This window comes from Pithys albifrons, chromosome 3, assembly GCF_047495875.1.
Source record: "Pithys albifrons albifrons isolate INPA30051 chromosome 3, PitAlb_v1, whole genome shotgun sequence".
NCBI lineage: Eukaryota > Metazoa > Chordata > Aves > Passeriformes > Thamnophilidae > Pithys > Pithys albifrons.
Window position 1 is genome coordinate 73,257,990 of NC_092460.1, and position 72,089 is coordinate 73,330,078.

General features: G+C 38.9%; 2 protein-coding genes across 7 annotated transcripts; one reads left to right on the forward strand and one right to left on the reverse strand.

The window, feature by feature from the left end:
• Positions 1-1,648: 1,648 nt before the first annotated feature.
• On the reverse strand, positions 1,649-11,315 carry THAP5 (THAP domain containing 5). Its single transcript, XM_071552414.1, is given in 5 exon segments — positions 1,649-3,009; positions 6,958-7,147; positions 10,129-10,195; positions 10,198-10,256; positions 11,171-11,315. Coding segments are annotated over 5 exon segments (1,341 nt in total). The 5' UTR covers positions 11,254-11,315; the 3' UTR covers positions 1,649-2,067.
• Positions 11,316-11,370: 55 nt separating this feature from the next.
• Positions 11,371-20,865, forward strand: DNAJB9 (DnaJ heat shock protein family (Hsp40) member B9). Of its 6 annotated transcripts, none has more exons than XM_071552408.1 (3): positions 11,371-11,437; positions 15,283-15,510; positions 17,277-20,865. In XM_071552408.1, the coding sequence occupies exons 2-3, from the start codon at positions 15,294-15,296 to the stop codon at positions 17,705-17,707; spliced, it is 648 nt and encodes a 215-aa protein (XP_071408509.1). In that variant the 5' UTR covers positions 11,371-11,437; positions 15,283-15,293; the 3' UTR covers positions 17,708-20,865. The 6 variants fall into 6 exon arrangements, with proteins under 6 accessions (XP_071408509.1, XP_071408513.1, XP_071408512.1 ...); XM_071552412.1 differs by lacking the exon at positions 11,371-11,437 and adding an exon at positions 11,454-11,473; XM_071552411.1 differs by lacking the exon at positions 11,371-11,437 and adding an exon at positions 11,608-11,619.
• Positions 20,866-72,089: the final 51,224 nt, after the last annotated feature.

A 72,089-nucleotide genomic window follows, 5' to 3' on the forward strand; every position in this document is an offset into this window, starting at 1 on the left:
ATCCACTTTGGGGGCCATTGGCCCAAAACACACTGTAGAATGGAAATTTGTAGACTTGGTGACAGACTTGTGGAGTTCTGCTACAGTCCAAGAACTCCATGAAAAAATGCAAATTGAGCATCTGTGGCTTTTTCCCCAGGTTTAAAGAAATCTACGCCACAAACACTATTCTCAATTTCAATATTGGAAACTATTCTTAAAGGCAAAATACATCAGCAATGGAAATACTGTGAAAAAACCCCTATATTTTCTTTGGGAATAGAGCTTTGCTGAGACAATAGCTTAAAGTATTACAACTTTTTTGCCTTTTGTCATGTCTGATCTCTCATTGCCATTCAAAACCTACAAAAAACTGTATGGTCAGCCTTAAAATACAGTGTTAGGATTTGTAGTGACATTGATGAAATTTCTAAAACTGCCAAATCATTTAGCAATTTCATATAGCATTTTGTAAATCACTTTGAAAGACCTCTTTACTTTCCAAAAATTGCAAAATATGCAGTTTAGAGAACCCACCTGAAAAATGTTCACAATATTGAATCCTATATAGCAGCAATGTTTGTAGAGGATACAGGACATCCCTTGTGATTTCAGAGCACAAAAGTCAGAACAGGAGTGTTCTCTTGTCACAGGAAGAGCACTTGGCAATAAGAGCAGAAAATATGAATGCGACAGACCCCTGGTAAATAATTCATATTATAAGTGACCTCAATGCCTTTTAGGAATTTTACCAAGCATATTCTGTGCTTAAAGCCTAAAAGAAGTTAACTAGTTGGAATGACAAAGCAAGCCTAATACAGTGGCTACTGATACTGACTAACCTCCTACAGCACTGTGCTTTAGTAGCCCAACTTCTGCACTGAGTGTCAAAAATTTTCCGAAATGTGACTAGTTTGACATTTATTATCTAGTTGGAGTCCAGCTTTGTAGTTAGTATTGCTTGATTCTCAATTTCATATGAAAAGATTACCAGGGCAGTTTAGAATGTGTTTGAAAAACACAAGCTGCAAAGGAACCCATTTGCTCCAGTCCCAAACTGAACTTGGTGGGGATGACACACTTTTGAAATAGAAGAAAACACACCCAAGTCCCTCAAGTAACCTAATCATTGTAGAATAGAATATACTGGAATAGTTCAGCTGGAAGGGACCTACAGCAATCATCCAGTCCAACCACAATGTACAGTCAGAACAGATGATCTAGTGCTGGTACCCCACACAGCAAACTGTAGATCCAAGGGGTGGCACAGACAGAGTAAACATCAAGTATTTGAACACATTCGTTTCCCTCCAAATGAATTGTAGTACCTGTCTACTGTACTGGTAGCAGGTTTTTCTATTCTTGAAGAGTAAAACTCTGCCAAATTCTGCTATTTTCACCAGCAATTTTCTCTACAAAATGTTGTTTTCTTCAGTGTATTGTTAAGGGTATGTGCATTACCAGCTATATGCTGTAAGATGATCAATGCAGACAGCACTCACTGAATAGTCCCAGCTTTCCTTTTTACAAACTAGCAAAAATATCAGTATTTAAGATGGTTCTTTCCATTTGGGCTGAATCATCTAAGAGAGGATAAAAAAATAAAAAAGGACCTAGAACAATATTCTTAGAGAATTTTCGTTTCTAGAACTCAATGAAAGGCAATACATTACAGAAAAAATTTTAATAAGATCAAAGTGTACAAAAACTATTAGAACAAATGTTAGATGAACAAACAGCAGTTTTATAATTGTCTATTCTATTTGCTTATTCTGCCCATTCTACTACTGCCTCAAATGTAGCTGTTGCATGTTTCAGAGGAGCCTGCAGCTAGAAAGGGTTAACTTATCTTTATTGATTCAATTCACACACTTTTGAAGAAAACTTCACCCAAGCTTACTTGCAAGTTATGTTTTACAGGCAACTTACTAGTCTACTACCTAGCTTTGTTAGATTGATGTAACATTTTAAAGAATATTTGTTATTGACATTTGCATTAGATATTTAAAATACTATGACTGAAAAAAAGTTAATTTGTCCAAAAGAAGAGAGAGGCTAAAAAGATCTTAGAACCATCAGTGAAAGCCTTTACTGTATCATAGTCACTTCAAGTGTTGTAAAGCAGTTTTCTACAGTCTTCAGCTTTTCTTCAGGAAGCTGCTTTTCTTGCTTCAATTGTCCAATAAGAGCTTCCAAGGACCTGAGTCTCCCCAAAGTTTTTACCTCCTGCATTTCAAGTAAAGTTATCTTAGAGTGGAGTTTTGAAATTTTTTGCCAAAGGTGATCTCTGTCTATGTCTTGTTTACAGTATGAATGCTCAGTTTGTAGTATTTCACTTGCACCATATTCAATCATTTCTGTATCCTCTGTGTCAAGAAATTCTTCCTCGACAGTCAGGAAAGGATTATTTACTATTTCAGACTCTTCTGGACTCTCAGCTGGCATAATAATAGCAATGACAGATTCTTCACTTCCACTGAACTGTTCAATACTTTGTGTGACTGTACTTAGTAAAAGTGCATCTTCACTGGTTGGCTGTACTTCACCAGAGCAGACAACATGAGGGACAGGATTTTCAACTGTGTAGTCAGTAATTGACCCTACAGTGTTGTTCAGTTTCAGAGACGAATTCAAGTAGTCAGGGTCTGTAAATTGCAGGACTGTAGCTGTACAACCTTCTGGATTCTCTACAGAAGTATGAATACTGGGAGCTTCCATGCTGTGGACTGCTGCTGCCGTTAAAACAGGATTAGGTTGATGTATATGCTGCTTAGCTGAACTATCAAGAATGACAGTCTCTGCCTGGAAGTCATCTTCATTTTGAAACAGCAGATTTTGAATATGTAAAGGTTTACTGAATGCAGTTGAGCAAACTACTTCTGCTTCTTCCTCTACATTTTCTCCAATTACAGGATTTTTCTTTGGTGCACAATGTTCAAGTGGTACAGATGCTTTCTCTGACACTACATTTGTTTCTTCTGGTTCTTGTCTCTGTATCTCTTGTGGACTGTTCTGAGACGAATCCTTTTCCTGGAGAAGAAAAAAAAATCTCATTCTGTAACACGGTACTGCAAAAGCAGTTATTTAGACAAGCACTGTTTAAAAAGTATACCAGAGTCCCAAAAATTCATATAAACATCTTCTGTAACTTTCCTTCAGGTCCCAAAGCTTAAAATACTATTTTAAAGCTCTAACGGCAATAATAGTTTTGTTTTTTTCTTGGTTTTAGATTGTGGGGGTTTTTGGTTTGTTTTGTTGTTTTGGGTTTTTTTTAATCTAAGGAACTTGAACTGTTTTACACAAGATGATAATTTCAAAAGCACTTGAAGAGAAGCAGCTACACAAAGATTGCTTAGCATCTTTTATTACCACCTGAAACATTATATTAAACATATTAATATATTAAATGTTCACAGTACCAGATTCTTGCATTAAAGGTGCATCAAAGTTGTTTTAGAAAGATGTAGCAAACTTGTAGTCATGCAGGCTATGCTGAACAGAATTTAACAATCAAAAGATTATGAACACAGGCTTGCTGAATAACGAAACACATTCATGCACAATCACACAGGCTGATTTTTAAATCAGCAACTCAAGTACGAAAATTTAACGTTACAATTCATAAAAATGGAGAACTTTTTATTTTGACAGATAGAAATCTTAGCAGAACAATGCAATGTTAACAGGACTTTAAACAGAAGTTGATACTGAGAGACAATTTGAAACTTATCCTTTTTTAGCCACCTTCTTTCCCCCTGTTTCACATTAACTACATCACTACGTGATTACATTTAAGATCAGTGTGCAAAAGAGCTCTTTCATAAGTCAGTCAGTGAAACAAAGATACAAAAATAGTATCTTATTTTTTTCTAGTAGATTTGATTATGAAAAGACCAAGCTGCAGAACTTGTACTCATGTACAAATGTGTACATGTTTAGCTTGTAGACTAAAAAACAAAACAAGGAAATGCTCAGAACAAAGAAACAGAAGAAGCAGCAATTACAACTTTGCTAATTAAATACAGACCAGGCAAAACCCCCCTATACCAACCAAACAAAAACCCAAAAGAAAAACAGAAAAGGGGGAAAAATGGATTATGATGGAAAAATGTATGTTCTTAAAAGTACGTATATAGCCTGAAGTCTCCTAAACACACTAAACTTTGCAATCTGGTTTTATATGAAACTTCAGGCTTAAAAGGACTGGGAGGTTTATACAGAAATAGAATTCACCTGGTTATCTTTTCAAAGGTGATACTTAACATTACATCAATTTAAAGATTTTGAGAGCATGAAGAATTTCCCTTTCTCTGTTCTACCGCCAGCTGAAAAAGACCATCTCTGACTGTAATTTTTAACTAGACAAATCTCTTACGAGATAAATTAAGTAAATGAACCCCAAATTCTCACCTATCAGAACCGCCATTAAGGCTGAAGGAAATGCACCAAATCCCAGGATAGTCTGAAGAAAGATCCTTACTTTTTTTGAAAAGCTTCCCTGTCTATCAGACCCTGCCCTCACACTCTTAGGTCAGTCTTCAAAATAAAAAGTCTGGCAAGCTAAATAAAAAGTCTGGCAAGCTAATGTAGAATTGTTACTGATCTTAAAATGCTGACAACTAACACTGCTCTTGAGTCACAAACATTCTTTATTTAGAAGAAGAAATAAAATGAAATCTTTTATGAAGAATCCTAAAGCATTTCTGGGAAGATATCCTTCACTTGCTCAGTAATACAAAGAGCAAGTTGATGGTGAACAATATAAAAATATACAATTCTTTGCTCTCAACTTTCCAACTGCAGCCTGGGGGCTCGGCTTCTTGTTCCTCTATATTAACTCATTGTAGTGGTTTTAGCTAGGCCTCAAATTGGCAGGCTCAGAGAATCTATGTGGATTGGGAGACAGCTATCACCTGACTGGGTAACCAAGGAAGTATTTCATACCAGATGACACAAACTTAAGATATGGGGCAGCAGTGGGAGGTGTCAGGTCAGTTCCACCATGGCTGGAGTGCAGAGAAGACCTGCTGCAGTTGCTCTCATCTGTTAGGCCCTGCTCCTGCTGCCGCTACTTGCAATTTGTTTGTATTCAGGGAAGTAGAAACATTTTTGTTGTTACTCTTTCTGTTTCTTGCTATGTGTCTCTTAGAGTACTTACAGATCTAGTGTAATAGACTTTGCTTTGTATTAATTGGGGAGTGGGAAGTTATTCCTTGTTATATATATGTAACTTGTGTGAGTGTGTGTTATATTGTAGTTTCCTCTTAATTTTCTCTTTTCTGTATAAATACATGTAGTTAGTTCCAGCATAAACCTGGTTTTGAGGGTTTTTTCTTTCCTCTCCCTCTTCTTTTTTCCCTTAGCTGGTTGGGGGGAGGAGGAACACTTTTCACTCTGTCCTGGACAGTTGGCATTTTGCCAGCTCAACCCAGGACACTCATCAACACACTAACAAAGGATTCTTCTCCAAAATAAGGAGAACTCTTTCCCGTATCTTTGTGAATACTCAGTCTAGGTAGAAAATTAAGGTCTGGGGCAAGTACAGAACCAGAGGTCAGGTCAACAGATAGTGCTGCTTTGCTGAGGTAGCCACCAAGAGGATATGACTTGATGGTGAGAAAAATGCAGTGAGAAAAGAGTAATGCCAGAGAGAGAAGTGAGACCCCAGAAAAACAAGTTCACAGTATCACAGATATGAAGAACTGGCATATCTTTTTTTGACAGCAGGTTAGTGATGGGTGTATTGAAAGGAAGCAAAGAATATTATTTTTCCAAACTTGATAAATCTATCTGAGATTTCTCAGGTATATATTGCTGATGCAAAAATAATTTAGAGAAGCCATTGGTATGTTCTTGGCAACACCACTGCATAACAAGTTCGTTAGCCTCATAACTCTACTGTTGCAGAGTACATCTTTGTGGGTGCACATGGCTAGTCTATGGTCATGTGCAAATCAGGAAAAAATGAAGAGGTGGGGAAAATACAACTTTCCTTTGGGGTGAAAACACACCAACTTGTCTGTAATAGCAGAGAAGGATGGGGCAGCAAAGTTCGGTTCCAAAGCTATGGCTCCCTGCTACAACAGCAGCACAGGAATTGAGGGATGCACTGAAGCAGGGCAGGGTGGGCAAAGGAAAGATATTCTGTGCAAAGTTACTACTGCCATTAATCTCAAGATTTTGTTTTCATATTTGAGAGATTTATCATGACTGCTTTTCACTCTACAGAGTCAAAAGCAGTCTAGACAACAGTTGCAGCTGTCCAAGAAGACAGAGTACTTAATGAATAAATATAATTTGCTTTGTAAAATTAAATAGGCACATATTTTGGATTCACCAGTTTAGCCTTAATTCCCATCCTTCCATTTCTCACATCTCCAATGTGATGAACCAGAGGAAGATGGTTACATTTTAGAAGAGAATGAGCATAGCTTTGATCAAGATTAGTGTCTGTGTAGCACAGCACTTTTATGTAATCAATATCAAAACCCTGTGAAAGACAAGATGGAATTGCCTATTTAGGGTATCTTTGACAGACTCCAGTCCTGAGCTCTTAGGTGTTACAGAGGTTAGGCACAGGAAATAGAAATCTGCAGCTGGAAACTAACACATTCCAAAGCCAGTATTTCTGTACAGTTAATAAAAGACCAAGAAAGAACTTAAAATTTTGAGAGTAATTGAAATGGGAAAAAAATTCAGAATCATAATATTGTTGTGAAAAATTTAAAATTTTCTATAGTAAATGCTTCTGTAATTTTCAGTTTAAAAAGATATTGAACCTTCAGTCAGAGTACAGGGAGTTGTTCTTCCTTTATGCTGTGGAATTACATACCTGTTTTGTGTTCAAAATACTTTAATGGACAGGAATTCTATTTTTAGAATAAAATATGATTATATTACAGATAATTAGAACATCGGTAGTAGATCAATAGTTGGCTATCTTTGTGCTACAATAAAAAAAATACAGAAATAGATTACCTCATCATCTGGGGAAGAGAAGATTGTTGGTACAGCAGTGTGTTTGAGGTACCGTATACCCCATCGCACATCGAGGGAGTCGGGTGTGAAGTGATCACTGCACAGCAGTTGGTGCTTACTTGGAGTCCATGAGTCTCGTTTCATATTTCGCAACCATTTCTCAAGTCTCTCTTTATCATGAAGTGGAAATCTTTTTAAAGCAGTTGAAAAGACAAACAAAAACACATTAAAAAAAACCCTGTTATTTTTTAGTTTCTTTCTTCTTTGAAAATAAGAATATCTCATTGTTCCTTACAAGGTAGCCTGCCCTTACAAGAGATTAAAATAATCTTTTTTCAAAAATTTAAAATATTAAATACTAATCAGGGTGTAATGTACATGTTAATCCAATGATTATCATAATTATTTGTAGTTGGATACTTGTTCTGGAGTTCAGCAGCAGAATTTCTGGTAATTTATGCTAGCCAAGGGTTTCAGAACCCATGACCATGATGTTTTGATAGGTTTGATCCCACAACACTTGCTCAGAAAGTAGTTCTGCTGAAGGGAGATCAAATTGCCAGAATTTAAAGAAAGTTAAGATTGGCCCTCATTTTATTAATAGGATTTCTAGGGTGGTTTTTGTCTTACTAGACACAACTAGTATTTTTTGTTTAACAGAGCACATACCTCACTTTGGATTATCAGATAATTTGGCAATGTGAGTAATTCCAATGAAGGATTTGAATTTTTTTTCAAAAAGTAAATACACATAGATGCAAAGCACTTCTGTATTTTGTGTTTCAGCAATTAAACTTTCTCACACCATTACGAGCCGACATATTATTTTGCAGCTCATAACTAACTTTTCAACCATCTAACCTACCTGAAAAAGAAAACTAAGAGTATATACACCTTCTTAGAAAAAGAAAAAAAAGATTCTGAAAACACATGCAAACAGTCAGACAAATTAAATGGGAAAGAGAACTAAATTAAGGGAGTGGGCAAAGATATATAATTTACCTAATGAATAGCAATACACAAGTTAAAGGGAAATTAAAGGCTCATTATGATGCCTATATAGCCAAGCAGTGATGGTAATGGGAACATGAACATTCTGACCACTCTTGGCTCACATCTCTTCTCAGACATGTATGAGGGTATTTGAAATGTGCTTATATATTTCTATAGTCCATATCAAGTTTATTTTAACTCTAGCATATAGCCACATACATAAACGGTATGGTGAACCCTCAGCACTGTTAAATGACACAATAAATGAAACAATATTCCTGAGAATCATAAGCAATAATAATTACAAATAAAATAATCTGCTTTTGTGTATGTGAAACTGTCAGAAACAGAGTCAGGAGGCATTAAACTTCACCTGATTGTAGCTGTAGGATACAAGAAGTATTAGCTGTTGGCAGTATGATGGATGGACAACAGTAACATCAACATGTGAAAAAGTGACTACAGCCTCTCTGCAAGAACCACTTCCTTTTATTAAGTTGAAGCATTCCTAACTTCATGTCTCTTCTCTTAGCTGCTTTTACCTTATAAATAACAGTCAGTTCTTTTGCTTATGCTTACTACCATACATTTATGAACTTCAATGCACAGAACACAAAAAAAGGTTCTGCAATGAGGTATTCCCATATAACAGAACGTGAGGAAAGACCTTGGAGTGCGTCACCCAAATGCTGTGAAAGACCAATCAGTCAGGCTACTCCTTGACAAATCCTAGATCTCATCCTCAAATCCCTGAAGCTGCAGGTTTCTTTCAAAAGCCACACACAGCAGCTCTACTACACAGGCACAGTGTTCCAAAACTGCACTCAGGTTATTTGAGAGCAAGCCAGCCAAAATTCACAGGATAAATGTGCAGGTCTTCACCGCTTCCCCAATCTTTTGAATTTGTTTTCATATAAGTTTTCATGTTACCAAGGAAACAGAGCAAGCTTTTCATGCATCCAGCTTGAGTATCTGCAGGAATGCTAGGAATAATGCTGGCAAGAGCACAGTACCCTCTGAAGGACAGGTTAGAGGTTCAGGCTTTCCAAATCCTGCCTACTCAGATCGTGTAGGTCCAATGGCAGCACTGCACATATTACACAGCATGCCCCATGAGTAACAAAGCTTAGCCTGGGTGTTACTACCTAAGTCCAAAGGAGTCTCTCAGTAAGAGGATGGTGGTCATGTCACCAATCACAAGGCGTTGGGAATGTTTGCAATTACTCTTGAAACACAGCACTCACTGCTTTCCCCAAACTCAGGCAGCTTCAGACGGAAAACAAAATAATCTGTAGCAAGAGACAGGTCTGATAGTTAAAGTTATTATTTTAGCTTAAGGGCACCTTTGCCAAAACCTGCTCATGCTTCAATATTCCCTTACTCATCAACAGAATCTGTTCTCTGGTGTAATCAAGACCAAAAAAAAAGGGGGGGGAAAATGGAAAGAGGAAGTAGACACAATTTATTTAGCAGCTCCCATCAATGCACAAGTCAGAGAGGTGAGGAAATGAAACAAAGAAGGGCCAAGTTCGGCCAGCTGAGATTAGGTTACAGCCAAAATGTTTGGAAGGAGCTCAGACCCCAAACTACAGAGCAGCAGAGGATTCCTTTGCTGGTGGTAAGAGACAAGGGAGTAAAACTTGCAATTTGTATCAGTAGTAGTTGCTAACACAGGGCGAGATAACACCATAAATCAAATTTCATGGCCCATTCTACAGCAGCACGAGACTCAGAATACAGAACAAGGCAATGGCCTACATGAAACACCTGTGTTTTGGCAATCATCTGCATATTGGTACTGTATACTTGAATATGAGCATGACTCAGTGCTCAGACTTGTTTTGATTATCCATGGGACACTCACATTCTCTAAAGCATAAAGAAAAATAAACTATTTTTATGATTGTTTTATGATGCATTCCATAGTAGAGCTTTCCTTCAATCTAAACTACAATTTCTTTTAAAGCAGACTTCCTGTGGCTTTCCTACACAGCTTTCCTGATCTTGGAATAACCACAACTACTCAGAAACTGAAGCAAAACTTAGTCTGAGGTATAGATTTTAGCAAAACAGACTTTGAGGCTAGCTGTGAAATTTATTTTTCAATTTTTTCTTAGATTCCTTCTGTTGGAAGAAGGTTCTACATTATAATTGAACACAAATAAAATACTTAGTTACCCGTGCTGTGCTCCTCTCAGGACTGTGAAATGCTGTGTGTAACTCACCAGTATGGGAATCGACAGTCAGTAACCTCGATAGCCCGGAGGCTGCCGCGGGCCCGCGATGGTGACTGATCCATGGAGTGGCTGGATAACACAGCGCAGTCACCATACACTGGGATTTGGCAAATAGTGCACTGCAACCACCACAAACTGGTTTTCCAGCCACCTCAGCTGCTTCCAAACAAACCAGCAATGCCTTCGTTCACAATGCACACAACCCAATAATTCTGGTGGGAATATTTAATTTTAAGGAATCAATACACGCTAACTTTCCTACTCTGTGGGGCTCTTTCCTTGACGTGTAATGCCATACACAGGATACAGGCGAAGGCACTTCCAGCGCCTCCAGCAGCGCCTGCCCTGCTGGCACATCCCTCCCGCACGGGCAGCAGCGAAACAGACTCATATGCGCAAATTTTACTTTTTATTCGATCTCTTTGGTTTTAATGGCTCCTTCACACCTATTCCAGAGCCCTTGGACGCTGCCGTATCATCCCAGGCACTCAGCAATAGGACAAGGGGGCACGGGCTTAAGCTCTGACAGGGGAAATTTAAGTTGGATATCAGAAAAAAATTCTTTACAAAGAGAGAGTAATCAGGCATTGGAATGGGCTGCCCAGAGAGCTGGTGGATTCACCATCCCTGGAGGTTTTTAAACTGAGATTGGACGTGGCACTGAGTGCCATCATCTAGTAAACGGACTGGAGTGGACCAAGGGTTGGACTTGATTTTCTCGGAGGTCTTTTCCAACCCAATCGATTCTATGATACCCCCGCCCCAAATTCCGCCTGTCTGGGAGGCCGCTCCCCTGTATTCCCTGTACCTTTCCCTTCCCCGGAGCGGCCTGGGCTAATTCCCTTGGACCTCCCGGCACCAGGCGAGGTTCCAAAGCGCCCCCGCAGCTCCGCCTCTCGGCCATTTCCTTCCTCAGCTGGCGGTCGCCATCACTCCCCCAGCCAGCGCCCAGCCGAACCCCATCCCGCTCGGCGGCCACTCACGGGTAGAAGCTGAGCTTGCGCTGGTCCCTGGCGCTCTGCCCGCCGCGGTTCTTGCAGTGTGTGGCTGCGCAGTACCGCGGCATGGCGGGGCCGGGCTCGGCCACGGGCACCGGCACCGCCACAGCGCCCCCCAGCGGCGCGCCACCGCCCGCGCCGCGTCACGTGGGGCCAGGTGGCCAATGGCGCAACGCTCCGTGTAGGAACCACGAGGGGCGGGACTGCGCGAGCGCCGGTGGCAGCGGCGGCGGGAACGGCGGCGGGGCCGGGGTGAGGAGAGGGGCGGCGGGGAAGGGCCGGGGTGAGGTGAGGAGAGGGGCGGCGGGGAAGGGCCGGGGTGAGATGAGGAGAGGGGCGGCGGGAAAGGGCCGGGGTGAGGTGAGGGGCGACGGGGAAGGGCCGGGGTGAGGGGAGGGGCGACGGGAACGGCGGCGGGGAAAGGCCGGGGTGAGGTGAGGGGCGCTGGCGCCCGAGTGAGGTAAGGTGCGCCGGGGCCGGGGCCGAGTCTGAGGCGCGCTTGGGAAGGGCCGAGACTGAGGTGAGGGCTCGGGGAAAGCGGAGCGTGGCTGAGGGGGCCGGAGCGAAGGCGTACGCGGCGGGGCCGGGGAGTCTGGGGGCACGGCTGGGGAGTGCGGCTGGAGGGCGGTGTGGGAAAGGGATGGTGACACTGGGGCTCGGTGTTTGCCCTTCGGGCCCCTGTGAGACCGGCCACCGTGGTCGTTGTTGAGCCCGGCCGGCTTGTGGGTGGACGGCGTCGCTCGGCTGCCCAGCCCGGCCCGGACTGGCTGTGTCTGCTCCTGCGAGGTTTATCATGGGTCTAGATGGCTAGGATGATGCCAGCATGATTCCCTCGTTTCCCTGTGCTCCAGGGCAAGAATCAGGAACTTTCTCCTAGATTTGCTTTTGGGTCAGTACAGGAGAGGTCAAGGCAAGTACGAGCCCCCGAGTTTGACAACTTGACTGTGGCTGGCAGAGGACTTGGAGAGTTGCTTACTCATCGGGTTAGTCGTGATAGGAGAACCAATGGGATACTTTAGTAACTTTATTACTATTAATAAATTGTTTGCAAAAATAATTATAGGACATGAATATTGCTCAGGATACTGCACAGCAGTTCCTGTAAGCAGCGCAGTAGCAGAGCATTAGTGATGCTGTGAATTCTCTGATTGTGTGAGGCTTTGAATATAAGCATTTACTGAAAATATTTAGAGAATGATGGAATAGGGAATTTCTGTTGATAGACTGAAGTAGCTTTTTATGTTCTATATGTGACAGATTTTATTCCAGATATATCATCTTCAAACATCACTTAATCTCCCAGCTATTGATAGATGTTGATAAACTGATTTTTATCACCTCTGCAATACTCAGAATAAACAGTAGACAGTGCAGTTCTTGTACTGAGCTGAAAAGTAGTTGAGATCTGTGACTGCTTACCCAACAGCATTAAACAGGTAATCTGTGCAATAAGATCTCTAGCTTCATTGAAAGATTTACCTAAATAAAGTGTAGTTCTTCGTAATTGTTAGAAGAGACTGTTCGATGGCATAAGCTTAATGCATACAGAGCTTAATGAATTTTGGAATGTGGTGTAAGTAACTAACAGTGCACGGCTTGGGAAGTGCAGCTTACGTGTCCCTTTTCAATTGAGAAACCGAGGGAGAAGAGACATAAACAGAATAAGTATTTTAAAGTGATTTTATTTTGAAAGGGATTGTAGAAATAGGTGAGAATGACAGGGCTCAGGTCGAGCACATCTTAGTTAACAGTAGCAACACTAAGATACTGACAGCATATAAAATAGGTGTTTTCTAGAAAGTAAATTGAATAATCAATAATGTCTAAATATAAGACTTGCTCTGTCTTTCTGATAACCTCATATGTTTAAAATGCTGCCTATATTGAAGGCATATTTCATTTGCATTTGCGATCCATTTAAATTCATTTAAAATTTCCATTTGAGTCTCACTGGTTTGTTCAAGGACAGCATTAAATCTGTGTACATTATTTTAAAAAACAGAGAAACTTAAGTACTGTTTTGTTTTTTTATATGGTTTTGAGGTTAATATAGCAGAGAACTGCATTACAGAAATCCTAATCTAAAACTGCAGAAAAAGGAAAACTGAGGTATATTTCATTATCAAGAATAATAGAAGTTAAGATGGTTAGCCAGAGCAGAAAATGTAAAAGGAGTGACTTGATGATCTCAGGCTCTCATGACTTATGAAGGAGGATTTAGCTCTTGCTGAAGGACATGTACTGCCCCTTTTAGCTCAGTAGGAGCAGCAGGATGTTTGTCCATAAGACAGTGCAGCAGGTGATTATGCAAGCGTGTTGCAGGTGTGGGGAGATGAAGTAAAATAAAAACAATCTCAGGCATGGACACTTAAATCTGCATCTGTAAAGCACAAACAGGAAGAAAGCCCCAAAGTGTGCAAGGATGTACATGTGTGTAGTTCTTAGTGTCCAGGGGGTAAAGTTTCAGGTTAGTGAAGTGGTGAGAGATAATATATGGGAAAGGCTTGTACTAAAAATATATCTGGTATTGTGCATGAAGAATATTGAAAAGAACTGTCTGTTTGGTATCTAAGTAGTCTGATCAAAATACAATTTGTTTCAACTGCTGCCCCCTTAACACTTGATATTGTGCAGGCTGCTGGCCAAATAAATACTTAAGAGGGCATGGATACCTTAATCTTGCAAGCCTGTTGCTCTCACCTCACAGCATTCATTTTAGCCCCCTGACTTGCCAATTAGAAACAGTGTACTTTTTCTGTTTTTGCTGTTTCAGGGTTAATTTTCTTTAGAGGGTACTGATTTTCAGTAAAGGCTTAGTTTTCTTATGTACCCAATATTAAAAGGTTTTGAACTGACACACACTTACACTTTCTAATAGAAGTATTCTTACTTTAATGGTGCTCAGACTGTGTTCAGCATTCAGGAAAGGAGTACCTTTTGTCTCTGAGTTGTCCTTATGTTATATCAAATCACTGTAATCTGGTGAGTGGGACATGCTATGTCTGGCATGGTCAGGGCTTTTTGTACATCCTGCTGGTTTGACAGACAGCATTCTGTCTTTGAACATTTGCATATTTCCTCTCTGTGTTCTAAATATAATATGCACAGGCCCTGGAAAATGATTTGGTCTCTTCCTCTGGTAGGAAGAGTTTACCCTGTCCTTCATAAAAATCACGAAAGATAATTTTTTCTTTTCATGTTCTGTTTATATGGCAGCTTTTCACCTGAGTTCTTTCATGTTTCAAACTGTAACTTTTTGATACAAAAAATTGCAACTTCTAATTACTGTTGAAAGTGTTTGTCTTGTATAGAAAACTTCTTTTTTGCATTCAGTTCCATCACTGCGAGTTTCATATATAAACCTTTCTGTGCAGTGGTATTTATCAGATGAATTCTTAGATATTAAAGATATAGTAGGTGGTTTTATTTATAGTACAATCTAATATGAGAATAAGATAAGCCCAATCTGTTGTAAAGTAAAGGAAAATGTGCCCTACTTGGCTTAACTCTATACTCTAAATGAGTGATTTACTCTTTATCATGTTCACCTTAGGTCAGTTAAATGACTTTCTGAAGATGAGCATGAGTGTCTAACAGTCATGTCTTCCTGCACCTCACAGTTGGTCTGTAGGCCAGTTGTATTTTCAGGCTCTTATTGTTGTAACACCCATTAGTGAATTGGTCTCCACAGTTCAGTGAGTTTTTGCAGCCTATGTTTGATTTGGAGCTGTATCGTCCTAGAACTCAAGGATTAGTTTGAAGATAGTTCGTGTATGACAGTTTTAAATGTTTGATGCAATGAAATTTATTGTATATTTGCTTTGGCAACATTTTGGGAGGATCTTCAGTTAAGGGAAAGTGTAGAACAAAGATGAGCACTGAAGTGTGCTTGTGATGCACATGAAAATTGAATTCATTTTCACTTATGTATTCTGTGAATATGAAAATAGGGGAATGGAGTTTGACACCTGTGAATCAAGTCTGTCACTGACTCCTCAAACATACAGGTCTTCCTCTTCCAGCCTATAGTTGTCACTTTAAATTGTTGTGGAATTTGAAATAACTTGTTCTTCAGGTGTATTTCTTTTTCTTTCTAGGAACTGGAGAAATGGCCACTACACAATCTGTCTTCACATTTGCTCTCTGCATTTTAATGATAACTGAATTAATACTGGCTACAGAGAACTATTATGATATCTTAGGAGTTCCAAAAAATGCATCTGACCGCCAGATCAAGAAGGCATTTCACAAGCTGGCTATGAAATACCACCCAGACAAAAATAAGAGTCCTGGTGCAGAAGCAAAATTTAGAGAAATTGCCGAAGGTAAACATGCTTACTTTTTGTCTTAGTAATTTGATACATGTCTTATATCTGTAATTGAAGTGTACTCTGTTTTTACTGAATAAGAGGTGAACGATGTTTTTTCCTTTTTCTGTACTGTCAGATGTTTAGCATCAATATGTGACTTGATTCTGCATCCTTGCATATAGGAAGGTGTTTTACACAATTTATGCATTTCTGCTTATTAGGCTTTTTGGCTTATGCCTGTTCTCAGAAAAGAATACTTGGTAGTAGGACAGCTTTAGCCCTAGGAGGTTAATTCTTACCTTTTGAACTGTTTTGTAAGATCCAGCTCAGGATTACTACTAGGGCTTCCCTAACATCAACCTTCCAGTAACTGTGGGGAGATTATAAAAGCACAGCAGGGTGCTCCAGTGCTTCGTGGTGGGACTGAGAGACAACAGGTGCAAGAGGTTCAGAGTGTTAACAAGGGAAAACTTTCTCACCCTGAGTGTAATGGTTTGAACTGATGATCTTAAAGATCTTTTCCAGTTATAGCAATTCTGTGATTCTATTCTACAGGCCAGTGTTGGAACAGGTTACTTAAATAGGTTGTGCAGTCTCCTTGGAGACTTTTCAGGAATGATTGGGTGAAACTCTGACTAACCTAGTCTAATCTCATAACTGACCCTACTCTGAGCAGGAGGTTGGAATAGAGTCCTTCTGATGTCACTTCTACCCTGAACTATCCTGTGATCCTGGGGATATACCATTCATAAGTTTTTGAGGTAAAGCATAATGATAAAAGTGAATAATCAAGAATAGAAAAAGACTTGCTGAATAATGAGGTGTACCCACTTCTGTTCCCCATAGATTCTTTTATAACATTCATCTATTTGTTGTAGTTCTAACTAAGTTGATAAGAAATTTCTGTGTTTTACCTTCTTGGCTGTAGAGAAGTTATTTTGAAAGAAAGGTAGTTAAGTTGCTACAGTTGTTAGCACCTATTACAAGTTGAATTGGAAAATTTTTAAGTGTTGAATTACATGTAATAATTGCAAGCCCTTGACAGATAGGAAAATAGAAACATTTAAAATACTTAGTTATCAGAATAGGTATATTATCTGTCAGTTTCTGCCTTGGAACACCAAGAGCTGTATTGTGGATCAAAGATTGGAGGCAAACCTAATCCCATTGTGGGTATCCAATCACAAAAATCTAGGTTTATTGTTGAAGTTATGAAAAATTGAGAATTGGAACATAGGGGAGTTTCATTCTCTGTATTTTTATCTCCTCGATGTGTATCTTGTTGCTTAGTTGTAACTGTGGTGTAGCTGTAACACACTGCCTGGCTGCAGGTGGTTCTGCAGACACTGCACTGTGTTTCTGTGACAGGAATGCAGCAGTTTATTTTGCGAGGTCGAGCTCCTAACTCATTGTCCTGCCTTCAGTCTTGCTGATGCCCATATCTCATTGTCACTTTCTTTCAAATATAAACACTAATATTTATTGGTAGCTAAATTATGTTGCAGTATGTAAATTTAAGATTTTAAGGCTGTAATCTGTCCTTATAGTATAGCTGTGTTTATTATTATTATAAATAACTATTTTGAGACAGATTATTTTGGTTTGGCGAAAGGTAAACAAATGTTGAACTTGATTGGCCTTGAATGAAAATGTTTTGTGAAATTTGTCTGGTTGTGGGAGTGGGAGAAGGCTGCTGTGTGTTGTATTTGTATGTGGGTTTTTTCCTCCTTTTCTGAATGAAAATGAAAGTAAAGTTTATTTTTTTTCTTTAATGGAAATAGCATATGAAACATTATCAGATGAGAATAAACGAAGAGAATATGATCAGTTTGGTCGCCATGGAGGACAAGGAAATAATGGAAGCCCATTCCAGCAGTCATTTAATTTCAACTTTGATGATCTGTTCAAAGACTTTGACCTATTTAGTCAAAACACACGGTCAAAAAAGCACTTTGAAAATCATTTCCGAAGTCATCGGGAAGCTCACAATCGGCAAAGACGTTCTTTCCAGGAGTTCTCCTTTGGAGGTGGACTGTTTGATGATGTGTTTGAAAACATGGAAAAAATGTTTTCATTTAGTGACTTTGAAAATGCACATCGACATGCAGTGAGAACTGATGGCAGGTTTCATGGATCCAGCAAGCACTGCAGGACTGTCACTCAGAGACGAGGAAACATGGTTACCACTTACACCGACTGTTCCGGACAATGATGTTTCCTTTCCTTGAAACTTTTCTTCTTCTCTCATCTTCATAATCGTTCTTGGTTTTGTGCTAACATGAAAAAAATTCTTTGAACTGTTTGTTCTAAAAAACACTTAAACTGCTATAAAGAAATTGTAGATGAAACTAATCTTCAAAATAGAAACAAAATACAGTTGGGAAGTAAATGTGTCAGTAACTACTTAAAATGGGAGAGAAATAATCTCGTATGAAAGAAAAAAATATATGTATTTCAGTTTAGTAAACACTTTCTCTAAATTTGAACATAAGATATATATATTTTTCATTTCAGAAGTGTAATATAATTTTTTCATATATGCCAGTTCAGGACTGTTTGAGTTACTGGTACATGGATTGCAGCAAAGGAGATACTTTAATTTTTAAGTGCTGCTTGTTTTTTTTAAATTGTGTCTTTCCAAGTCTGCACTTGCAGTTTTTACCTGATACGGATTCACTGTGCAAATTAGATAATTTACACAAAGCAGCAGCAGAAATATGACTTGCCTGGGTCTTTGTTACTCTCTCTAGCATTGCAAAAGTATTAATAAAACACCTTCTTTTTGAAGTTGGAATATAACAAGAGGAAATAAGATTATTAGTGATGTAGGAATTAGTTTTATTTCTGAGTAGTCTTTCATTGGCCTGAAATGATCCTAGTATTTAAATAATTCTTGACTTGTTTAATGGATATTAATGTATGTAAATTTGTGTGCACACAAGGTGTTTGGTTTTTTCTTTCCAAAGTACAAGTATCTCTCTAACAAGGTTTGGAAGAGCACACCTAAAACACTCTTGTTTTATGGTTATTATATTACCATGTGTGCAATTTAGTTTCCGTAATTCAGTTTATTGACCTTAAATACCCCTCAGTGCTTTTGTGAACTTCAGATAAGCTGGCCTACAGATTCCTGGTGTTCCTGAAGGAGTCCAAATAAACGATAGATAGTGTTTAGATTGACAGATTTATTATCTGTCAGCAGGTGTTTTTCAGCATTGTGATTTGAAAGGTAAATTCTTAGCCTAACCCCAGATTCAAACAGAAAACAATCCTTGTATTCATCTAATGCGTTGTGTAGCTGGAAACTGTTAGTAAGGACAGCACTAATGGGTATTGATTTCAGCACCATGGAAACCCACAACCAGTGCAAACTACTTCAAATTAAAAAAAAAAACAACCCCAAAACACCCAAACAAACAAAAAAACCCAAACATAAAATCTGGCCCCCCGCAAACCCTCCCCCCCCCCAACAAAAACAAAAAATACTTTAGCTAATGTCAATCCAAAAGTTCTGTTTTAATTCTTAACTAGTAGTACAGATCTGGGATGTTAAATTGGCTTCCCTTACTAAGATTACTGCCACTCACCTATTACTGTCCCTTTAGAATTGTGAGATAAGAATTTACCTTTTAAGCTGATTGCATGAGCAAAATAAGCATTTTAAACAACAGTGTTCTCAATAGGCTTTCAGTTCTTAAAAGAGATTTAACCCTTTGCTTCTTGAATGGATATTGAAAGCTGCCTGTTTGCTAAGTACCCTTCTCCTTAAGGATACTCATTATTGCTTGTTCAGTTTTCATTCACTAAATACTTGGAATGGATTGTTGCGTTATATTAAGTGCTTTTCCTTTGCCTTATTCTTCTTTATTTATTAATAGACTAATACCTCATATATGGTCTTTGTAAAAAGCCAGTAATTTGTGCAACATTATCGGAATGTGCAATATTCTTATGGTAGGAAAAGTGCTGGAGTGAGTGTTTGGGTTTTTCACCCTTTTTCTGTGTAAGTAGAGATTTTTGTTTCTTCTGTGTAATTAATATATAATTCAACTGAAAGTTGTACTTCATGTAGATTTCTGCATTTATTTTCTTTAACATACTCCTGTCAGTCCTGTGCATGAATCAAACTGCCTGACCCATATCATATGGGCATCCAAGTGAACAAATTACTAACTTAGAGTTTGGAATTACTTTTTCTGCAAATATTAAGTATAAAATGTAGGAGAGTATTAATAAATGTCCTTTGGGGATGATGACTGCTGGAATATAGAGGTGAGAGACAAATCTAGAAGCAAGATGCAAAGGTAAAATGTTAATGCCTTTTTCAGTCTAGTGAATATTTTTTTAATGAAAAAAATTAAATGGAAACAGAATGAGCAGTTTCCTTGAGTCTCTTCCCTAATCCTGAATTAGAAGAATAAAAACTAAAATGAGCTCTGTAAATTGCAGGAAACAACCACCCCCAAAATTCAAGTCTTTTAAGTGACTGTATTAGTTCACCATCTTTCAGGCTAAGCTTTTAGGTGAAAGTAAGGGTTGTTGGCTGCTGCTACACTAGTTTTCTCTCTTTAAGAATGCTTCAAACTTCATACAAAGTGTACTTGTTTTCCTAAAGTCTTTAAAGTCAAAGTATGAAACTGATAATAAAACCAATACAGTTGATAGTTTTCTAGCTGATACACCTGCCTAGTGTGTTTTAACTTGCTTCCATAGTATTTCTCTTAATTACTTGTCATGGGAAAGCCAACAATATTCCTAAGTCACTTTCCTACTTGTTTTGGTTGTTGATTCAAGATAAAATCTAAAGGAGAACTTGTCAGGGGTATCACAGAAACCAGTGTGTGGCTGTCCCTGTGGCTTTCTGTGATGGATGTGCTTTGAGTAGATGTTAACTGGGGAAATTTGGACAGGCTTTCCTCAGCCAAGAGTCTTCAGTTCCATGGCTCTCAGAACACAAGCTTGCAAAACATGTTGTGCTTCTCACTTATTTGGAGCTCTTGCACATTCTCTTCCTATTTATAGTGTTTGCTTCATGGCAGGCTCTCCAGCGGAAGTCCTGGTATAACCTTATGACACCCCTGACTTCAGAGTTTATTAAGTGCCATATCTGAGCTCTCTTTGGATCTTGTGAAAAGACCCAGCAAAACCAGTTTTTGTTATGTGAGGGTAAAGAATAAAATTACATAGAATTTTTTGAAAGGCATATGTAACACCAAATGATTTAGCTTTAAAGTTTAACCAAAAAAGTATTTTTTTCATGTTTGGTTTTTTTTCCCCATTATACTTTTGAAACACGATATCTAATGGAGATGAAAGTACTGTAAAGTTAATTAGGGTGCCATTACATTAAACATGTGAAAATTAATGGTGTGATGTGTCTTTTGTCTTTTTTTTCCTTTGAGGTATAGATGGAAACCTAATTCAAGTGGTTTCTGTGGCATTTTATGGAACATTTTGACCACAGCAGTTTCCTTGAAGGATATGATGGGGTTGACAGGGAGAAGGGAGTGGCATTGAAAAAAAATGAGTCAATTTTACTTGGTTTGTAATTTTTTTTTTTTGAGATGTTGGGAATGGGTTGGAGTTGGAGCATTATGCCAGTAAATGAAGCTGCCAAAAAGCCTGTGTAAAAGGGCTTTTCTGACTGGGCTCTGCCTTGAGCTGCTGCCTCACTGCTTGTGCTCTGACTCCCTGCTGAGCTGTTAGAGGGCAGAATGACCAGCGCTTACTGGCCTGGAGTGCCACATGGAAGTGCAGGTTCTGAAGCCACAGTCAGGATGCTGTTGTGCTTGTTCAAAAGTTGGCTACGAGGCTGCTTAAAAGTTCATGTTTTCTGGGTCTGAACTTTAGAAGGTGGAGTGTATGAAAGTTTTGGGATTTGGTAAGTCTCATCTGGCCACTTGTCATTAGAACCATCTTTCCTGGTAGCTGAGCAAATCTGTTTTTTTAACAGTGCAAATGTAGATTTTTAGGACTAAATGTTTGGAAACAATGTAAGATCCGCATTATGTTTTTATGGTGAGGAGTGGTTTTATTTTTAATTATTTGTAAATTGAGAACACATCAGAAGTGTCTTGTATTTTAAACAAAAGTCTGGTGTAGAGTACCTTGGCTATGCCTTGTAGGGGGCTCCTTTCAGAATAAAATGCTGTTCAGAAGATTGTTTGGCTCTGGCAGCTGTTGCGGTTGAGCCTGACTGGTTTGCCCTCGGGGAGTGAGTGCTTCACACAGCTGTGCTGCTGGCTTCTGTTGTGTGGGCACCTGTTTTTTAGGGACTGGGCAGAGACCAGCTTTGTAGAGGCCACTTAGCAGTTGTGATATCTATTGACTGTCAGTCACCCTTTGCAAAAGTCTGAATCACTTCTGGGTAAAGGCTGTGCTTCATCCTTGATTCCTGTTTAGTTCAACAACAGCGCCCCCACCTCGCAAAAAAAAAAAAAAAAAAGAAAAGCCCAATACCAAAACTCAACAAAACTGCTTTGAAGTTATTTACTCCAAAGTTTAGGTACAGTGGAAAATGATATTTTATTTGGGGCACATTACCTATTAAGTAATGGTGTGATTCAACAGCTCCTCAATTTTAAGAAATACAGTAACACTGAAACAAATATTACTGTTTGTGTTGTTTCTACTGTGGTTGCAGTTGCGCCAAAAGGTGCTGTGGAAGAGCTTAGGTCCTTAGGGGTGGCTGAATATCCTGTCAGGGCTCTGAAACATTAGATGAAAATGGTAGCCCATCTTGTCCAAGCAATTGTTCTGGGGCAGTCCACCAAGAAATGAAGGTGGACTTGGTATCAACATGTATACAGTTGCTTTTTTGTGTGTGCTGGGGGGAACGTGTTGATTTGTGTTGCTCCTCTTTTCAGAGTCTGAGTTGTGTGTTTGGGCTGGCAAAAACAGATGCACCTCTTAAAGGTATCCATGAGGAGAAGGAGGTGCTCTTTTAAATGGTTACTTGATATTGCCATAATCTGTTCTCATCTCCTGGTGACATGGAGGTGAATATACTAAATGCAAAACAGGAAAGATTGAGTCTTGTATGAGGGGTGGCACTTAACTTTAATCAATTTTACTTTAACACCTGGCACTTGCAAGATTTTTAGCCTTGCATATGCGGGATTTTGGGTGGTGATCTAATGGAAAGTTGTGTATTATGCCCACATGGCAGGAGTAACACACCTTTCTCTTCTTCTGTACAACAAAAGACCTGTTAGGGGAACTCAAATTATAAAGTGTAACTGAAGTGCCTGTCCTGTGGCAGTGTTTGCCAGACTCCACTTGGCTGAAGTAGAGGAATCCATTGGAATCCCATGTAATGCTGAGTATGCAGAGCTTCAGTTGAGAAGGAAGATACTCTCTTCACCCAAGTTCCTTAATGAGTCCAAACAATGAATTTGATTCAGTCTTTGTCCTTTAATATGTAAATCTGTGCACTGAAAGTTCTTTTAAAATAATAAAGGTCTTCAGCCTGTCAGGGAGCTAACCCAGGCTTGGGTGGATGGTTCTGCTACCTCTTGGTAGCTCAGACTTGGAGACAGGTGGAGAGGCAGGGCAGAGGGAGTGCTCGGGCTGTTGCTGGGATCAGAGTGCAGGTGTTATCACTTGTATACACATGCATGAAATAATCACCTGTGCTGCTGGATCATATATACAGCTTACTGCTTCTAGGAGCTGAATGCAGAGCTTGTGGCTTGTTGATAGAAGCACTACTACCATCAAGAACACACATCTTCTCCTCTTCTTACACCCTCCTCTTCTATTTTTTTTCTCCTTTGGATGAGTGAAGCTCTATTCTGTTCAAGTCCTTCTGCTTATCCCATTTGGCAATGGCTATTGTAGTTATGTCTCTACTTGCTTTGCAAGTTTCTGTCAGTTGATTTTAGTCTGTGCATATGAAACATATTTTGCAACCCAATGACATTTTTTAAATGGTGCAAACCATTTCCTTGTAACCTAATTTCCTTCTCTCTGTCTCTCCCCATATCCTGTTGAGTTAGCCAGATGCCCAGCACAGGGTTAGGTACTAGTTTTCTGCTTTTATTCTGTCTGTGGGAGGACAAATGGTAGCCAGTCTTTCATAGAGTGAGACAGGTGCTGACAGATGATCTCTTACATAAAATCTGCTCATGTAAATGTAACCCACAAATGGTTTTGGGAAAAAACAATCCCTGACAGAATGAATTTGAATTTGATCAGCACTTTGCATGATAACCTTGAAGCTTAAAAAATCAAAACAAACGTGGAACCCACCCCCCTGCCAAGCAAACCCAAACTCCTTGCCTTCATAAGGGTGCTGACTAAGTTGAGTAATGTAACAATTTTACAAAATTTATTCTTTGTTGAGGGAAACAAAACTTTAACAGATGATACATAAATAAAGATCTGTAAGAGATCCTGAAAGGAAGTTGCTGGAGCACTTAGACCTCTGCAGATACACTTATGCTTGCTTAAAATAAAAGATTTATTTCAATGTGGGCACCTAACAAAATCAACCTGAGGCACTTCATGAAGTTATCTCCTTGTCAACTGAATTTTATTAACTCTAAGTGCTGTTTTACGTGTACCCGGATCCCAGGTATTTGTATCAGCTTACATGTCCTTCACTGGCTGTGGGAATGCAAGTAGTTATCATGAGTTATTGCTGCTTAGACCCACAGTAACTTATTACATGCTCATAATTCAGTCATGTGTTTGAGCTCTGACCTGAGTTACCTATGGTTATATAAATAATCTGAGATAGAACCATGAGGAGAGGCCAGGTTTCTTGTCTCCTGACTCTGTACCCTTATCATGAGTCTATTCTGACTCAATTCAATCAGGTCCTGCCTCCTGATCCAATGTTAAATTAACAGACTGCATCAGGTAATGTTTTTGGCTGTGCTACAAAACATGTCCTATGTATGTGGTGCTTCTATTGGAACATCTTCCTTCTGTTGTGATGAATGTGGATTGGAAGCTATCTCTGTTTTATATTGATAGTAATGTAATCTTTTCATATGTGGATCTTTAGTGGAGAAGATATAGGTAGTTATTTTTGCATCTGTGGATTTACCAGTAATTTAATCTGTCTGTGTATTAAAAAGGATTCAGATGGGGAAAACTGCAAGTTCAAAAAGACTTTACATTTGGAAAAGGGTGGATTGTGCCATAAGGAATGGGTAAGCATGGAAAATGGGCAATATGTCATTGAACATCACAGCTGCCTAATAAGTGGTCAAATGAAAGTGCATTTGAAGGAGAGAATATGACTACATTATATCTTGTATGTGCTGCAGGAGTCCTGTGGATGCACATTATTTATGTCTGTATGCACAATTTCCAGTAGGTGGCTGACTGTCACTTCACACTGACTTAAATACTATAGAAAAGCAGCTGTCCCATCTCATGAGAACCACAGTATATTCTAACAATATTATAAATCTGTTTATTTGCTGTCCATGAAGCCTATGGACCACAGAAATGCTGCATGGCAAAGCAGTACTCCCCTGTGAAATAAGCAACAAGCCAGCTTTAGTGCATTTTTTAAAGTCATACAATTCTTTTCAAGGCAAATAAATACACAAATTAGGTTCATAAAATATATTAGTCACATAATACATTTTAGAAGTAGAGGATTGTTTTCTCCATACATACCTAAATGTTTTACTCTCTTTCAGGCCAACATTTACATGGGAGATGATTCTGCCCTGAAAGTTGTGGGGGTTTTTGTGGTGTTGTTTTGGTGTCGTATTTTTGTTTTGTTTTGTTTTCTATTTTTTTATTTTTTTTTTTTTGAAATCCATTGATAGGCTGATCTTTCTGCAGAGATTGTGTTTCTTCTTGTTGGAACTGTTATAAAGAACTGCTGTAAGAGGAGAAAAGAGTAATCTCTGAAATTTTGTTGCATTAAAAACGTGAAAGAATGGCTGCAATGGTGATCTCTTCACACTTCTTGTATATGTAAATTAGCAGTATTGGTGAATATTGTTATTTTCAGTGAAGCTTGAATGATTGGACAATAAAGTGGCAAGTGGAGAACAAAAGAGATGTATGTAAGGTGATATTCACAGAGTAAAATGAAAAATAATGGGCCTAGATCTGGTTATTACCGTTAACAAGGCCTTGTAGTTGTAGGGAACAGGCCCTGGAAAACGTCATCTCTGTCTAGGAGCAATGAGCAAAGCAATCCCTATTTGAGGAAGGAGTAAACAATGAGGAGAACATAGTTATGCTACCATATAAATCCATGTTTTACCTACCCCTTTACTACTGTGGTCAGTTCTGATCCCCTGATCTTCAAGACATAATGTTAAAACTGGAAGGGATTTGGAATGGCAGCAAGGATAATTAGATGGAACGGCTTGTGTGCAAGCAGATTATTGTTCTCCAGCCTTGATAAGTGGCTATGGGGTATAAGTGGAGGCCTACAGAATCAACAGTGGTAACAAGATATGCATAGGGATTGGCTGTTCATAGTCTTTTGGGCTACAAGGACTTGTCAGTTCCAGAATATAAAAAAATAAGCAGTTCTTCATGCAAGAGATGATAGGTGAACAGAACTTGCCAAAAAATTAGGTGGTGACAAGACTATGAGACAAATTCTGGGTGGAACTGGGAAAATCTTGGAGGAGTCTTCTGTTGTGGTTTAATAAACATCTAAACCTCTTCAAGCTCAGGAACTGACTGACAAAAAAAAATTTGGAGCTGAGGGCAGCAGAAGGGAAAAACACCAAATGTGCTTGCTTTGTCCTAACCTTCTGTGCTGGTTTAAAGGTGAACCAGCAGGGGAAATGAACTCACCACGAGAGAGATTATAAATCAGAGCTAAAATTTAATAATAGTATTACAATAACAACACTGACACACAAGGGAAATTGCTTTCAACTCACAAAACCCCAGCAGTACAACCCAGTGTCCTGGGGCACAAACCCAAGGGGGTTTGTTTGCCCTTGTGCTGAGACCCCTGTGGTTCCCCCAAGTCCAGAGCAAAAGGAAAAGAAAAACCTGTTGGTGCAGGCGAGGGCTGTGGTCTGGGCGAGAGCAGTGATCTCCTCCTGTCAAGGTCCTGCTGCTGCTCTGGATCCGACAAGAAGTTCCCAAGGTCTTCTTACCCACCACTTATGTACCCTCAGGGAGCACTCAGTCCCTCCCCCTGGGTGGGGACTCACACAATGGGTGATTAACTCTGGGAGCCAGGGGGTGTTGAACTGTTGATGGCCCCTTAGCAGCTCTGCCCCCCTCAGGCTGGGTGTGAAGGTGATAATGGCTCCCTGGGCAGCTGCTGCTAATGGCCCATTGACCTTGGGGAATGAATAGAGGGGGTGGAATACACAGCTTTGATCACCCCCACACAGGGTTAGCTGGTCCCTCCTGCTGAACTAGGACACCTTCCAAGGGGTTCACTACTGAAACAGTTGGAGAGAGAATGCTACTAAACTTGAAGGACCTTTGGTTTGAGCTAGAGCAACCATTCTGATGCTTTAAGACTCTTAAAATTCCATACTGTATTTAAGTTTGTTAATTCTGTTGGTTTCTTGTGCTTCCATGCCAGCAAGTTAGTATGTCTTCTTCTAGCAAGCATAGTTTTGCAGGTACATTTATGCTCATTTTAATGTGATGTTCTCTATGCAGATACAGCTCTGTCCATTTTCTGTCACTCCTAACTCCCTTCCAGTACTGTGTTTTTTCAGGACAAATTCTGACTACACACTTAGTGTTATTCATGTTCTTTATGAGAAGAAAGAATTTTGGTCTTGATCTCTTTTTCACCCAAATTGGTAATTTCTTATAACCTAGACTACTGTGCCTGGTCTTGTGACAGCTAGATTATAAAATCAATGGATAGCTGCAAATTACACAGTCTGAATTCTACAAGTCGGAATTAAAGATCAAGTTAAGAGAAAGGAAGATATCTTTAAGAGAACAGTAGAAGAAATTGAGTCTTATTTGCACACATCATCACATTTTTTACAGTTTGCTATGAAAATGTATATGCAGGAGTATAGAAAATATGAAACAGAGATTTATTTTCTTTTATATGTCCTGTGCCAATTTGACACCCAGTCGTGGCTTGTGATGTTAGGCTGTCATTAAGAAGGTGTGGTCAGTGGATTATTACTTGCCTAAAATGACTTCAGCTAAATTTACAGAGGCCAGCAGTTAAGATCAACTGCAGCTTCCTTGGTTAGTTAACATACCAGTATGATATTTTCATGTGTATCTCTTAGAATTAAATTCATATTGCTTTCTCCCTGAAAAACCAAATATATGATAGAAAAACTTCTCAGAAAAGGTAACCTGCATTCAGATCCCCCTGTGTATGCCTCTTCTGCTTGGCTAGTTTTATAAAGCCCGGGGATTATTCAAGGATGTCTGAGATTGTCTCCTCTTTTTTTTGCTTGCTCTTATACAAACTCATATACACATGTGTGCACACACAGAGAGTGCCTTGTGCTGCTGTGTGGTGGCTCTCAGGCCTTCTGGTTAGTGTGCACCACTGTGCTCTGAGTCTGTATTTCTGTGATGCAGAACTGTAAGCACAGATACACAGACACAGCCACGCATAGCTGTGAGATGCGTAGAGTGCTGTCAGACCGAAGGGTGTCCTGTTCCCTTCCCATCTGGAATTAGTGTTTATTTTGAAAGAGCAGCAGAACAACACTGAATCGAGTTCCCAGAGATAAGTCCTAACCTGGGAATGCTGGAACAGAGGTGGAGAGACCTCAGTGCACAACACAGTAATACCTTGAATAGGAAGGATTTCTGACAACAGATTATGTTTAGCCTCAAGTTTCAATTATCACAAGCTGCAATTGTGAGAAGTTAATCCTTCAGGCACAGGAGGGAAGGCAATGTTTACCAACCCTGTAGCTAACAAATACTAGAAAGGCTCAGAATATTTTTACTTAGCACAGAACGGCATAGTGACCACAGTACAGACCTGGAAGTTGGGCAGCGAACTTTGCTTTAGATATGCACCTAGCTCCAAAGGGAGGATTCTTTGGAGATTCATTCAGGTTTGCTATTGCTTGCTCTACTATCTGTTTAGAAGACTCAGCCTCAAAGTTATTATCTGGACTAGGGGAAGAAAACCATCAGCAATGGCTTCTAGAGGGATTCCCCCTGGCAGGGGTTAGGAAGAAGCTTTGTGAGTCCCAAGAGAGACAGTCAGCACTCTGTGCAGGGTGAGGGTTGTGGTGGGTCTGGCTGAGACAGAATTTATTTCCTCATAGTAGCCCACAGTGACACAGTGTTGGGCTCTGCATGGGTACCTAGAGGAGTGTTGATGACACACCCATGTTTTGGCTACTGCTGATCGAAGCACTGTAACATTCCTTCTTCAGTCCAAGGCGAGATCCTGGGAGGGGACACAAGTGGGCCAGCTGACCCACACTCACCATACCATATGATGTCAACCCAGCTATAAAAGCTGAGGCAAGGAGGAGGAGTGGCAGACATTCATTGTCTCTGATATCTGCCTGCTGACAACACTTATGTGTGCTGGAGCACTGCGTTTCAGAGGAATGGCTGACCATCACTGCCTATGGGAAGTACAGATTAACTGCCAGCTCCTGCTTTAGTGCATGCACACCCTGCTTTGCTTTTCTTTTGCATAAACTGCCTTATTGCAACACATGATTTGTGTTGTTTTTTATTTCCCTTCCACCTGACTCTCTACCCTGTCTGGATGGGAAGTGATAGAGCAGCTGGGTGGCCACCTGGCATCCAGCCAAGGTGAATCCCCACAAGGTAGGCATGTAAAAACTTCAACTCTACTTAACCTAGAGCCTGGAGTTATTTGCAGGGATGAGCAAAAGAGAGATCTGAGAAAAAAAACTAGGCAAGGATCCAGTGATACATGGTCACTGTCAGTTCTGTTGATCACTCAGAACAAGACTGGTATGATTTAAGCAAGGCCTTGCACTATAAGTAACTGTGGGATTCTGGAAACTTTTCAATCAGAATGAAGAAATGGGTGATTACTGTCTTGACTTAGTTTAACAGGCAGAGGAAGCTTTCCGTGAAGACTTCTGTGATCTAATTTTTCTTTCCTTAGACAAAGAGTCCATGAATAATTCCATGGACAGGAGCACTTAAATACAATGAATGACTTCCATGAGAGTTTGAGTGGTTCAATGCCTGTTCCCAAGGGTATTGTAAATTGGCTAGGCTGACTTATGTATAAGATGTGATGGAGACCTCTCAGGGCATTGCAGGCTGTTGGGACCAGAGCATTTGTGAGTCACAGGGTGCAAGGTTGTGAACTGATAAATCAGCTGATGAATCAGCATAGGCAGTCTCTGTGTCATCAACAGAAATCTACACCTTTATGAAAAATCCAATTGCCTCAAAATGCATGTAGGTGATTACCAGCACCTCTTAAAGCAAGGTTTTAGGAGAATGCATCTGTTAAAGAAGATGAAAAATGAAAGTGAGTGTTGCAGTAAATGATGACGAGGAGCTAGAGCCTAACTTCACACCCCCACTGAATATACACTGTTCAGGAAGCAGTCTATGTTCTACCTGCAATTGCTGGTAGATCTCACATTAGTTAATAGTTAAACCACCTATTTGGCACCATTCTTTTGTCTTTGAATAGCAAGGGTAATACTTTTGTCTCTCTATGATTGTTTTTTAATGGAAAAATACACATACTTTTTAGGCAATGCAGTTCACATGGGATTCACCTAAATAGTGGTAGGGGCAGGAGCCTGTCCTCGTCCAAGGACAGGTTGGCTCCAATAGCACAGTTGCTGGACTTCCAGAACTGCTCCTGAGCAGAGGAGGCAACTCAAAGGTGCTCTCATCTGACTGTTAAAGGTATGCAGATGTTCTTCAGTGTCTTTGTCAAAGTACCAGCAGAAGCATCCATGTTCAGCCTGAATACTGTCCTTGACAATGGAGCCTGAGGGTGGGAGGTGGTGTATGTGGGTGTACAGTTGGCCAGGAAAAGATATAGAAAAGTCCCAGGGACTCGGAGAACATTTTTTCAAATGGACATGTCTTTTTAAAGAAATGCATTATCTATTTGGAAGAAATCTATGTAAAATAAAAGGGAAGATTGTTTAATTCCTAGTTTTATAATAAAATAATGCTTTTCCTGTAGGAGGTAGATTTTTTCTATAAAAATTAATAGCTTTACTAGCAATTCAGCAATGACAGGAGAATTGTCCTCAGTACTTCCAGATTTGCACTTTGACCTAATGAGAGATTACAACTACTTTCTCATATTTTCAGCATATTTTCATACATAACTTGGTGTGCTAATATTATCTTGATGGTCATGTTCAGTTTATAAGAACCATTTGAATTAATCAAGTTATTTACTAATGCTGTTATTTAGGAACTGATCCAAAATGAGGAGGTGGCCCAAATACTCATGAACTTTCTGGCAAGAGTAATTTCAAAACTTTCTGGAATCAGGGGATGACCTGACAGCCGATGGGAATAGCAACTGAACATTCAATAGCAACTCTTCAAATGTCTCAGGCACAGCTTTACTGACAACTCTTTTTTTATCATCTTCAGAGCTATCATGCCTTCAAAAAAGAATGGGCCATACATGGATTTAAAATGCTGAAAGGTAACATTGAGAAAATTGATTTCTTCCCAGTCCCATACTGCAGCTTCACACACATGCAAAACATACAAAGCATCTGTACAGGCTTCAGCAGCGCCCTCAGAATACAAAGACCCACAGTCTGAACTGTGCCAGAACTGCCTTGAGGGTAGTCCAAGGAGATGGGTTAGAAATGGAGTTGCACTGCTTTTTAGCTCCAGGTTTCTGGAGACCAGCCAGGCCTTGCCATACTAGAAAGCAATCAGGGAAAACAAAACAAAGAGCAGGTCAATGTAACATTGCTGAGAGCCTGGCGCAGGCCATTTATTGTCTGAATTAACCTTTCACACCATTTTTGATAAAGTTGCTGTTGCCCTACTGAGACAGCAACATTTTTTCCTTTCACTGTGAGGCGAATCTGAGACTGAGTGTTTTCTGAGGCCAGGCCAAAACTAAAGAGAAATCAAAACAGGAATGTATTCCTGGAGGCCAAGGTAAGAGTCAAGCTGGGGCATCTTGTCTTGGAAAGACTTAAAGCACAAGCTGCTACAGTGAGAAATAAACCTGACTTTCCTTTGTGTACTGCTAGCCAATTCTGCCAGAGTTTTTTTCTTTGCTGTCTGTGGCAGCTAAAATCAACATGGCATAAGAAGGGCAATGAACCAGGAGCTTAACTAATTACTGAGTCTCTGCTGGCAAAGCTACATTAATTTTTTCTAAGCCTGCACTCTCTTTAGTGGTGTTCTTCTGCTGCCACATATGAAAAATATGAACTGCCAGAAGCAATTTTTTTACATCAGCAAAGAGGAGGCTATTGATGTAGCTGTATTAAACTGGAGGAAGAAGGGGAAAGGGAGGTGAGTAAGACTGCTTTGTTGTCTCCAGACGTGGTTGCCTTGGCAGAATAGTATCAGCTCTCAAAGAGAAAGTTGAAATCTGAAGGGGGATAAGAATTAAAACCCACAGCATCAAGCAATGAGATTTTTATGACAAAAAATACCCCATTGTTTTACAGATGGCATGTGTATTTTTAGGTCTCATATAGGGTCTTTCAATGTTATTATCTGGTTGCAAGTTGGGCAATTTTAAATGAAGACATCATGTATTTAATGCTTTGCAAAATGTCTGAAAAACTGAAGCTCCAGGAAAGCTGCATTTTTAATGTTTCACCACTGGATGGAGACAGCACTCTAACTCTTGTGAGTAATTACTAAGGTGATAAAGAGATTGAATAGATTAGTAGAGTGCAACTACACATAGTGGAACATCAGCTAGATTTATGGCAGAAAATGTATTGAAGGAAATTCCTTTAGATTTTTGCTTGGCTTATTTTTATGGTGAGAAAAGATGAGATTCTGAAGAAAAAAAATTAATTTTTTTTCTCTTTCCACACATAGCAAAACACACTGGAAGATAAAGTGAAGCTTTCTAGGATTATCTTTTCCCAGGTCACAGTATATTTTTCCTGACCAGAGGATCCTTCAGCTTTGTAGGTCTGGTCCTGGGGACTCAATGCTGCTGATAGCAGCTGAAGTTACTCCAGCAATGGTTGCAATGGATGTCATGTTTGCAATGGAGATTCTTCCCTTATTCAAAGGCAGTGGAAAGGAGGTCAGTGGGAAGGAGGAAGAAGCAAAAGGAATTCCCACCAATCTGCAAGTTCAGAGGAAGATTTTCACAGATCACTGTAGTTCAGGGGTGAGAATATAGGTAGGGGACAGCCATTACGGTTAACATCAGGTATGTTAAGGTATTTTCAAAAGTTTTCTTCCTTCTTTGCATGTATGTGTGTGCATGTGTGTGAATGCATGCGCATGAGAGAGAGGGAAGACAGGAAGCCCTGTGGTGAGTTTTAACTCAGTTTCTTATTTAATCATACTGTGCCTCTCTATTGCTAGCAATAACTCTTGAATTTGTTGGATGAACTAAAGGCAAATTAAATTAATTCAAAGATAATGAATTTCTTTAAAATTTTGTGAAATTAGCAAGGCAGATAGATTGGAAATTCTTGAAGTGCCCTGACTAAAGGCTAAAGAGTGAGCTTATATAGTTCAGAATCCACTTGAGAGAGAGCTCTTACAAGTGCCCTTTCCCTGGGAGAAGCTTTAATCAGAGCTTGCAATCAACCATGAGATAAAAAAACCACAGGCAACCAGAATTCATCAGTTCTATAACCACTAGAACTTTTCCTTAAAAGCAACAAACAGAAAAGTTGACCTATTCCATTACTATCTCTCCTCTGCCTCCAGGTCACAGAGTCTGTATAGAGTTTAAAAGCAGAGAATTTTCACAAATAAAAGCAGCAGCAAAGAAAATTACATCCACTGAGACTGATTTTTCATATGCCTACTTGTTATATTCAGGAGATGTGTTTCCAGACAGCTCTGACATTGCGTAGTGGTTAGTAGGGTGAAGCTCTTTGGGGAAAGGGCATGGGGAAGGGGGGTTGAACATGAGTGTGTGGCAGCTGCTAATGTATGCCTGTCACTTAGTTCCCCGAATACAATATCTGTTGGATCAATTATATGCTGATTTACATGAAAATGTCTTAATGTTTTCTGAAACCAAGGTTTCAAGTGTAATTCCTTTGCCCGCAGCCAAGTCTGGTGTTGATTTTCAAGAATAGATTCTTAATGACATTTAGGTGTCTTATTCCTGGGTGAAATCCTCTGCCAACTTCATCATCCAGGATGCCCGGGGAGATGTCTGGTGCTGAGACAAGAAAGCTGGTCCCCATGATGAGTAGAGTCCTAAACTACTACAGAGAAAGGCAGTGTTTAGGCAGAAGGGGGAGGTGACCTTCTGCAGGTAGGATTTGTTTGCAGCGACAGGCAGATATTTGCAAGTATGTGTCTTGTTATTTACTTATTTGACTGCTCAGCTACTGGATATGTACCCACCTCATCTGTTATTCGTCTGGTATGCTGTTGTTTGCAGAAAGAGGTGAATACAGAAAATCTTGAAAACTAGCTTTCCCTCACTATTTTGTGGGAGAACTCTGACTTGCAGAAGGCTTGGATTAAAGGGAATGAGACTTGATTTTCCTGCCCACAATAATTTTTGCTGTTTTTGAGAAAAACCCTGATGTGGGACCTGGTCAGGGAGGAGATATGTTGTTATATGGCCAGTCAGTATCAAATTACGGACTGTGAATTTGGTGAGGAATAACAAACTGTTTCAGGGTAGAAGTCCTCTGAGGAAAGAAAGATGTCTGAAGCCTGACTCTGCTCTAGGTGCTTGAAGTGGGACCAGGAAGATGTACTGGATGGAATTAAGAAGCAAGATTTAGACATGAGAAACCAAAGAAGAGGCAGGCCAGGCATATCAGAAGTATGTGCTTATAGTGGTGATGAGCATAGATGTGCTGTAGACACATTAGAAAAATTATGTACATAACTGGTAGAGGTAACACCAAAGCCAGGGCTTTGAGCAGTGAAGTCCAACACAGACTCAGCCTTTCATGGTGGTAAGACAGGACCTGCAAAATAGCATAGAAGCTTGGAGGTGATTGTCCATTACTGTTAGAATGGATCTGAATGTTCAACACATGCTATTTTCCTAATTCCTCTTTCCTGCCTCTGTGGTTGTTTTATTGGTATCTGTGACTTGACTAATCTAACAGTGCACTTTTCATCTCTCCTTCATGCCGCAACTTTCAGCTCCATAGGCACCATGTAGGGTGCCACATTGCAGTCAAATATGCTGGGTTTACAATTTAGGCTTCCAGGTGCCAATGTCCTGGCATCTCTCTGTGCCCTCCCTCAAGTGCCAAAGGCAGAGCTGAATGTTCTCTCAGTTCTATGCTGTTGAATGTCCTTTCACACCAGGTAAGCACCTCAAACCTTCACTTTGCAACTGCGTAGAGCCAAGTAATACTCTGGACTAACTAAACTGTATATGGAAGAGCATGTACTTATATATGGGCATGATTTCTTAGCTGTTCTATCCCTGAGGTGAAGCACAAGTGTCAGAGATAGGCTTATGGAAGTTTTCCTCCTCATAAGAAAACTTCAGAGGCCATGTCTATTAAACCATAATATTTTTCCATTTACTGCTCTTTCTCCTGATGCAGAACTGCTAGTAAATGCTTGAAGAGAAGGAGGAATTTGTTACTATCATTTCTAACTCATAATGTAGGATTTCAAATCAGTCATATCTGGTCCCTTCTCAGCTGCTTCTTTCTTCAGCCTGGCCCATTTCCGTCAATTGTGAAAAGCTTCCCACTCTCACCAACCAACCAACCAACCATTCCACATGATTAATAACTCAGGTCACAGCCATAAAGAGATCTGCCAGATCCATGATTGTCCCATAACTTTGAGACTGTCTCAACCAGGCAGCATGCCAGACTAATGAGACTTGCTATGGCAAATAGAAAAATCTCTGGTATTTAGTGCTTGTTAAAAAAATCCCACAAGTTAAAAAACCACAGGTTTTTGGGAGCCTAGGATGCATTCACATGTATGAATAGCTAAAATATCCTGAGTTTGCAGACAGTACTGTAACATATGATTGCCAGAGCAGTTATGACAAATACCTTTTCTGTTTGTATTTTCTGTGAGACCAAGCTATGTGAGCTCAGTTCTCTCTGAGTAAAATCATAGAATCATAGAATCATAGAATCAATTGGGTTGGAAAAGACCTCCGAGATCATCAAGTCCAACCCTTGGTCCAACTCCAGTCCAATTACTAGATCATGGCACTCAGCGCCACGTCCAATCTCAGTTTAAAAATCTCTAGAGATGGTGAATCCACCACCTCTCTGGGCAGCCCATTCCAATGCCTGATTACTCTCTCTGTAAAGAATTTTTTTCTGATATCCAACTTAAATTTCCCCTGGCAGAGCTTAAGCCCGTGCCCCCTTGTCCTATTGCTGAGTGCCTGGGAGAAGAGACCAGCCCCCACCTGGCTATAACTTCCCTTCAGGTAGTTATAGACAGTGATGAGGTCACCTCTGAGCCTCCTCTTCTCCAGTAGTGGAAAGGAAGACAGTAACATCAGGAACACTCAGTATTATTTAATAACTTATTGCTTAAAGCACTCCCAAAAGGGAGAGAGGGGCACCCAGTATCACTTAATAAAATACTGCTTAAGGCATTCCCAAACAGTAAGGTAGGTTGTACTGATGACTTCCAGGAACTTTATCTAACATAAATGCCTTCTGGCTTTGCTTTACACTTGGTCTTTGTTTATTAAGCAATGTTGTTGCTTCAGCAATTTTTTGTGTGATGGACAATGAGAGCATAAGCCTCGCTGTGCATAGTGTCCTGTGCGACATGGTATGAGCAGGACAAGGTTCTTGAGAACCGCCATGACACAGCAACAGTGAATCTGAGAGCTCAAAGAGAAAGGGACCTATGTGAATATCCCTGAGAGTCCTGTTTAATACACAAGGGGTGAATACGTGATTTTGTTTCAATTTGAATCAGCAATATAGTTTTGATGCACTTGTCAAATTTGCTCTCCTGACTTGGGTTTTAAAGCAACCCTAAAACTTACATAACAAATTTTGGGTTGGCCATGAATCTCCAAAGTGAGATAGTTGTTGTCCCTTGAATTTGCCCTAGATAATAGAGAGCCTCAAACTGCCAAAGCATTTTTCCTAAACACACTTTTTCTCTAACTTAGAAGACTTGCAAGAAAATCTGATTTGATTTTATTGGACTTTTTTTCGAAAAGTTCAATTTACAATAGTCTGATATCAAATTATGGGTGCAGTTACATTTTGGATTTTTTTTTTGTTAGGAGGCAAGTGACAGTGTTCAAAACATATAGCCCAAAACATCAAGTGGGGTTTTCCTTTTTTTTTCCCCCTAGGGTGGTCACTGTCCTCCCTTTAAAATAAAGAATTTAAAATTAAAGTGAAGATAAATCTTGAACAGCACCTAGAGAACAGCATATATAAAAAGAACCATGAAGATTATTGTAGTGTTTCAGTCTGGCTCACAGTGAATTGCCAAGTTTTTCATGAACCTATTAAATGTTTCATTAGTTAAATATGCCTCTATTTGTACATGGGGAGGATTCCTCTCCATTATCTGAAATGAAACAAAGCACAAATATAGGCATGTTGTCTTCTGTGATGTAGGATTTCTCCTGATGACCTGTTTGCTTGCTCTATGTTGTTCCATTTCACCAGTTGCCATTGCCTGCTGCTGTTTGGCAGTGCAAAGAATACACCAGCCTGTGTGTGGGTCTTGTGCATGGGAACAGACCCATTCACAAAGTGGTTGCAAAGTGTCTGGCCCTGTGATAATGTTTATCTACTAAGAAGTATTTCTGTTCACTTAAGCTGGATCTTTTGTAGAATATTAAGGGAGGAGGTAAAAGGAGTAGGGTGTGCTCAGCACACACAGGCAGCTCTAGAACTGCCGGAAGAGAGATGAGACTGGGCATGAACTTGGCTACTTTAAAGACCCTCTTTGTGTAGGTTTTCTGCTAACAACAGGTAGTGACAGCTGCTCCCAAGGTAAACAGCAAAGAGTACTTCAGGAATGCAACAGTGATTGAATGCTGCTTTCTGAGTAGTGCTCTTAAATATCCCAGATTCCTTTGTAGCAGTATTATTGTTTCTACTTGTCCCTCAAAATTATAGCAGTATCATTGCAGAAGAGGAAAAGTTCCTGCTCTTTTAGCAACTCATATTTCTGGTACAGGAAAAGGAATTAAACCATCAAACTCAGCAGTCATTCTGCCTTTGTCCGGGCCTGTTGGTATTCAAAGAGTTCCAGGATCATAAGATGATCTCTACAGAGATGTAAAGATCTCCTTTGCTGGCCGAGCCTACCCATCATGAAGCCCACTCAGAAATGAGTCATTGGTTAAAAACTACTTTTAGGAAATCCACAGCTGCCAGGTCAAGCACTCCATTCTGATAATGTTCCAGTTAGCCACAGCCAGGTAGATAATGGCGGGGAGCTACATACAAATACCTGGAAAACTTCCTGATGTATCATACAGAAATCAGAAGTATAACAGAATAGGGAATACGGCTTCTTATGTCACCCTACTCTCTTTTGCACTCTACTTTCCATACATCATCTTGTGAAATTAATTCTTAAATCATGACAATAACACAGCCTTTAATTCAGTGATTTTTCTTTACTGAGAAAGAATTAAGATTTCAAAATGCATGTGTTAGCTCTAATTTTGGAAAACATGAGTACCCTGACGAGGATTGCAATATATGTGGTATTAATAAATTCGCATGGTCTCTATGGTTCCAATTTTAAAGGCAAATAAATAAAATCTGCAAAACACTAGTTTTTCCATTTGCAGTATTGAGTTTCTATTCCATAATTTAGACATTAAAAAACAGTATGTCTTTATAAATGTATCTGAACAGTATGCATATATATATATGTCTGTGTGAGTTTATGTAAGTATTCTCTTGTGCACATATAGCAGCTTTGTCTTAGTATTCTTCAATGAGTCACAGACACACAGAATGTAATAATTAGGCACAGAGGAAAAAAATCAGAGGGAGTTCATTCCCATTGCAACAGAAGCTTATGGTCTTCAGTGCAGAATATGTGTGGTATTGACCTGATACCTAGGAACATCAGAATGCTTTCCCATGTGGAGATGCTGACAGGAATATTTGCTTTTATCATTCTTGTGCAGTGTCTAATAATACAGAGTAAAAAAACAGTTTGGAGAAGAAGTCACAGTTCAGCACTTCTTACTTCTGTTCTTTATACCAATTATGTCTATTTTGTTTTTGCCTTGTCTTACCATCTTTCCTCCATTCAGATCTTTCTATTACATACTAAGAACAGAGCCAGATATCCCTTTTAAATTTATATAGGGGGCCTACTACCATGGTGCTGACATTAGAGCTTTTATGTTAAGGTAAACCTATGTCTTTTCAACAATTTAAGAGTGTGACAAGGTAACATGATCAGCACCACAGTAGTGCTGGCTTTAGAGTAAACCTGACTCAAGGAGCAGTTGAGGTGACTCAATTGCACATCTTATCCTGGAAAAGAGAAGTGAGACCTCAAGGGAGGAATTGCCACTCCTACGTGTAAGTCACATGTGGAGTTTCCATCACCACAATACTCCAGGGTGTATGATATTTGCCATACAATATTTTGAGTCTGCCAAAATGGCCTGGTTGGGTTAAAACTGGTGGGCACTCCTGCTTTCAGAAGAAAAAGGGAGAGCTATGGTGGGCTGTGCTGCAAAACAGAGACTGTGCCTTGTGCCTCCCAGGGGAGGAATTCCCAAGTGCACAACTCAAAGCAGCCTCTGCTAGAAGCAGAAGAAAGAGACCAACTTGTCAGAGGCCCCTCAGCTGGCAGGGATTTGAGAGAAGATAAGCATGGAAGGAAATGGAATCAAGAGGCAAAAACATGGTATTTTCTCTCTGATTGTTTTACTAGTGGAACTAAAGCCCACTTTTTTCCTCCTGATACTGTGGTACTGTATACAATTAGCAGTTTCCAATTCAACAGTCCAATGATTTCTTTGCAAAATGAGTTACTTCTCAAGTCGTTTGTATCCATTATTCATGTGCACATTGCATTTTCCATTAATTTTTGTCTCAAAAATTGTTAGAGAAGCCACATCCTGTATTGAATATAATCTAGGAACAATGTTTTGACTAATTTAATATTTACATAGGGAAAATTTCTTAAGGTTTCAAGATGTCCATGGAAAGGTTATGTTATACATTGTATTATAATTAAGCCTAATTGTATGTGATAGTATGCACACCATGAATAGAGGCTACTTTTGACAGCTGTCTAAAAACCACTCTTAGGGAAAACAATGTTTGAAATTATAGAGATTTCAATCCTACATGAGCCAACTCCTGCGCTTCAAACACTGAAATGAAAATTACACAGATCAAAATCTGATGAATAGGAGGATATAACCTGACCAATATCATTACATGTAAAATATGGTCTGTAAATAGAAGGGATTGGTGCTGTGAGCATGATGCATCAGGGAATATACAATTATCCTTAGTCTGAAGTAATGGTAATTTTTATTTTTATTTTATTTTTATTTCCGGTCTTAGAATTGCCAGCCTGTGCCATAGACATTGGTAGACAAATGGTATAAATTACACTGAACATCATCTGCAGTAAGACAACTGGTTCTATTTTTATTTTCAAAACTGGGCTGCCAGGGATAGGGTTGAATATGTGTAGACTTTGATGTGTTTGGTCTTCTTTACCTATCTGAAGTTGTTAAGTGGGATTCCCAGGCACATTTGCCTAAAACTAAGAATTACCTTGTAAGACAGAAGACTGTTCAAAAAAGACTGCTTGAACGGAAAAACTCAAATTGCATTCACTGCCAAAGATCTGCACCCCTCCTGGTGTGTTAAAAAACCTGAATTCCTTCCTGATTCACTTCCAGCTGTATCTCTCACATTATATTTTATTCCCTTTGGTGCCTAAGACCACAAGCTGCCTAATTAAGTGTCACTTCCTATAGGAGTCAGGTTTTGAATTTCCTGCCTTTGAACAGTCACCAAGAAGAAGTCATTTTCCCACCCTTCCAGGTGACAGCATTTTTGTTCATTAACTTTCTACTGACTGAATAATTGATTCAACACTAAAAATAAAAATTGCCACTGGTGAGTATAACTAGAACTTTGAAACATCTCAGGGTTTAGTTGGTTTTCTTCTTCGATGTTGCATTTTTTTCACTGAACAGCATTCACAAAGTCTCTTGGAAACACTGAATGCTGATTTGAGGCCCAGGTTTGTAATTCTTTTTGAAATGCACTAATGCTTTTTTTCTCCTTCTCTTCTCTCTTCTTGTTTGTTTCTTTTTTTTCCCTTCCTTTTTATTTATGTATGTATGTGTGTGGAAGTGGTAATAGAACAGGAACCATCAATACTGCGGAGTTCTAAAAAACCAAACCTGTCTTTGAGCAGACCAAATTGTTGAAAAATCAGCCTAATATATAAAGAGGCAGAATCTGATTGCCTACCTTTTCTTGAAACTAGGGGTATAGAGTGAGATTCTGTTAGATTTCTGTCAGATTTGCAGTCAGTTAATGGATGATTTCACAGGGTCACAGCATTATTGAGGCTGGAGGAAGACACCTCTGGGTATCGCCTGGTCCAACGTGCTGTTCACTGCAGGGTCAGTTAGAGCATGTTTCTCAGGGACAGGTTTCACTTGGGTTGTGAGTAGACCAAACAATGCAGGGTGCACCACCTCTCTAGGCAGCCTGTTCCAGTGTTTGACCACTCTCACAGTAAAAGCTTTTCTCTAAACTTACATGGAATTTCCTCTATTTCACTTTGTACCCATTGCCTCTCATCCTGTCATTGGGCACCACTTTGGAGCACCTGGGATCTATCATTTTTACCACCCCCATCAGGTATTTACACACATAGATAGGATCTTCCTGGACCTTCTCCAAGATGAATAGTCCCATCTCTCTCACACAGGGCTGCTGTAAGCCCTTTATAATTTCCTTGGCCATCTGCTGGACTCTCTCCAGGGTGTTCATTTCTCTCTTGCTCTGGAGAGCCCAGAATTGGATCCAACACTCCAGAAGCATCTCACCAATTCTCAAACAAGAGGATCACTTAAGTCAGCTGGCAGTACTTCTCCTAAGGCAGCCTCAGACGCTGTTAGCCCTCTTTGCTGTATGGGTGCAGTGCTGGCTGATGTCCAGCTTTGTGCCTGCCAGGACTTCCAGGTTGTTTTCTGTAAAGCTGCTTTCCAGCTGGTTGGTCCCCAGCCTGTAATGGTGCCTGGGTTTTTTTGATTTTCAGGTAGAGGACTTTGCACTTCCCATTGTTGAACTTTGTGAGCATCTTGTCTGCCCACTTCAAAAGGAAATCTTCAACCTTCAGAATTCTTTCAAGTGGTAAAATTAATAATCAAGGGAAAAAGCCCTCAAACATATGAAAATTGTTATTCCTGCCAAAGGAGGATTAAAAAGGAAACAAGGAAATGCAACCCATCTCTTTAGATATAATAAGATTTACCACATGTACTTTCATTCCTAGTATTAGACTTTGTTGAAGTAAATCCCATTATACTTAATAACTGTACAGATTAGTGAGTCTTCTGAAAAAGACTGATGAGTATTAAATAGCACAATCTGAATACCTTATGTGTCCATGCTGAATCTGAAAATTTAATAAATAATAAGCATTCTTTAAAAGAATTTTTCTATGATCAGTACTGATCTCAGTGCTTCTTGTTAAAAAAATACCACCTTTTTTTTTTTAGTGGAAGACAAGTGGAAAAAGAGGTCTACATTATTTCAAGACCTGGGAAAGAAAGCCGAATAAATAAACTAAGAAGATTATTTTGCTATATGAGAATCTGAGCTATTATAATTTGCACAATGTCTTAAGACAAAGAATTAGAAAAGCAGGATAAATTTGTTAGGTTTAATCACAGGAGGTCTTTTATGAGACATGGTTGAAATCAGTGTGAAGGGCATGCAAGAAAAAGAAGCTTGAATGTATATTTTTGTGTAATAAGTATAGACTATGCAGCCTATATAATACATCACTGCTGACTTGCACATCTGTTAGTAGCACCCCTACAACAGCAGTGACTTCAATAACACTTTAGATGCCATTTCAGAAATATCAAACCCTTCAACTTTTTGTGTTAACTTTTCCAATTTAACATAACTCTTCTTTTCTTTCTTTTTTTTTTCCCCCCTTCCCCCTCTAACATGTCATGAGGCTGTAAATCTTTCCTTTTTGGAGGTACTGATAGCAGAATCTGTCCCTAGGTATTTTGTACATTTAGTTGCCATGTTTCATTTATAACTGCTACTTATAGAATTTTCCTTGGTATAATGCCAGTTTACTTCAAGCAAAAAACTTATAGGTAAAATCTAAAGGGAAAATGTGCACAGAGGATGCTTTTATCAGGAACCATTGCTTGTCAAAAATTAAACAAAAAGAAGTGAATTAGAATTACATCAGTGTCTTATTCTGCAACATCATCTTTTATTCAGTCACTAGTGGACACTAAAGAGATTGCAGGCTAAAGAACACATATCTTAAAGTGCTTATGTCTGACTTCTTGGAAATTGGATCCAAAAAGGCAATAGTGACCTCAGAAGAGAACATGAACTGCTGTGAATTGTTTTAGCACTGTGAAATTCAGTAAAAAATATAAAAAACTGAGCATCAACCTCTTTCCCGTAGTCTTTCAACAGTGTGGCTTTTTGTTCAGGAAACTAAATTTCATGCTCCGGGTGACTGCTGTATCAAGACAGACATGCAGCAACTCACTTTGCATAAGTGAAATTCTCTGATTTTTCTATGAGTATGTGTTCTGTTCTTTATAGCAAGTACTAAAAATCCTGTTGGGCTGACATATATTTAAAATGTATCATAACTGCCACCTTCAATTTTAAATGTAAATTTTTTGGGAGTTTACAGTGTAGTTTTCTCATTCAGGGACATTTAGAGGGTTAAAACAGACCGGTGATTGCAGAGTGTACAACTTGATATTCAGGCAAGGACAGAGCAAAAATTTAATACAAATCAAGAAGGTAAAATATTGAGAAACTGAACAGAAGGCTTTATTGATGCATGTGTTCAATACTGTGTCTCTAGGAAGAGCAGGCATAGAAATTTCAGCACATAATTAAAATTATTGTCTAATTGGCATAGCAAAGGCTTTAGGGAATAACACACATGACTGCAATATTGATATACATTGGCTCAAGATGTTTGGATTAATGAAAGGAGGGAAACACATTACTTTATAATTAAGAATATATAGGCAAAGAGGAGACAGACATAAGCAAGCACTAGTGAAAGTCTGCGCTATCAATGAAAGGAGGAGAAAATGAGACAACAGTTTTTACAACTGTGGTGATGATTTTAAAGAGGTAAAGCAGCAAGTCTTGTTTTTCCTAAAACTAAAGTTTCTCCAAAAAGTAAGAGTTGCACATCTCTTAGTGAAGGAGCCTGTTAGATATGCAGGTTGCTTCCATTCTTCTTGACAGAAAAGGTTTCTAGACTCAGGGAGAGCCCAAATTTATTTTGAATCCAGTAGCTTTGAGATGGTACAGCACATACTCATAGCTTGGAAATCTTGGAGTATCTTTCTCCCTTCTTTTCAAACGCAGGAACTTCTCATACTGTACCTGTTCTTGCAGTGCTATCTGTGATGCATATCATCAGAGAGGCTATCCAGGGCACAAGGAGCACCAGCAAACTGCAGCTAAAAAGGCATTCGTGACTGTCCCCAAGGAAATGCAATGAGATCAAATGCTGTAGGAGCATCAGAAACTATTAGTCTGCTGAGCTGTAGTTTTAAGGAAACCATATGAAAAGCTTTTGCATTGTGCTGAAAGCAATTTTTTTGACACTGCACTGAAATTGAAAGAAAGTAAAACTAGTTATTCTTGATTATGAATAACAAGGTAAAATTAAATGGAAATTTAAAGATGAGAGGCATGATTCTTAGGAAGAAAGGGGTAGGGATAAAAGAATAACCTTTCTGCAGAAGGAAGGTCAAGGAAAAAGATTTCAAGGGAGTAAGAAAAAGGATTAAAACAGAGTTAGCAGCCTTGGAAAAGAAAAATGTGTAAATGTGCAATATCTGTGCAAGGAACGGATGAGGAAAAAACTTCACTGAATCATGATTGCTTGCCAGGCCTGAACAAAATGTGGAACTGACAGTCTGGTACTGAGGGTAAGAAGGCCTCATGTGCACAGCACCAGTGGAGCTGAGACACGAATAGAAAGGGTGTAAATTGTAACAGGAATACATTTTATAACTACAATAATAGTAAGGAGACCAAGAAATAATTAAACCCCCCAAACAGCTAATTGAAGATTATGCTAAGATGGAAAGTGTTTGTTATTCAGCCTTGTTGTGGCCATCACATTGAGTGTGTGTTGATCAGATGGTTAATTCCATTGGCACCAGTGACAGGAAGCCCAGACTGACACAGTGGTGAAAGAATATGTTTGAATATTTAGATAAGTTAGTGTCTAAGCACTGAATGGACTTGGAACTTCTTCAAGAGTTCAAGAACAAACAGGAACAATGTCAGTGCCATTAACTGTTATTCTTTAAATATATTCAGAAATGATGGCATTACAGAAAGGGCAAATGTATTACCTGCCTTAGACAAAATAAAAAAGAAAAAGGAAATTACAGACCAGTCAGCTCAAATTTGATGTCTATAATGGTTGTGGAAGAAATAATCAAAAAGCTTGGAAAATAGCTAAATGACAAATAACAGACAGAATAGATTTTGAAAAAAATGTCATATCAACTAAAATTCTTTCTATAAAAAATGCTAGGCTTTTCAGATAGAGAAAAAACCCAACTGACTTTAGTACGCTGGTTTGCTTTCTGTCACATTTTGTTCTCCTAAAAACCAACCCTAGGCTAAACTATCTTGATGAAATTACTGTGACATGAAAAAAAGGGGCTGGGGAACTGTGCTCACAAAATGATTTCAAAAGTTCCTTGTCAAAGTGACAAAATATTTCAAATTATGTTCTAAACAGATTTTTCAGTGTCAGTCATGACTTGCATTGATGATGTTATTAAGGAGTACATTTATTTCACGTGCAGATTGTAAAATGGAAGCAGTTTGAAGAACTAGGGTGGACAATATTTAGAATTCAGAATAACTGGCAAAATGGATACATTGCCTGAAAAATGCTAAACGTATGGCTTGATGTGGATAAATGTGATGAGGCAAGGATAGAGCTATAACAACAGAAAATTTGGCCTGTGAGGGAAACAATGAGAAGGCTGAGAAGAGATAGCAATATGGTAACACTCCACAAATATGCAAAGAAGATGCAAAGGAAAAAGGAATTATTTGCCTCCAAGCATGTTAGTATGAAGAAGAAAGGTGGTGGTTTTTAAATGGTGGGAAGGGTGTTTTTGGCTGTGCATTAGGGTAGAAGACCTCTAATTAGCCCTATTAAGCAGTGGTCCTCTGTACTAAGAATGTATTTTACATTGCAGTCTTTCACTTCAAACGTGAGAGTTAGAAACATTGAGTATTGCTATCTTGCTGGGACATGCACTAGACAGCCTCTGGGGGACAGGGGTCTCTTCCACATCTATTGTGCTTTAGAGAGCAATTAACTACTACAAGCTGTAATTTCATTCCATTGGAGGACCCATCAAATTATTTTGGGAAGACATAGAAGTATTTGTTTTATAAAATGTGCAGCATTGTTTTTGGCATCTTTTCTTCCATAAGTTTTGCTAACTCAATGATGTTATCTGTAGAAAATGAACAAGAACAAAATAATGCCTGACAAGTATTTAAAATTTTCTGTATTGATATTAGTCATTCCACCTAGGAAAACAAATGCTGCAGGTTATACTGGAAATGGAACTGTGTATTTGGTGGTGTAGATTTCCTGTATCAACATGTTTGTCATACACCGAATGTTAAACCTCTACTTTGGGGTAGCATGTGTGGTCCTCTGTGATCTAAAGCTAGTGGATGGAGAAAGATATAGACTGACTTGGAACAGGCAGCAGCTCTGCACAGCTGATGAGAATATGGAGGAAGGACATATGCGTGGGCAGAGGGTGAAGGACACAAGAGACTGCATGTTGCCTCTAAGGACATGACAGTATACAACTGCAGTGGCAGAGATCTGTCATATTTAATTTTGACTGTATCCCTGGGTGGGGCTCATAGGCTCACAGGCATTGAAGGGGGCACATGCTGCCCTTCGTGTGGTTACGATGCTGTGGGGTTGCAGAGTGCCACAGAAGCTGTGCTTTAAGGAAGAAGTTAGGTGATAGATATCTGGAGTGGCTGCAGCACTGCTGAGCAGGTTAGATAACAAGGTGTTAGTGAGAATGATGTAGAGAGAAGTTTGAAGTGCAAAGGATAGGCTGAATGACCCAAACTCTGATGTGATCTGTAAAACAAAGTAGCAACAACAATAACCAGCCAGCAAAGCTTTGCCATTACTGTTTGTGGTCAGGAGCCTCCTTTGTATAGCCAATTTTGACTCATGGTCTGTTCCTCTTGAATGTGCTGAACTCCCAGCAGCATTCACTTGTTCCAGGTAGATTAGGTAGCAGAATTTGCTGTAAAAATTTTGGCAGTAGGAAAAGGAAAAGCAAAAGATGATGTTTCTGGTTTGTTTTGGGTCAATAAATTGAGCTTTTTTCCAGAGCACTGATTATATTTTCAATGGAGCTAAATTACACATAAATGACCTATAATTTTAAGAATGATAGCACTGTGAATAAAATATGATTGCTATGTTTTGGTGGTTGCATTAGAATATGATGAATATTGTAATCTCTGGAGTCAAACTGCTCCTATTTCCACTACTGCAAAAATACGCTAACTTCTGTTAAGTAATGTCTGTACAAAAATCTTACCCTTTTTCTTGTTCTTTACAGATATTTTTGTTGTTTAAAATGAGAAAATAGTTTCAGAAAGAAATATGCTACTCTCTTCTAGTGACTAGATAAAACTGTTAAACGAGACATATAAGTTAAGATAAAATGCAGGGATGGTCACCATGTGTCAGCAATCACAAGAGAATGATTTAGTTACTTTGTTCCTTTGGATCTTTTGATTTGTGTTATTTAGATACACTTTACCACCTCTAGCTGCCATTGTAAGTAGTAGGCGTCTGTGAACAGCCTCTGTGACAAATACCCTTTATGAATCTTTGCTTGAATCTGCATCAGAACACCTGAATATTTGCTGCAGATGATGAAATAAAATTAACTCGAATTCCATTTCATTTCCTGCTACAGGCTGTCCTGTTCAACTTAACAGCTTTGCCAGAACCAAGGCTTAGCAAAATTCAGAGTAGCTGAGCATATTTCAGACCTCTGTCATCTGTACCACTACTCATATATTCTGTGCCTTTATTCAGTTTCAAAGACCTTCAATTTCACTGTTGGTTTTTTGGGTTTTTTTGGTGCAAAATTAAAAATATTGATAAAAGATGTTTTACACATTCTACCTGAAAAAAACCCACTTTGTTGATGTTTTCTGGTCTAGTCAGCTGCATTAAGAGGTGTGGGAGGGTTAAACATTGTAAGTGGTCATCAGGCAGAAGAGAAAATTAAAACTCTGCTTGAGGTCTCTTGCTATCATGTCAAGGATGAAATGAAGTGCCTATTAAGCTGAAAAGAGTGTCAGAAGACTGAGGCTAGCAGGCTCTCAGGCTTCTGGGTACGCATGTCCTCCCTGCATATCAGAAGGAAAGAGAACAGTGCTGTACTGGTTGTGCAAGCTTTCATCTCTCTGCAGGTTACCTTACACACTGGCACCCTGGAAAGGTAAGTGAAGAAAAACGAACTGCAGCCAGCAGAGTCACAGTCATCTGGTCACCAAGCACAGACTTGTTTCTGTCAGCTCTGACTGCAGAGTACTGGCTGATGTTGTGTTAGTTAACATATCCCCTCAAGCCTTGTTCTCCTACAGCTCATTAGGCTCTCTCCAGCTTTTTATGTTGACTGAGATTCATGCATCTGAAGTTTTTAACATGCTGTAGTTTTTTTTTTACAGGTCAGCTGTGTAAGTTGTTTATGTCATTTCACTGTCTTGTCAGATGTCTCAAAATTATACATAACTTGTACAGCAGTCACATGCTTAATTTTTTTGAAAGAATGTATTTAATTAAAAGAAACCAACTCAAAAAACAAATAAACAAACAAAAAACACAAGCAATTTTTCCATAAAATACTCAGGATAGAAAATTTTCCATTAGCGCAACAGGGAACTAAAAATAGGTACTGAGTTCCTCGACAGATTGCTTCAAGATAACAACTTAATCTCAAGTCAGTATAAGGTGAAATAATTAAAAGTATCCAGCCTGGAAGGAATTAAATCCCTGCAGAGCTCATTTGCATTTGGACATTGTGGTTTCAGACATTTCTGATAGCAAATGCCTCTTTTTTCCCTTTTGTTAAAGAAAACATCCTATTTTGATCCTACAATATCTTTAAAATGGTAAAAGTCTATATGTCCCCACTGTGGTGCTTTCTAGTTTGTATCTTAGAGAGTGGCTTCTTTCCTCATTTGGAAAAATGAGACAAACATCTGGGCACACTTCAAGTCTCGAAGAAAAGCAGATTTCAAAATCAAACACAATTTTAGAACACACTTTTGGAGTTCAGTTAATTTCTAGTTAAATTACTCAAAAGGTAGACCATCTTGGAAAAAAAGGGTAAAGGAAGAAAGGTGATATTACATCTTTGAAAGAGGGAAATTATCAGACTGTTGATTGCAGTACTGGAGGGATGGATCATATTATGTGTGGTACAACTGCTAACTCTGCTGAACCTAAGAATTTAGCCAGTAGAATTATTATTTTTAGCTCCTATGCTCATTTTTGGCAAGTCTTTTGTGGGTTTTCCCTAAGATACAGAGCTCGGGATTAGAGAGAAAATGATTAATCTGTGAAAATGTTCATCCATTGGCAAATGCCTAATCCTTTATAGATTGTCTGGATGAGCCCATTCTGCTGTGAAGTGTTTGCTTAGTTTCACTGACATGATTACCCTGAGAGCATCTGATGAGCTGACTGAAGACTATAACATGCTTGGTTGTGCAAGAAAAAGTCTGGCAGGATATTTAGGCTGGTACTTTGGGTTTGCTTGTGGAAATCAGAGTCAAAGCACAGGCATATGTCAGTTCTACGTCCATCACTAATACAGCTGCTCCCAGCGACAGGCATGACTTCCAGACTGCAATGGTGGTTGTATCCTCCCTGTGCAAAAGGAGCATGGGCTTTTCACAAGGTTTAAGGCAGCTGTTGGATTGAATTTGCTCATTGGGAGATGCGGGGCTGAAGTTTGACTGTTGTAGTTTAACAGTATTGAGTTTCACCAGTGTGCCTGGGGACCGACAGGGGCTCTTTGTGCCTGCCCATTTACTTTTGCAGACAGGATGTGCAGGGCTCTCTTGTGAGCATGGCTCTGATTCTTCTCCATGAAACCCAGCGTCGGTCAGTCGCAAAATAGGAGGAAGCTGTAGGCCCTGATTGCAATACTGTTTTGATCTCTTTTTCCCCAAAATACAGTCAAGGAGAGCCATAAAGAGGCCATATACGACAACCACAGTGGGAGACCAGAGCCTACCTGTAACTCCAACCCAACATTCAAACTTCTGGAGCTTCAAATCCACTGTCTATTCCAATTCCCACTGATTCTGCGTCTTCTCCGTCATCTTCCATTAATTGCTGACAACACCGTTCCCATTTTCATATGTCATTAGTTTCCCTATGCTAGTTGTCACAAAGATGTGAGGAATTAGAAACAAAGTTTGTGGGGATTAAATAAGTTTTAAATTTATCATAGACCTAGTCTCCTGAAGAGGTTTATAGCACCTGTTAAATCACTTGATCTCTGAGGGCGCCCTCAGAGTGCTCTGGTTGCATGCACATGTCAAGGCCCATGAGATGCCTTGGGCATGCCAAGAGTTCTAAGGGCCCTTGTCTGCTTCTAAATATCAAGCTGGGTCCACTTTGCCAGCATCATGCCTGCTCTCCCTCACTTCCCTAAATTAGTGGCTGTTATCTCTCAGCTCCTCTTTTTCCAAGGAACTGCCGGGGGGGGGGGGGGGTAAGTAGAGGAGAGGAAGAGGGTTTGAAGGTGTGGCACTGTGAAATATGAATGACCATATTTTCCCACTGCTCATACAGCACCTCTCTTACTCTTCAAGGCAAAGTAAAATACGCTGGGAAACATCTGCCCCCATCAGCTTGGCACTTCTAGTGTCTGAATGCAGCATACCAGGTCCCATGGATATGACACTCGGGAGCTGATCCTTAATTTTGTGTGGGTAGGTGAGTTCGAATCTGTTATATCCCAAGAATGTAGCATATCAGATACAACAGGCTTCATTCTGGCAATTGGTCCCAGTTGTTACTATCTAGGATTTTTCTGGAATGTGGAATGTGATACCATTGTCAGTTTGCTTCTGTGGGAGAAATTTCCTTAAAAATTCCAGAACAAAACAGTTCTCTTTTGCTCTAGTGTGGCATCTCTAGTGATTGGGAGCCTGACCTGTTGTGGAACTCATGAAGCTGTATCTGTGATCTATGGAAGAAGGAAGATGGCATAACAAGGGATCTGAGGATGAAGAAAAGTTGTGACAGAACCGGCTCCAAGAAAACTTTCCGCTCAAATATTCAAGTCTATTCTTTATAATTTTTCCAAATGTGTGTTGGCTCTAGGGAAGCATGGACTCTGGAGAAGCTTAAGCAGAAATGGGCCTTGGCATACCATGCAAGAACCAGGCTGTGCAGCATGTTTGCAATGAAACTTCAGGACAAGATTAGGTCCCTCACTGTCTCTAAGCACAGCAGGGTTATTGTGAGTTCACACAGGCCCACCACATTGTCTCAGATAGGATCTGATTCATGGAGAAGGACTGGAAATGGGCTGATGAGGCTGGGAATACTCTATAGGAGGTGGATGACACTAGGGAATATTGGATTCAGCTGTCTAAGTGCTGAGCAGATCAAACCCCAGGGAGAGCAATTAGCAAGCATTTCAAGACACCTTTTCAGAGTGAATGTATTGGCCTGTGGCCATCTGCCTCACTAGCTCAAGATGCCTATGAGCTTCAACTTTTTCTCACTGGAAAAACATAGCATGAATAAGGGTATAAGTTGCATGGATACACTGGACTTGGTTTTTGATCTCCAGGAGTGTAGCAAAGGTCCCATGTGGGAATATATGTAGACTATACATTAAAAAAAAAAAAAGAAATGGATGGACTAGGCATATTGGTTCTGCTCAGTTCAGAGCTGCAGTGAGCTCTGACTTCTGACACTTACATACGGACATGGGAAAATACTGTAGGGTGACATTGTCTGCAGTAGAGAAGATGGCATTCTACAGAAGCACTTGATGCTAGTGCAATAGATCTGGCTGTTCATAGGATGGAGGGGCTGAACTGAGTTCAATTTTTTCTGACACAATAATATTTATGAAAGCCCTGTACTTTGGCTGAAGACATCAATGTTGAAAAGAATTCATTGATGCTTTATAGGACCAGCAATATTAAAAAAAAAAAGCAGCAGCAATTATAGTTTTACCTGTGTTGAGGAACATTCAGAATGTTTGGTAAGATGTTCTATGTTGTCCTATATAAAGCACTTACATGGTTTACCCTCGGCATACTATGTCCTCTCAACGTGACACTCCCAAGATGATTCAAGACCAAAAGTGTGTCAGTGGCTACAGAGTTTCATTTTTGGGCATGCTGAAAGGATGGATTCTTCCAAGATGGCATAATTCAGTCTTGGAAGTCCTGGCATGTGGTTGAATGAATCAACTCATCATGACATAAATTTTTACGCAGTGGATGAGATTCTTTCTACCTAGAATTATTTGCGCTTTACTACTTCAGTAGGATTTTAGAACACTGTTAAAAAAACAACCGAAGGTCTTCAAATGAGAAGTTACTAGAGAGACTGGAAAACTCAAACAAAAATCATTAGAAGGAATTTATAGACTAACACCCTAGTTTCTTGGCAGAAATCAGTTGGCCAAGTAAATACATTTTACAGTGAAGAAAAAAATTCCAATTATTTTATCTATCTATCTATCTATCTATCTATCATCTATCTATCTCTCTATCTATCTATCCAGTCATCAATTAATTTATTAATCGATTAATTAATTAAATAATAATCTACTGTTGTTTTTTTGATCCCCTTTAAAATTTCTAGCAACCTTCATATGCAATTTTCTTGAGCATTTTGCTCTGATTATTTTGCAGAGGACTGATAGCCCACATGTCTTCAACTAATCGGTTCTGATACTCTACATTAAATTTTCTTTTACCTTGTATATTAATTCAGTGCTGAGGGCCTGTCAGGAAGTAGATGAGAATTCCTCTGGGATTGTACATTTGCTTGAAACTGAAGTGTAGGAAGATAATAAATCATGTGAATTTCTGGCACTTCTTTCCATTTGTCATTAGACGTTTGTAGCAATTAAAACCTGACAGTTCAGCCACACTGATTCACTTGTTTTGCTCAAAAATGAAATGCAGGAACTATTTTTTAGCAAATAGAATCTTTGTTTTTCTCGATTTTCAGCTGCATTGGTGAACAGCTCATTTCCCTGCTTCATCAGTTGTATCCTATGTCATGGCAGGTCTTTTTGAGTATCTGCATTTTCATTGTTTTCTATTTTAAAGCATAATCAGAAAAATTGATAAAGTATAGATAGATAAAAATTGCTAAATTATAGAAAGATAATGATAACTATTATTATAATAATAATAATAGCTACCATTAGTGAGAATTTGTGTGTTATCTTGTTTTCATTATATAAAGTCGGAATGATTATATTAGAATATCTTTGTTTGTGGCAAAATGTCCCATAGAACTTGAGGAAACTGAACATCCACTTTCAATATGACTTGGATGTCTAGTTTCTTTAAAAAATTTCCTTCTTCATTAAATGTAAGGACTCACAAAATAGAAATATGTTGTGATTCATGACTGGCTTCTGACTCAGAGAGCAGATGATAGTTTTATTCCTTTCTTACCTGTTATTAACTTGTATTCTCTGGTTTACCCCAAATATATCAAGATTTCTTGTATTGAAAGAAACACAGACATGTAAGTTCTGGACCCATATCCTGAGAGCTTTCCTCCCTTGCCATCCCCACTCCCCACTCCCTCTTGGTTTTCTTTACATAGCTAGACTACTAGTAACAATAAAGAGATCTTATTAATGGGATTGACATCTATGTTCAGATCACCTTCTCTCTCTCAAACTCTCTCCAAAAATCTTTTTTTTTTTTTTAATATTTAAACAGTTATAAAATCATTTATGGTATGAATTTATGAAGTCATTAGGATGTGATTACCTGTAATATTTTTCTACAAACTAGTAGAAGATAAGAGGTACATTTGGTAACTGAGTTACACTTGGATGAGAATATCTTTGTGTACACTTAATTCTGCTTTCCCACAGCTAAACTTCTCATCCTCAGTGGCCTTTAGACAGACTTTATATTCTAGCCAGCCTACAATATACATGACGTTATTGGCAGTCACTACACTTGGCATTTGGAGCTCCAGTGACTGTCATCACTTCCTTCCTTGTGTTTCAGCTGAAGAAAATTTCATATCCTAATGTCACATAAAGTTTCCACTATTAACTGGAAAAGACATTAGGACCACTTAAAACCCAAGGAATACATCATTTGTTGTCCCTTTTTACAAACAAGAGCTTTACTAAATATTAAAGAAGCATATTTACATAGGAGCATTTTTAACACATACATATATTTCAAGAAAATAAAGTGACCACCCAAAGTATCTTACCTGGTGTTCCATGAGCAAATTTTGTATATGAGTTGAAAAGGAGCTTGATGCAGCCTGACTCATAATCTAACATTTTTACTCTAAAATATTTTTTATGATTCAGAGGACAAGATGATTGAAATTATTAAGTCTTTCACGTTAATTTAATTGCAAACAAAATGAAGTACTCTTAGTTGAAACACACAGAAAATATCTTTAAAAACTATCCATCAAATCAATCATTTGATATTCACAAAGTCACAGAATGGTTAAGGTTGGAAGGAACTACAGTGGATCATCTGGTCCAACTTACTTGCTCAAACAGGGTCATCCTTGGGCAGATGGCACAGGATTGTGTCCAGACAGTTCATAAATATTTCCAGCAAGGAAGACTCCACAACCTCTCTGGCAGTCTGTTCCAGTGCTCAATCACCTGCACAGTAAAGAAGTTCTTCATATTTAGGTGGAACCTCTGTGCACCAGCTTCTGTCCATTGCCTCTTGTCCTTGCACCACCTAGAGGAGCCTTAAGGACACACTGAAAAGTCAGCTGCAAGGCAAATTAAACGAAGTACTGCAATTAGGTGTATTCAGTAGTAAAGAATTTGTCAGTTGCAGAAGGCTTTTTTGAAGTCTCGCTTGCATCTATAAATATTTTATATGCATCTGAACTGATAAAAATCTATGAGCAACTTGAATGATATATAAAAATCTGCTTATACAATAATATATAAAATATGGAAAAGCAACAACTTTTTTGTATATATATATAATCAAATATTGAAGTGTGTTCTTGTAAAATGTAACAGATGATTAAGAGCTAAGTTTATTAAGTCAGTCAGATATTGGATAAGGATATGTTTGTGTATAGGCTCTGTCACTTTCCCAGAAGTAACTTGATGTCAGTAACGTGTGTGTGTGTGTGTGTGTGTGTGTGTGTGTGTGTGTGTGTGTGTGTGTGTGTGTGTGTGTGTCTCGGCTTCGCGAACGAAGATTTGGGAAGGGCTGTCCCCACGTGGGTGTGCCCTTCCAGCCTGCGCAGTGGATTTTAGGTGAGGCTCAGTGTGCGCAGAACTGGCCCCACCGTTTAAGTCCTGAGGTTCATCTGCCACGGCCGAGCAAGCTTGGACAGTGCCAGTGAAGTTCCTCAGGACTAGAACCTACAGCACCCGGCATTTCCCGGGAGGTCTCCCATCCAAGTACTAATCTGGGGCTGACCCTGCTGAGCTTCTGAGATCTGACGGGATTGGATGTCAGGGAGGCATGTATTTGTTCTGGATTCACTGTGTGCTTGAATAAGTTCATAACCACAGAGAGCTTTCTGGAAATTCTGCCATTGGCAAGGTTTTAGGTGTTAACTTGAGTAAGGCAGAGTCTTTCACAAAGTTAGAGGTTAGAGCTACAGCTCAGAAAGTGAAAATAAGAACTATTTTTTTTTGCTTGCTTATTTTTGTATGCACAGTGGTTTTGACAGGAAACAGAATATTTTTTTAAAAAATCATATATTTTAATAATGTTGAAAGAAATGGTAGGAAAACCCTGTTGCAGCTACTTCTCTTGCTGACTAGTGAAAATGCATAGCCTGGTAGATAAAGTTAGTCTGTATCACCTGCAAAGAATCTTGAATATCAAAGTGAACTCCAAAAAACTCAGCATGGGAATTAAAGAAATAGATGTTAAAAAACTCTGCAAAAATACTGAAGTAAACAAATAATGAACAGTCATGTGGAAAATACTCACTTAGGTCAGAGCCTTACACTGATTCCTTCACAGATCTCATGATATTGAAGACCTATTGATAAGCTGTGTTACACATGCCATGCTCCAGCTGAACTCAAGAAATCTGATTGGCCTAAATCACTAAATGTGATGGGAAAAGGATATGAACTTTTTCCCCACTGCAAGTAATTTGTTGGAGTTCATGGTATGACTTGAATAACTAAGAATGAATTAGTCAGGTGAAAAGAACATGAAAAACTGGAAATCAATTGCTTCAGTTGAAAGAAAAAGATCAAGATTATAAATAAAGCCTAACAATTTACAGAATATGATGCTTTTGATAATTTAGAGAAGCTGAAGTCACGTAACATTTTGGATGGGACTGTTAAATGCCAAAACCAGCTTATTAGGGCATGCTAATTATGTGTAAAATGGAGATTGATATAACAATGGATACTATAGTCCAATTTCAAAGCCAGTTGTAAAGGCATGATTTATATCCTGACTGGTTTGTAAAGGCAAGGAAAAATGGTTCAGCTCACTAAGAAGACACACTTGTCAATAATATGCTAATAGAATAAATACTAATTTTTATAGCTTTGAGATTTTTCTTGAAACTAATTTTCCACATTTATTGCAGACTTACAGTCTCCAGTGACTCAAAATAAAGCATTTGGTTCTCTCATTAGGTTGAGACATTTCTAAAATCAGATAGCTAAAAGTGAAAGCATCTCCCAGACATAGCCAGAGAGATCTTGCTGCAACAGGGAATTGGAGGACCTAAGTTTATGTGCTTTTTGAAATGGGTATCTGAGTGTAAATAATTGGTAAAGAGATAGAGATGAATTGATAGCATTGCAAGGTTGAGGGTGAAAACCACAATTTGGACTTAACATGATTACCTTTCTATGGGGGAGGTGAGGCTGCAGAGGAACTTGGATTGACAAGATAACAACTATTTTAAGAAAACCCCCTGAAAATTAAGATGGCACTGTTTCTTATCAGATAAATGGATGTATTAAATATGTAATTGGAAAGTTTAAGCAACATTTGTTTCAGAAATTTGTTGGGCTTTCAAAATGAAATTTCAGCTTGTTAATAAATCATTAATAATAATTCCAGCTACCACAGTTCTAAGGAGCTTTTTCCTTCAGATCATTGGAATTGCTTCATATAGCTAGGCAGCCAAAATGATACTAACTCTTCAAGCTCATAACATAGAGTTGAGCTATAACACCCAAGAAAAGCTTTGCTGATGTCACTGGGGCTGTGGACTTTGTGTGGTAGGAATGTCACTGTAAAACTGGGAGCTGATGAAGCGAAACAGCATCTCAAGGGAAGCTAAAAACACTGAGACAAGAAAAATTGAAAAGCGCAAATTCCCTCCATGAAGAAATAGTTCTGGTGTTTACTACCCTTTCAATGTCTGTTCTAATTTTTACTGCCATGGTCAATTATCTACTTTTTTTTTTTAATTTTTCATTTTATGTCATTCAATTGTAAATTCTAATGTGATGCTTCATTGAAATTGTAATCATTTATAGAAGCATTAAATGATGAAGTCTGGTGACACTAAATTATGCCACTAGATTATGCACATGGTTCCTAGGGAAAACTAAATCCTAGAGTTATTTTCCTTTTAAATGTATACATTACTGACTGTGCTAATGTTCATTATTCCACTTCTAATCTACTTCAGAAAATCTGAATCCTGGAAGAGAGGTCCTTTGATCAAACCTGATTAAACCTTTCCGTCAGCTTCTTCAGCCTACAGAAAAAAATTCTGAGTGCCTGGAGAGACTGAACTCCTCTTCAAAAGCTTTTGGAGCATAATTTGATTCAGTCAGAGCCACCATCATAATCCTCTACTAAAATAATAAAAACTCCAAGTGTTTGAAAAAGAATGAAGTTTAACTTAACAGAGTCAACTGTGATGGTGTAGGTAAGTTATACTGTCCAAGTAAGTATTGTAAAACACAGAATGGTGAGAGCTTATAGTTTTTCCACGGAACTAAAATAGCAGACTTTTGAAGAAGTCAATGTAAAAGTTGAAGTAATGAAATGATGTCTGAAATGATATATTCTTTTTTGTCATTTACATTCAAGAATGTCTGTATAACTGGTCATCTGGGTTAGATGTATAAGAAAAAAATTAAAAAGTTTCTTAAACACTGACAGTATCTAAAATGCATGCATTTTCTGTAAGTTGACCAACTGATTATGCTTTTTTATTAGTACTTGAATGTACTCAAAGGTGATCACTCCAGGACAGAATCTAAAAAAAAGTTGGGGGCATTTAGGCATATTTGTCTAATGGTCTTTTAACTTGTGACACCTCTGGAGACTTTCAGCAAGAGTAGCATATGGGAGTTTTTTATATAAGAGATATAGATAAGCACACATTGGAATATGTGGCATGAGAAGTCATGTCCTAGAGCCCACAAATATTTTATCACTCTAAAATAGCCAGCTGTTTTTTTTAGCTCCTAGGATGTGGAAAATGAGGAAATGTTTACTATGATAGGGGTACATAGCTGTTTGTCAAAAGAGGGATTATCCTATTGCAAACTTGGGTACAGTAACTAGCAACTTTTACCATATATTAAGGTTTTCTAAAGTTTGTGATTTACTGTGATAACCCAACAACCATTGAATTTCAGATTTTTAACTTTTCTCCTTCTCACAAACTGTTGACTACAATTCCAGACATCTTTTGAGTATTTCCAAGGATGGAGACTCCACAAATTCCCTGGTCAGTCTGTGCTGTGCTCCATCACTCTCATAATAAATGAAATGTTTTCTGTTGTTTAGAGGGAACTGTCTGTGTTTTGGTTTCTGCCCATTGACTCTGGTCCTCTCATGAGGCACCACTGGAAGGAGCCTGGTTCTGTTGGATTTGCAACCACCCTTCAAATATTTGTACCCATTGATGAGATTCATCCGGAGCCTTCTCCAGGCTAAAAGGAAGGTTGAGGGAAGGACTGGTTGTTCATAGTACTGTGAGAACTCTTCCACAGAAGAGGAAAACAAAGCATGGAGTTAGAAGATGTTTCAGGACAGACTTTAGTGTACATCAGGGTTGGCTTTTACTTGTGGCCAAGTAAAGGGAGTTAAAGCCCTGTGAATTACATGTGCAGCCACATTAAGACTAATTTATGTTTCTTCAGCTGTATAACTTCTGAGGTTACAATGATGTAATGAAAATGGATGAATCTGTCACAGTATAAGAAGATCCTTCTCAATGTCTGAACCACAGAAAAGTGAAAGGAGTGTGTGAGATCTTAATTCTCTGCTGTCATGAAGAAGGCAACCTAGCTTACACACCCTCTGCCTAGCAGCCTCTTCTTTCTGTTTCAAAATCTCCATTGTGTAGCCCCAGTTACAGAATAATCACTTTGCCTAAGGAGAAAGGGGAAAAGACCTGACTTTTTTTCTTTGCATCTGTAATTAACAGTTTCAGAATGAAGAAAAGAAGTCAGAAATAGAGATAGTAAATGGATCTGCTCTGTGCCAGGCAGGTGGTTAAGGAGGTGAGAGGGAGAGAGATTATAGAGAGTTCTGTCTGGTTCTCAGAGGAAAGGCTCAGTAATAAATGGCTTAATAAATAGAATAGAATAGAGTAGACAGAATAGAAAGAATATTATAGTTAGTGGGTATATCTTATATCTCTTCAGCTGCTGGGAACCCCATGTTCATGCAGCATTGGATGGACCCTGGACTGATTTTCCCATGTCAAGCTGTGCAGATCCATTCAAGGAATGAAGCATCTCCTTTTTGTTTATTTGAGCTTCCATATAAATATCTTAAAAGAGAACAACTTTATTGATAAATGATGTTTCAACTTCTTGCTGCACTTTCAGGTGAAGGCAAGGTGACACAGGTGGTGTAATTGCTGTGAGAAACTGGGAGCTACCTGCAGGTTCCTCCATTATAGTGAGCTGGCTGAGATCATCCTGTGGCCAAGGATTTCTGCAGCCTAACACAACCTGCAGGCCACGCTGGACATAGCAGAGAACCACATAGACTTGTGCCTACTCAGGTGAACTGTTACGTGGATCTCTAGGTGCTTGATATGCAGTGGTCTCCCACAGGAGAGACCAAGACAGGACCTTCCCTACTGTTAGGCCTCAGAATAAAAAATGAATAGAAGATGGAATAAAAAATACAACTTAGAACTGTGTATCCTGACAATGTGAGGCTGAATTTATACCAGTGTAGGAAAGTTAGTGAAAATTTGTAATACTATTAAAACAAGATATCTTTGTAAGACGATATTAAATATTTGTATTTATATATTATAAAAATTATATGCTGTTATAATTATTCCTGTGTCTCTATGTTCTCTGAAAGGATGAAATAATGATAGAAATAGTGGTGAAAAAATAGCTGGAACTACCTTGAAAGACGACTAATGCTGAAACTACCTTGGAAAGAGACTAATGTTAACTGCCCATTAAAAGCTGGTTTCCTCTGTAGTCTCCTTCAATTAGTAGGAAACCATCATGGAGATACAATTATACTTCATTAGTGATCCATGAATCCAGGAAATAAAACAGCCCATTCACTTTAGACTCTACACACTGTGACAAGATATGTGCTTTGTGAATCTAATCTGTTTTCCTTATTGCCCTGCCATGGATTGCAGCAGTTGTTACAAAGCTTGTCTAATGGTTTGTTTTAGTCATATCTTCTACTTTCAGGAAAATGACTCCTCCATGAACAGTTTCTGTTGTGGGTTGTTTTCTGAAAAAATAAGTATTTCATAGGTAGGTGAGTGACAGTTAATGTTACAGGAAGTCAGCATGTTACAGTGGCAAATGACATCAATAAAGTTGTGATTTATGAACTACTCAGGATAAAAAGCAAAAGATAGTGACTTATGCTTAGCTTTCAGCAGATTGAGAAACCCGTATATTAACTGGCAGCAAACAAAGCTTAAAATTTGCTCACAAAATCTGAACAGATTGTTCTAAACCTTTTGCTTTTCTGCATTCATAAAGGTCTAGTGCTTTATTTGAAAAGAAACAAGTTTGTTCTCAGAAGCTGAGTAATTTAACTGAATTTTCATTGACGTGTTCAGGCATTAGTGCTTCAGAATAATGTCCTTAATTAAAGACTTCTGGTAGGAAGGCAAAGCAGAATGAAATTAGAGACACTCAAGACTTTGACAGTAGTAGTTTGCCTAACTTTGAAAGTCAACTGCTACAGGGTTTCTAAATCACAGAGAAAGCAAAGCTTCTGTAGAAAGTGCCACTTTCAAAAAACTTGGAATATTTCTGTGAAAAGTAAGATACATGTTTGCACTTGACTATATAAAGAAGTGACAGGTAGATTGTTTAGCCTGACATATCCTCATGTGTGGAATTTATAGGCACTTACTGAATTTTCAGGCTGGAGAAGTCAGGGAAGCAGTATGTATTTTGTGCAGCAGATATTGCTAACTGGGAGTTTTCAGGATTGAAAATCAGGCAACAAAAGTCAAAGAAATAAATACATAATTGCCCTCTCATGCCAATTTTGGAATGGATGGATAGGATTTCTGGTCATACTGAGGACCTGCATAATCAGTGTAACCAGTAACACAACACCAGGGTGTGATACAAGGACGCAGAATGTGGGAAAACAAATTCAGGCTGGTTTTTTAATCTGAGAATCAGACTGATTTCTCAAATTTTTGCATCCTGAGTGAGAGACCTGACTGTGGTAATTAAGCTAATAACTTGATCTCAGTATCACTGCACTTTGGTTTGCAATATTAATTAGGCCAGCTAGAGACAGGATAGCTACTCATCCAGCATTGATATTCATGTTGTTGGTGTCAGCTACACAGAGCCAGGGCTTGCATCTTGCAACTAATCTCTCTTCTGAGTTTTCTTCATAGACAACTTCTCTCTTCCAGACAACTAATTTGGCAAGTGGTTCTTCTGTGACAAACAGGTTGTCTCCCATTTCAAAAGATTTTGGCTTTGCTAACTTCTTTTAAATCTTGAAATTCACTTTGAAAGAGAAACTACCTGCTTCCCCAGGTGCAATGGTTGTGTCTCAGAAGAGAATCTTGCCAAGAAACAGCCGATACAGGTTTGCCACTGAGACTAGCTCAGTTGGTTAAAACCTAGTTGTAATAATGCCAAGGTTGTGGATTCAATCCCCTGTATGGGCCATTGACTTCAGAGTTGGATTCGATGATCCTTGTGGAGTCCCTTTAATCTCAAAATAGTCTGTGATTCTGCAAAAGCTTGTGGGAAGGTACTTAGCACATCCACAGAAAGAAAGGAAATAGAAGGAAAACCAATATATGAGAGAAATTGGATGTGGGACTGTGTTGTGGAGATGACATTTTTTTTTATTCCTCTGCTTGGCAAAATTATGCTGCTTGTTTTTCTCCCTCACTGGGAAAAGTACAAGGCAAAACTTAGGACTTTTCTTTCATGCTGCTGTGACTAGTTATGGACCTACAATGTCTCTCTTTCTGTCTTCCTCTTTTCCCTCCATTTCTCTCCTTCCCTCCATCCCAATCCCCAGCTTTAGTTACAGAGTACATATAAACGTGTGTGTCTGTATTCAACAAAGCAGCTTAAGCTAATGTTTAGATCCTAATGACTGTTGGACAACAAAATGCTTAAACAGACAGAGCATGCTGAACAGCTATGCTGGGCTAAAGCAACCTTTCAATAAAGAGAAAAGGTGGAGTTAATGAAGTAATCTCACTGGTGTCAGTGAGATAAGAAAATGGAGAATGGAACTAACAGAGCCCTGTTGGGTTTGCACAGAGCCCTGTTAGGGCTGCACAGAGCTCTGTTGGGGCTGCACAGAGCCCTGCTGGGTTTGCACAGAGCCCTGTTAGGGCTGCACAGAGCTCTGTTGGGGCTGCAGAGAGCCGTGTTAGGGCTGCACAGAGCCCTGTTGGGTTCGCACAGAGCCCTGTTGGGTTCGCACAGAGCCCTGTTGGGGCTGCACAGAGCCCTGTTGGGGCTGCACAGAGCCCTGTTGGGCTGCACAGAGCCTACTGTTTAAGCAGACTCACTCCAATCTCTTTCTCCTTACAGTTTTCTTGCGTTTTCATTAGCTTTCCATTAGTTTTATTTTATAAAAGGGAAGCAGGTTGTTACCAAACATCCTGATGCTGACTTATTTCTACATGAGTAGACTTTTAAAACAGCAATGTGTGTGTTTCTGTACCCTCAAAAGAAGAAAAATAATTTATCAAGAAGGAGAGTAAACCTGACATCTGCTTCACAGTAGAGCAACACAGCTGTTTTTTGTGTAGTATCTTTTCATTACACTCCCACTGCACAACAATATGAGCTGAGCTGAGTTTTGCAGTCAGCCTTTGAGTTTTGTGTCTTGAGACACTGACCAGAAAACAGGGCTTACAGGGAAAATGATGCTCAGAATGTGTGGTGATTCATCTTCTAGAAACTCAGGGTTGATAAAGCTAAAGTCTCCATGTAAACATAAAAGGAATTAGTGATATTTTGGGTTCACAGGGAGATATGCCTGCATATAGGGTCCAGGTCTGGCTGTACTTTGAAGGCACATAGGACAGTACAGAAGGGAACAGATGGGAGGGCTCAGTCTGAACTTTGGGTAGAGATTCATGATTACTTTGGCAGAAGACTTTTGGCTAGGGATTGCAATTGTTTTGACTTGCACAATGTGGCTTCGTGTTTTTCAACTACGATCTGAATTGTAAAGATATAAATTCTGTTTTCTCTGAACTATGAATTATCCTTGGAGGAACTAAAAGAGACTTCCAGATCAAAAGGTCTTGTCCTTATGGGGGATTTCAACTTGCTGGGAACACCACTTAACTGGGAACACTTCAGCTAAACTGGGAACAACACACAGCTGGCACAAACAGGTCCAGAAGATTCCTTAAACACCTGGATGATAACTCTATGGTACAGATACTAAGGGAGCCCACTAGGAAAGGAGCCCTTCTTTATTTGTTGATTGTTAAAAGAGGGGGTCTTGTGACTGAAGTAGGGCCTGGTGGCCATCTTGGCCACAGTAATTACAAAGCAATTGAATTTGAATCTCTGCTGACAGGAGGAAAAGTGACAGCAAAACTTCAACCCTGGACATGAGGAGAGCAGACTTCAGGTTTCTCAGGGAACTAACTAGTGAGTAAGGTCCCCTGGGAAAATACTTTTGAAGGTGCTGGGGTCCATCAGTGCTGGACACTTTTTAAGCACCATCTCCTAAGAGCACAGGAGCTGATGATTCCAAAATGTCAGAATTCAAGCAGATGAGTCAGAAGGCCAACTTGGCTGAACAGGGATCTTCTTTTGGAGTTAAAGCAAAAAAAGAAGTTGGATGCCCAGTGGAAGCAAGGTCTGGTGACATGGGAGAAATACAGAGATGCTGGTTGCCTCTAGAGAACATTTGTGGGGCCAAAGCTCAATTGAAGTTTGAAGCTGGCCAGAACTGTGGAGACAATAAAAAGAAGTGTTTTGGAATGCATTAATAGCAAAAGGCAGTGTAGAAGTAACATCGGCCCATTACAGAATGAGGATGGTCACCTCACAAACAGGGATACAGGAAAGGCAGAGGTGTATAATGCTTTCTTTTCCTGTGTTCAACACCAATGGTGGACTAAGGGGTCTCATTGTCTTGAGCTGGAGGACCATAGTTGTGACAGTCATAAAATCCCAGTAGATCCTGAACTTGTGTGGAATCTGCTGCTCCAGTCTAAGGGGCCTGGTGGGGTTCCTCTGAGTATACTTAAAGAGCTGGCTGATGTCATCATGAGGCCTCTCTCAATAAGTTTTTAATGGACTTGGGAATTGAGAGAGGTCCCAGCTGACTGGAAGGCTGCTAATATTGTCTCAGTTTTTAAGAAGGGCAAGAAGAATGACCCTGCAAACTATATGTTTGTCAGTCTCACTTCGGTAACTAGTTAAATTATGGAGAAAATTATTCTGGCAGGTATTGAAAACCACATAAAAGACAACACAGTCACTGGTCACAGCCAGCACACCTTCCTGAGGGGAAAGTTCTGCTTGTCAAATTTAATTTCCTTTTATGACAAGGTAACCCACTCAGTTGATCAAGGGAAGCCAGTTGTTGTAATCATTTTGGATTTCAGCAAAACATTTGATACCCGGTCTTACAGTATCCTTCTGGACAAAATGTTCAACATAGAGGTGGATAAACATGTCATGCAATGGGTGAGACACTGGCTCACAGACTGGGGGCAAAGGATTATCATAAGTGGGGTAACATCAGACTAGCAATCTGTCACTAGTGCGGTTCCAAGTCTTAGGACCAGCTCTCTTCAACATCTTCATAAACAACTTGAATGCAGGACTTGAATTATACTAAGTAAGTTTGCCAATTGGGAGGAGCTGTTGACTTCCTTGAAGGCAGGGAGGCCCTGCAGAGAGACCTCGAGAAATTAGAGAACTGGGCAATCACCAACTGTACAAAGTTTAATGAAGACAAGTGCTGGATTCTGCATCTGGGACGAGACAATAGTGGATGTATGTAGAGACTGGGCAATGAGATACTGTAGAGCAGCTCCCTGGAAAGAAATGTGGGAGTCCTAGTTGAGGGCAATTGAATATGAGTCAGCAGTGCCCTGGCAGCCAGGAGGGCCAACCATGTCCTGGGGGGCATAAGGCAAAGCATCACCAGCTGGTCGAGGGAGGGGATTGTCCTGCTCTGCTCTGCACTGGGGTGGCCTCAACTTGGATATTGTGTGCAGTTTTGGGCACTGCAATATAAGATATTAAGCTATCAGAAAGCATCCAAAGGAGGGTAATGAAGATGGTGAAGGGCCTTGAGGGGAAGTTGTATGTGGAGTGACTGAGGGCACTTGGTCTGTTTGGCCTGGAGAAGAGGAGACTGAGGGGAGACCTCATTGCAGTTACAACTTTCTCATGAGGGAAAGACGAGGGGCAAACAATGATCTCTTCTCTGTGGTGACTAGTGAGAGGAACCAAGGGAATGACCTGAAGTTGTGTCAGGAGAAATTTAGGTTAGATATTAGGAAAAGATTCTTACCACCCAGAATGGTTGGGTGCTGGAACAGGCTCCCCAGGGAAGTGGTCACAGCACCAAAGCCTGAAAGAGTTCAAGAAGTGTTTGGACAATGCTCTCAGGCACAGGTTGTGATTCTTCAGGGTGCCCTATGCAGGGTCAGGAGTTGGACTTTGATGATCCTTGTGGGTTTCTTCCAACTCAGTATATTCTATGATTCTATAAACTGTCAATTTTCAAGTTTCTTATTGTTTGTGTTTCTTGCTGTTTTTTTGATGACTGCATTTTTTGGCAAACATTTCCACTTTGATGCTAAACTGCCACTGTCGCTTGAAAGAGGGCTCTCAAAAGTGAAAGAGGTTAAGTGGTATCCTTATTAAAGGGAATTAGTACAGAAAGCTGAATGAAATATTCTTTAAAACTAATTAATCACTTTTTATTAAGGACTCTGTCAGGTGGCACATTTCTGCATTTATGTCAGAGTTCTTAAAAAGTTTTGTGTTTTACTCCTTACCAGTAGTACTAATTTGGAAGAATGTGCATTTCCTCACACAGCAATAAAAATATTTAAAGGGAAGATTTTTCATGGTGAAGCTGTTGAAACTTTAGTCTGCTCAGGTACACTGGTGAACCTGTCTTTCTTTCAGGAGTAAAAGGCATGAAGATGTGTCTCAGAAATCAGACAAGCATTTCTAAGGGAAGCCAGTGTTTTTGAAAGGATGGCACTTATTTGTAATAATCTGACAAATACACTTTTCAGGTTACATTTTGAAGTCAGACTGTAGCAAGATTTTCAGCTAATGAACCTCTCTTACACTCAATATATCAATCAAAACCAAGTATAGTTTGAACTAAAAGTGAGAAACAATCATAGACACCTTATTTTTTTCTGAGTTTAACCAGCAAATATGAATGTTGATCCATGTCTTTCTATCCACCACTTTGACAGTAGAGCAACAGAAAAAAAGAATTGATTGTATTTCACTGACATCACAAAATATTTTTGCATTGTCATAGAGGAATACATGTTCTTGTGAATGCTGGATTAAAGGTAGAAGATGATGACCGAATGATAGTACTGCAAAATGGAGCTGCTATAGACAGGTAAGTCTGTCTTGGAAGAACAGATATTACCTACACTAAAAAAAAATCTTGAAGTCCTAAACATTTAAAGTTTAATGCTACTTTTGATTGAGCTAAGTAGTATGTCTTGTACACTTTGAAAGATGAAAATATTGCCCTTACTGTCAAACACTTTGCCAGAATCAACAATTTTAATAGGTGGTATGGCTTGAATTTCAATAAGCAGAATCCTTGTAAAAATAAAATCTTTTGAAAACATATGGGAAATTCTTGACATGACTAAAGGGCCTCTTGCAAAAAGAGCAGGAGAAAGAAAGTGTTTGGGTTTTTTTCTGACATTTTATAATGCGACTTGCTCAGTAGGTTGTGAACTTGCCATAATTTTGTATATTTAAGGTGCATTTATGACAGTCAAACAGCTGGAACCTGTGTAAAGTACATCAATAGGGTGATTTCTAAAAGTTATAGTAGACAGAATATACGATGTGAATGTACCCTTTTTCTGATTTTTGTGCCTTGGGAGTTAAAAGAAGTGTTATCACTCTGAAGACTCAGAGAAAATGGGGATACCACAACAGTTGATTAATAAAATTGTTCTCTTTACAAATCAAAACATACTAAATGAAATGGTCCATTTGCCTCCCTAAAATGCAGCAGTTTAAGAAATTTAAGGCAAATGAGTACCAAGCCTGACAGAGTTTGAGAAGTGTTTGGACAATAGTCTTGAACACATGGTGTGACTCTTGGGGATTTTCCACAGTAGGACGAGGAGTTGGACTTATGGGTCCCTTCCAACTCAGCATTTTCTGTGATTCTGTGAAACCCCCAGATGTAACATTGTGATTTTCTTTTACAAAAGGTCATATATTCAACACTATCCTTCTCTCTGCAGAAACTGGATAAATCTTGATATCGGAGAACCTCTCTGTTCAGATCCCAAACACAGGGGCTGAGATAAAAAAATAATCTGCTGAGAAATCACTCCATGTTTTGGCTTTGGAAAAATCCTATCCAGCTGCAAAGTTGTTCTTTTTTTTTTTTTTTTTTAAGACATATTCAACCATTATCCAGGATTTAATTTTACTTTCCATTTGGCATACCAGGCAGTAAAATACTGTAATATAAAGGTAAATGAAAAATTTTTAAGTAGAAAGCAAAGTAGCAATTTTGCATTTTTCAGATATGCATGAAGACACCTTCTACATTTACAGAGCTAACTTTCCATAAATTTATGAAAAAAAATGAAAAATAAAAAAACTTAGTTCTGATCTCAGCTGTTGTGGATTTTGTGTTTTCTAATGCCTAATGTCAGTGAAACAGAAAATTCTTCTTTTTTGAACTTTGGAAATATTTCTTTAATTTGTTTTCTCTCTGCAGGAAAAAAAACCAAAAACCCTTACCAAAGACAATCTTTCTCTGCTGTGTACTGCTAGACCTTAGTTCTGTGGAGTATTACATTGCTGAGATATAGACAGAGTCAAGTGTTCATGAGAAGGCTTATGCTTCTCACATTAAAAAAAAATGTCCCAATGAAGCAGGAGTATAGTCTGAAAAAGAGGTGAAGAAATTGCCAATAAATACAGTGTTATTACAACTGATAATAAGTACATAGCAGTCCATGAAAATACTGGCAGGACATATGTGACAGGAGTGGAATTATATTCCCCAAATAAAAAGAATTAAAGAATATAAGCTGGTAAACTAGACTGGAATCAGTGAGCCTGTAAGAAACATTCTATAACTATTAAAAATCTTAAATGTCACTGTCAAGAAAAGGTTTGTTACGGGCAGTAAAGAAAAATGTTATATGCTATATTTGTTGCAAAGAGCTACTTTTGGCATGGTGATGAAAAATGCCTCAATGTAACAGATTCTAGACCCATAATGTTCTCCAAACCATCAAATAGCAGCTTTCTTAATTATACATACTTATTTTAAAAGACAGATGAGGATTGCAGTTTTATGTTAATCCAGAATTGCTCACAGTGAAAATTGAAAGAATTAGCTACCTTAACCCTGATCTTGTACTTTCACAATTGTCCTTTTGTTTGTCTGCTCACTGTTCTGTAGATTTTAGGATTCTTGGGAAATTTTGAGACAAGAAATTATTCTCCGTTCAAATACAGAAGAATATCCAGATTATATTTGAAAGTCATGGACTATATTGACTAATCTGTGTCATACAATTCAACTACAAAAGCTGATTTATTATTACTTATTCTGGGACTGATTTACCCTGGAAATCAAATAATCAGGAAAATAAGTTACTTCTTTCCATAGGAGAAGGCAGTCTGAATACTTAGCAGCATAGTCGGTGTTAAAATAATGGGAATCAACCTGTAATGAATGATTGTCCATATTTCCTTAGAGAATAAGAGTATTCTGTATGAATTTTCAAAAATATTTTAGAGACAATATTGAATATCAAAAGGCTAAATGATATTCAGGTGAAGCAGTATGAAGAGTATTGTTTTTAAAAAGTTCCCTGTCTGTAAAAGAACAAACTACCCACAAAAAAAAGAAAACAATCCAGAATCCATTGAAGATGTGGCTATCTTTTCAGCCCTGGAATTCAAATATAAGATGATAGATTACAAATAAATTATACAACAGGTTAGACGATTTGAAGTAAACTGGATTTATGAAAAATCAGTAAAGCAGAACGAACTCTAAGATTAATATAACAAAGTACTCCAAAAGGCACCAAGGCTGATAAGTCTTTAGCTAAAAACCTTGAGAGAAAATAAGTATTATAGCAACCCACTATCCAGGAATAGAAAATGTCAAAACCAGATAGTTCAGAAGTATGAGAGTTTCAGACCATTTTATAGAGCATTACATACTACAGATAATAAACTTATTCAATGGGATCATGTGAGAAGGAGAAATTTCATTTTCATGGAAGGCTATTGTGCCTAAAGAGTCTGAATGAACTGCTGATTATATAGACCCATAACAGTGATAAGTTTTGCTGCAGAGGTCCTTACCAAAGTGCTGGTAGACTAGGGAGCATATTTAGATGAGACCATCCAACTTAATCAAGATTGATTGTAGACTAACAAAGCTAAGATCTGTGACACTCCTAAGATATGCTTGTGGTCTAACAACCTCTGATGTAGCCAGTACCTAAAACTGATAAAAGCTGAGTTTTTGTATTCCTGCTCTTTACAAGGTGTTTCAGCTTTTGATTAGATGGAAAGGTGCTTTCCCACGTTTTTGTATGTTAGGGAGGGAATCCAAGGAGGGATGTTCCTTGTTGCTGCCACTGCTGGCTGAGACTAGGGCACTTCTGACCACCTAGGAGCGCTCAAAACAAAAGAATAATGGTCAGAGCAGATACAGAACATTTGACAACTCTCTGATGAAACGATTTTTGCACATTTTCCCTCTGAAAAATTAGTGTATTCCAAGTGTGTAGACTTTGTACTGCCCTGGGAAATAAATAGCTACATGTCACTTGTTGGGAATCCTAATATCTGAAGTCCTGTAAGTCTAAGTAACATGCTATTACCTTAAATGCCTTAAAAATGAAATATTTTTAAAAGGATAATAATGCCTCAGAATGTAGGTTTTAACGTGATTTTCAAATTAATCTAGTATAAACCCCCAAAAGTTCTTGAATTAGGCAGTATGGAGACTTTTAACTGGGTAGAAAGGCTACTATTAAAGTGTATACTCTCCAAAAATTTAAGTTTCTATTTCCATGTTGACATGCATTTTTATCCCAGGCAACACTACAAAGACTCAGCATGGTGCTTGCCTGAAAACAGAATACAAGGATTTGCATATCAGTATTAAGTAGGCTTTCCAAGATATGTGGTCTTGCAACTTAACACACAGTGGTGTATTATCATGCAATTTGGGTGAAAGATGTTACAAAACAGCATGAAAGCTTATTCAGAGATGGGGATTAAAATGAGAAAAAAAATAGTGTGTGGAAATGGATTTCCTAAATGGCTTCTGAAAAAGACGTAAGTCCACACTAATAAATCCCTTTACTAAAGCTATCTTAAGATTCTTATATGAATATGAAAAATTGCAACTCTCTCCTTTTTTACCACTGTAGTTGAAAAAAAGGAATTTCTTCTTAAACACCCTCTAATATTTATTTTTGATTGACTGAGCCAGCCACCCAATTCTATCAACTTTTTGGGGAGGAGAAGTACTTGCTATGACAGCAGGAAAATTGTACTAACTCTAATATTGTATGCATCATTTGAGAAGAACAAAAGCAAACAGGGAATCAGTTCAGCTGAACAAGTGAAGTGATATGTAGTACAAGAGTTTGACATTTTTTTAATATTCCAATTATGTCTTTAAGGAGGTGTTTTTTTTCCTTATACCCGTGTATATGGTAGCCCTTGTTACCGTGCAGTGGATCCAAATGTGTTAGGTGGGCATGAGCCCTCCTGTGTCTGGCAATGTCCTGTTAGAGCACAGACACGTCTGCTTGCTAAGTCCTGTTCTAAAGTAAAAGTATCGTTATGGTAGCTGTGACTGTCAAGAAATAGAAACGGTATAAGGTAGTAGGAAGTTACCTTTTATCTTTTATTGTTATTATGTTCCTCTTTGAATTGCTTGATCTAATAAGATACCTCATCTCACAAGCACTGCCCATTCCAAGTTTTCTTTTTAGTGCATTGCAATACTAATAGACTGCAAGTTTTAGCTGCTAGACTCTGAAGTGCTCAGATATGAAAGGATTTATTTTCCCCTTATACCAAGCATATTCTCACTGGAAGAGTATGTTAAAGGAAAACATAGGACATTTTTTGTACAGAGAAGCAGTGGATGCAGTAATTTAATTACCTAGAGTATTGACTTCTGATTATAGGGTGGGCAAAAGTTCAACACAATAACATTGAGACTCTAGGAGGTGTCTTTGGTTGTTTTATACAAAAACATTATACAACATCAGGCTTTTCTTTTACAGTACTTTAGTGGTACACTAGTAGTGATAAAATAGGTTTTTGGGGGGATTAGGTAGATGGTATACAACACTCCTGATAGATGGATTTTTTTGATTGTAAAAAT

Coding starts and splice junctions, on each gene's coding strand:
- DNAJB9 (XM_071552408.1), top strand. CDS start 15,294: ATGGCCACTACACAATCTGTCTTCACATTTGCTCTCTGCATTTTAATG. Junction 15,511..17,276: donor ATTTAGAGAAATTGCCGAAG/GTAAACATGCTT, acceptor TAATGGAAATAG/CATATGAAACATTATCAGAT.